The 72,089-nt window shown below is 36.3% G+C and overlaps 4 protein-coding genes across 4 annotated transcripts; 3 read left to right on the forward strand and 1 right to left on the reverse strand.

The window, feature by feature from the left end:
- Positions 1–11,738: 11,738 nt before the first annotated feature.
- Positions 11,739–12,293, forward strand: LOC136066355 (non-specific lipid-transfer protein 8-like). The gene is made up of 2 exons (XM_065770530.1): positions 11,739–12,054; positions 12,238–12,293. Exons 1-2 carry the CDS (start codon positions 11,739–11,741, stop codon positions 12,291–12,293), a joined length of 372 nt encoding a protein of 123 aa, XP_065626602.1.
- Positions 12,294–14,937: 2,644 nt separating this feature from the next.
- LOC136066356 (uncharacterized mitochondrial protein AtMg00310-like) lies at positions 14,938–15,708 on the reverse strand. Its single transcript, XM_065770531.1, has one exon. It carries the CDS (start codon positions 15,706–15,708, stop codon positions 14,938–14,940), a length of 771 nt encoding a protein of 256 aa, XP_065626603.1.
- Positions 15,709–26,455: 10,747 nt separating this feature from the next.
- LOC111984235 (berberine bridge enzyme-like 14) lies at positions 26,456–28,050 on the forward strand. The gene is given in 5 exon segments (XM_024015864.2): positions 26,456–27,344; positions 27,347–27,448; positions 27,451–27,546; positions 27,549–27,677; positions 27,680–28,050. Coding segments are annotated over 5 exon segments (1,587 nt in total).
- Positions 28,051–53,490: 25,440 nt separating this feature from the next.
- Positions 53,491–55,036, forward strand: LOC111984213 (tetrahydroberberine oxidase; the record flags this gene model as incomplete). Its single annotated transcript, XM_024015838.2, has 1 exon — positions 53,491–55,036. A coding segment is annotated over exon 1 (1,500 nt), but the record flags the coding sequence as incomplete, so codon positions are not given.
- Between the last annotated feature and the right edge of the window lie 17,053 nt (positions 55,037–72,089).

Here is a 72,089-nt window from a genome sequence, read left to right on the forward strand (position 1 = left end):
ACCTTACGAGAAGGTGTAGGGTAGGAGTACTATGTTAAGTCACCATCTAAACTAACATAGTACATCACTCATAGTACCTCGTCTATGCCCAGATTATTTGATCACACCTGATCAAGTTTCTTTAATCCCTCATGAGTTCAAAACTCAAAGCAAAACTTGATCCAATACCATATAATATGCTCATGATTATGTTGAAAAACAAATTCCTCATACTCGCCCAAGCTATGAGCCATAAAATAAATGGTGTGTTCTAAATAATCTTCCCCAGACACTCATGTCAATTCATTCACACTTGATCGCTTTCCTAGACATGCTCTGCGAGACCGTATATATCATGGCCTTGAGATGACATGCTAAAGTAGCGACATGAAATATTCACTTCATGACATAGTTCTAGGTCAAAAAAGGGCATAGAATGGACCATATAATGGTTGACTAAGGCTCACATAGTGACGGAGTAGGGATTTATCCAATCACTCCCTTAATTGGTCAGTTATAGCACATATAGTATAATTTGTATGCTACAGTGGAGCTCCCACTCAACTAGGCTTGTCACACTCAAACACCATACAAATCTTAGTCCAATTGCCACAAAAGCAACCAACCTAAGTTTCTTAGCACAGTTACACATCAAGTTCCTTTCCAAGATCTCACATTTGGCTTTATTCAGGCTTCATGAAGTTATGGATACACTTCAAGTGCGATTCCCATAAGTCTCATCTTAGCCTAGCATAGGCGACATTCATTATATTATCTTGCACGCCTCTCTAAGTGTCAAGATGATCACTTGATTTATAGAAAAACAAAGTGATCACCATGTCTTATCCTGCTCGCTACTCAAGTGCTAGGGTGATCGTCTATGTGAGTAGACCGATCTAAGCCTGGTGACATATTCTCAAATAATGTGTTCTCAATATGCAATATCAATCACATCACAAGATGAATCAAAATGAATAACATCATTATTGTATAAAGTATGAATAAACATAAATGTCCATAACGTATCCAAAAACATATCAAATCCTACAAAATCCCAAACTCCTAACATGGGCCTAAAAGGCATCTCTAGCAATGGCTTTAGTAAGTGGGTTAGCCATCATCCTGCTAGTGGAGATATGTTGGAGAATCATCTCTCCTTGTGCAATAGCAAGATGAATGTAGTTATAACGAGTTTGTATGTGTTTGTTTTTGCTATGATACTTAGGATCTTTAGCATGAGATAAGGCTGCCATATTATCATAATACATCTTTGCAGCTTCATCTGCAAGAGATGTCACCCTTAGGTTTTGGAAAAATCTCTCTAACCAAACAGCTTTTTGTGTTGTTGCTGAACAAGCAACATACTCAGACTCCATTGTGGACAAAGCAATGTAAGACTGTTTCTTACTGCACCAAGAGATAGCTGCACCACTAAGTAGAAATGCATAACCTGTAATGGACTTGCACTTATCTCTATCACTGGCCTAGTCAGCATCAAAATAACCCCTCAATCTCAAATCTCCACCCTAATAGCAAAGAATGAGATCCGATGTCCCACGAAGGTATCGAAAAATCCTCTTAACTACTTGCCAATGAATAGGTCCTGGATTACTTTGATAACGACTAACCATACCAACTGCAAAACAGATGTCTAGTCGAGTACACAACATAGTGTACATTAGACTTCCAACTGCACTTGCATAAGGAACTCTTGCCATTTTTCTCTTTTCCTTTTTTGATTTAGGGCAATCTTCAAGGCTTAATGTATGTCCCTTCTCAATTGGAGTGTCTATGGGTTTGGAATTATGCATACGAAATCACTTTAAGATCGTCTTTATGTAAGTTTCTTAAGACAAACCAAGAAGCTTCTTTGAGAAATCCCTGAAGATCTTAACTCCAAGCACATAATTAGCCTCTCCCATGTCCTTCATTTCAAAAATAGAGGACAACCACCTTTTTGTGGTGACAATCATCTCTATATCATTTCCAGCCAACAAAATGTTGTCCACATACAAAGATAGGATAAGTAAACTCTTTCCTGATCATTTGACATACACACAATGGTCTTCTTCCATCATTTCGAAACCAATCGAAATAATAGCCTTATAAAATTTAAAATACCATTGTCTAGACATTTGTTTTAGGCCATAAATGGAACACTTAAGGCAACACACTTTACGGCCTTGTTCCTTGACCTCAAAGCCAATAGGTTGATCCATATAGATCTCCTCGTCTAGTTCTCCATTGAGAAATGTAGTATTTACATCCATTTGGAAGAGTTCTAAATCCAAATGTGAAACAATAACTAGAATACGGCGAATAGAGACAAATCTCATTACTGGGGAGAAAGTCTCATCATAGTCTATCCCTTATCTTTGGGTATAGCCTTTCGCCATGAGACGAGCCTTATATTTGTCAATTGATCCATTTGCCTTGCGCTTTATTTTTAAAACCCACTTGTTTCCAATGGTCTTACGCCCAAGCGAAAGGTCAACCAACTCCCAAACTTGATTCTTTGCCATAGAATCCATCTCATCCCTCATAGCAATTATTCATTCATGTGAAGTAGGTGAAACTAATGCTTCCTCATAGGAAGTAGGCTCATCAAGGTCCAGTGAATCACATATAAAAGATTCCCCCTCAATCTCAAAATGACAACAGGGAATAATTCCACGTTCACTTCTACATACCTTGGATCCTTGTGTGTCACTATCTAGTGGTTTGCTCCCATTAGGAGCAAAATCACTCCCACTGTCTTTGGCGATTTTAGGATGAAGTTGTGATTCTCCACCCTCGCCCAAAGATTGTATGACACCTTCAAGTTCTTGCAACTCATAAAGGTGAAGATTTTGTTTTGCTTCACTAATGCTTGGAAAATCATTTTCAATGAAGTTGACATCACGAGACTCTATCTCAGTCATTCTACCATCAGAATGTTCACCATACATTACATACCCCTTTGAGCTTTCTGAATATCTTATAAAGATTTTCTTACTTGCTCTAGGGCCCAATTTCCCATACTAATGGGAAGCACTATGAACAAACCCTGCACAACCCCAAGGCCGCAAGTTCTCCAAATTGAGTTTTGCACCAATCCATAACTCATATGGTGTTGTGGGAATTGACTTAGAAGGCACACGGTTAAGGATGTAGGCAGCAGTCAACAATGCATCCCCCCAAAACGAAATTGGAAAGTTATCTTGCGCCATCATCGATTTAACAATCTCTAATAGAGTACGATTCCTTCTCTCTGCAACACCATTTTGTTGTGGAGTAACAGGAATCGTCAATTGCCTGCATATCCCTTTTTCCTCACACAGCTCCTGAAACAGTTTAGACAAATATTCACGACCCCTATCAGTTCGAAAAACCTTTAGGTTCCTTTCTTTCTGATTCTCAACCTCTGCCACATAGCGCTTAAAGCAATCTAATGCTTCAAAGCGATGGGAGATCAGATAGACATAACTGAAACGTGAATAGTCATCTATAAATGTGAGAAAATAAGAGGCGCCATGGCATGCCTTAACATTCATAGGTCCACATATGTCCGAATGGACTAATTCCAAAGGATGAGTTGCCCTTGGAGCCTTACCAAAAGGCTTCCTACCGGCCTTTCCAGCTAGACAAGGTTCACACATAGGTAGGCTTACATTAGTGATAGACCTCAATAGGCCTTCTCTAGCTAGTCTAGCCATCATTATGAGCAATAAAAGAAAAAAAGGAATGATCTAAATCCAACATAAAGAAATAATTAGATAAATAACCATGTCCATACAAGGTTTTATTTAATAAAAATCCAACTGAGGACCATCAAAATGGAAACTAAATCCAAGTTTAAGCATAGTAAGTACTAAAAATAGATTACATTGGACACCAAGTGCATGAAGCACATCATGAAGAAGTAACGTACATTCCAGACGCAATTTGAGTTGGTAGGTTCCAACTCCTATGACTTCTTCTTGAGCTCCATTACCCAAAAAAATGTACTACATGCCTGTTGGTATATTTTTGTAATCCACACACCCAACTCTATCTCTGGCTATATGTTTGGTTGCTCTTGAATCTACAATTCACCCAGGAATAGTATGAGCAACAAAAACATGTGTACAAACATAAGCAATAACAGAGTTGTTAAGAATGGATACCTTCTTACCATAGTTGTAGCACTTGATCTTTGCCTTGTCCTTCTTAGCACGCTTGCCCTTTAGGCGCTTTGCTATCTTGCCTTCTTTAGGCCCAAGGTTACCAGCTCCTTTGGCATTCCTCCCTTGTCCTTTGCATTTAGGCCTAAATGCCTTTCGCTGCCCAGATTGGGCGACAAGGAGGGTGTTTTGGTGCGCCCCATGCGCTCTGCCTCAAACTCGAGATGACAAGAAATATCAGTAAAAGTCTTGATATTCTCACTATGTGTCAAAACAAGCTTCATTTGCCCCCAAATAGGTTCTAGCAGTGAACGTATCATCGTTGTGACCTGTTGTTCATTAGAGAGATTATTGCCAGTAGCCTTTAGGTCACGGATCAATGCAGACATTGTCCTTAGATGTTCAGCTATGCTATGCTTTGAATCCATAACATATTGCTCAAACTTCAAAGTAAGAGCTCACAACCTAGTTGCTGAAGTCCCTCCATAGGCAATCTTAAGCTGGTTCCACATCTCTTGGGCATTTGAGTAGTTCTCAAACTCCCCAATAAGATCATTGTGCATGCTACTCAACATAGTGAAGCGTGCACAATGATCTTTCTTAACCCAAGACTCATAAGCCTCTAAGTCACGGCGATGTTGGGCAGTATTCCCATTTTCAAGTTGCATCATCACATTGGTTAGGGTTTCAAGGACCTCTTGTTCATTAAGCAGATATTGAATTTTTCTATGCCACATATCATAGTTGGTTTCATCTAGTTTTTCTCCCTTCATTAGATCAGCAACTACATTCTTAGTGGCCATGTTCACTACATGCATTACACAAGTTGACATTAGCACATACATTTTTAAATTTTATTTCCAAAAAATCCGACTAGACCATGATATTCCTTTCTACATAGTAAGATCGAAAATTTCGCTAAGCTCATAATCATCTCTCACTATGTAAATTGGAATAACACATCTAATTGATTTTTAAATAAAATTTTGTGAAGAATAAAACATCACACTATCCACATATTAAATCATAAATATAACATGTGTCCATACATTTTTGTGCACAACACATTGTGCATGGGCTCCACTATAAGCTCTGTTGGTAATTTCATACAACATGCTAAGGCAAAATTTGAAAATTATAGGTAACCGTAAAACACATCCCCTTACATGGCTTCCAAAATTAAATTACATAGCCTTAAATTACATTGCCAAAAACAATGGCCCAAAAAATTGCCAAAAAAACATTGGCCTAAGAAATTACATATTCAAGTACCCTACTACAAAAATTCTATTTGTAATTAAAAAATTGGGGATCCCACATTACCAAATAATTTCAAAAAATTGTCTTATCCATCCACAATAACAATAAATATATATATATATATATACATGTTGCATAAATTACCAATATAATCTCTAACTATAGAGATGAGCCAAAGAGTCTCATAAACCCTTTGGATGCATATTCATCACATAATGCATTCATATAATATCAATTCAATCATATCACAATATGTTAAAAAGACATCATAAATTAATTCGAAGATTAAAAACATCATAATTGTACAGAAAATTAGAAAACTAATTTCACAATTTTCTCATGTTATCACAATTATATTTTAATGTCACAGTTAAAAAAAAAAAAATGCCACTACAACTACACATATGTCACATTAGAAAAAAAATGTGGTCTAAACAAAATTAAGAATATATATAGTTTTACTATAAATTAAAAATAAAAAAGCCCACTGTACAAGTTATGATTAACTGTGCAAGTAATATATTAAGTTTTCATATAACTCAATTCCTTTGTAAACTATGTTACAAATCCACACAGCATTTGTAAACAATATTACAAACCCACACTGTCACTTGCGTGTGGCTTATCAGTTGCAAAGTTTCCTTGTTGAAGGAAACAACAATTTGTGATACACCAACGTGATCTGCACAATATTCTTGTCAAAGTGTGACTAATGCACTAACGTGGGGCGCTTGTATTTGTGTGTAACTGAAACAAAGAGTGTTCAAGTGTAACTAATACACTAACATCAATGTAGGGTTCTATTATCTTAGATAACCACTCAAACAATTAGTGGTTAGTGGAGCCCGCATGGTACACTATTACAAAACAATTTTCCTTTTATTGTTCATCGTCTTCCACGTTAGACATCAAATTTTCAGATTTTATAAAATACAACCATAATCCTTAAAAGACCACAACTTTCTCATTTAAAGTCTAAATTAAGCATGTAAACTGTCCTTTTAAAGCTTATGGAATGTACTTTCAAACCATTAAAAAATATTTGACATTAAACAAGATTTAATGAATCAAAATAAGCCTGTAAATTTCAGATTACATGTAAACAATCAAAAAATTACAGCTTTTTATTTCTCTCTCTACATGCCATAACATGCCAAAAAAAAATACAGATCTGAAAATTAAAAAATTACTTAAATTTTAAATTTTAGCATGCATATAGAATTATATATTTCAGAAATCATGGCATCATTCAGGAGTGAAAACAAGCATAAAATGACTCTGATACCAATGTTGATTAATTAAATACATTACTAGAGGTCATATAGACACATACCTTTGGTGGAACAAATCACCAAATTGCCGGATCTTGTTCTTTACTTGCTTCACGAACTCCTCACGATCTCCTTTGTGGAACACTTCCAAGTCGCAGGAAAGGCTACTAGAGTTTCTCCTAATTTCCACGCTCCAAATTCTAGGGAACAGTAGATGGTGTCCCAGAGAGATGACTTATTTTGAGAGAGTATATTCACTCACTGTGTCTAACATCTATGTGACTGATGTAGGAGTATTTTAAATACTAGTAGAGATTCACTTACTATCAGATATATGTGATCTCTAATAGATCTCATCTTTTAAGTTTCAAATTACTCTACCACTGATATTGATAACCCATATCAATATCTATTAAGTTTAAATTACCCCGCTACTGATATTAATAACTCATACCAATATCAGTTAGTTTAAATTTAAACTTACTTATTAGATAACCTATGTGGATAATCCATGGGTTATGGTTTATGGGTTGGATCAAAACTAGCCCAATTTCTAATAGTTAGAAATACTGAATAAATATGTTGTATTTTTTAAGTAATAAAATATACACGAGTATGTGCACAGTACAAGTATGTGTGCTATAAAAGTAAATAAAGTAGGCCTAAGGCCCATAGCCTATACAAGTTAACAGCCCACTCAAATTCAAGGTGGGTGTGAGACCAACTTGAGGTTGTCAACCAAAAGGTAATTCAAGGGTAACTTTGACAGGTTGGTTCATGTGAAGACATATATTGATCTCGGCAAATTTTTCACAAATGAGCAAAGTATACAAACTCTTCCATCTTAAAAGCTGTAAAAGGAAAAATCACTGAGTTCATGTGTTAGAAATATTGAATGAATGTATTATTAGAAATACTAAATGAATGTATTGAATTTCTCAAGTAATAAAATATACATGAGTGTGTTTATATAGAACACAGAGTGTGCAGTACAAATATTTGTGCTATACAAGTAAATAAGATAGGCCTAAGACCCACAGCCTATACATGTTCACAGCCCCCCTCAAACTCAAGGTGCGCGTAAGACCAACTTGAAGTTGTCAACCAAAGCACAAAGGCATCCCTTAGGATGTGACTTGGTGAAAATATCTGCAAGTCGCTCTTTAGAGGTGATTGAGACTAGCTAGAGAGCGCCATGGACAAAATGATAACGTATAAAATGAGAATCAGTCTCGATGTGTTTAGTTCATTCATGGAAAATATCATTGTAAGCAATATGAACGGCACTCTAGTTATCACAATAAAGATGAGTAGCAGAGGATGTAAGCGCACCTAAATCCTTAAGAAGCCTTAAATGCTAGAGGAGTTCAAATGTGGTATCAGCAAAGGCATGATATTCTGTTTCAGTGCTGGAGCGAGCCACAATGGTACGTTTCTTGCTTCCCCAAGAGATTAGAGAATAACCAAGAAGAAAATAATAACCAGTGTTTGACCTTCGATTAGTGGGATTTCCTACCCAATTAGCATCATAGAATGCATGAAGAATAAGAGGAGAATGGACAGAGTAGAAAAGGCCATGAAAGAGAGTGTCCTTCAAGTATCAAAGAATGTGCAGGATAGCAGTATAGTAAGTCGATCATGGAGCAAAATTCGTTCGTGTAATGTCCATGATCTCGATGGAAACAACAATACTTCTTACTCTGGGCATTAGGTGAGAAATTTAATGGTTTTATCCATCTAAGTTGATGGTCGTCCATCCTTAATCTGCATTAAGATTTGGTCAATAGGCATTTCCAAAGGTGTGAAATTTACAATTTTATGGATCTTATCGTCCCTTCACTTGTTCCTATCATAATTGGACGATCTTTCCTTTCCCTCTCTTACCCTTTAGGGTCATCCTGAGCGCTTATCTTGCTTGCCTGATATTCTCCTACCTCTATCGCGACAAGAGCGTCTTCAGCATTCACATACTTCTGAGCCTTTATCAACAGCTCCATCATCAACTCCAAAGGACCTTTTGCAAGTGCCACTACAAATTCTTTAGACTTTAGCCCGGCTTTCAATGTGGTCAATTATACCTTATCATCGGTTTCATCCACCTTTAGCATCTCTTTATTAAACCACTTCACATATAATCTTAGTGGCTCCCCTTCTCTTTGTTTGACCGTCAGCAAATGATCCGCTGGCCTCTTCTGGCACTGCCTTCCCACAAAGTGGCGCACAAACAAGCTACTTAGCTAGATGAAATGGTCTATGGAAGACTATACCAGCTTGCTAAACCATACTCATGCTAACCCCTTAAGGGTCGTCAGGAAGGATCGGCATACTATCTCGTCCAGAGTCTGTTGTAGGCTCAAGGTCATCTTGAAGGTGGTTATGTGATCTAGCAGGTCTTTCAACCCGTTCTATGACTTAAGTTGTTAGGATTGGTGCCCTTAAATCCTATTGTAAGATGCTATGTATAATATTAAGTGTGACATTGTGTTTGACATTATGTATGACTTAATATTATGTTTAATAAATTTGTTTTATTATTATCTGAAATAATGGTAACATGAATATTCAGACATTATCATATAGTCCATGAGATGCATAGTATGTGATTTATGTGAAGAGTCACAGAAGATATAAATCACAAGTTCTTTGTAAACTCAGAATTATAGTTCGTAGTCGGTGATGAAATTGGGCATTTCATCTGCGAAGACTATAACATATCAACTACGATGATTTGTCTTGATCATGGAAGTGGAGACTTCTAGTTGATGTGTTAATATGTTTTAAGAGTTAAGACATATTGAACTGGACCGCTGTGAGATTTATTATTCTCCTAAAGACTGTCAAATGAATAATAAATCTCACGACTTGTATTTGCATGAACTCTTAATCCTGAGAGAATAATGAACCTGATCATGAGGTGTAGGTTGCTTTGATATATCAGGAGTGAGATCTACAGTTATGGTCAAAACCTCAGTATGTTGGGCAGCCACATTTAGTGTTGATGGAACATGTATTCTCAAGATGGAATTCATAGTCTCTTAACGGAGATATAAAATATTCCCTTGAGATAAGTTTAATGGGTTTGTTATTCAAAGAGTTAGGCCTAACCACTTTAGTAAGACTAAAGTATATATTTATGGAATTGGATTTCATAAATATATAATGAATAACATTAAAGGATTAAACCGGGTACTCAAGGATTAAGATGTAGTAATTTACAAAGTGGCAGTCTACATTAATGACTTTGTATTACTACGAATATTTTATGAAGGGGTTGCATGTATAATAAAGTCTTGGGATATAATTTATAGATAAGACCTAGAGTGCAACTATTTTTATATAGTGGTATTAAAAATAGTTAATGGTAACTTTGGACTTGTCAAGAGTTGACAGAAAAGCCCAAGGCCCATTGGAGCTAGTGTCTTATTGGTCCCTTTTGGTCCCACTCCAAGCCACACACTTAAGCCCAATTGGTAAGGCCCAAAAGGCCGGCCCAATTAGATAAATTGGTTAGATACAAAGGGAAAAACGTACAGAAATATATAAGTGAGAAAAACATCATGAAAATGGTGTGCATGTGAGTTTTTGTCACTCACAAGTCATCCCTTTGTTACCAATCGAGAGACCACACATCTTGGGCGTTAGTGGAATTGGAGTGAAGATTAAAAGTAGTCCCAAGTGCTTCAATCTTTGTTTTGAAATTCACCGCTTCAAGGTACGATCTCTTGTTTCTCTAATTCTGAAATTTACTTTGTACGTGTTATCAATATCGAATGAAGTAGATCCGTTTAAAACTTATTTTCCGCTGCATTTATCTTTATATCCATCAATCATGTCGAAATAACAATCCAACTTCCTCCAGGATTGCAGTATAAAAAGTGCTTATAAAAGTAAACACATATGTGCATGTATCAACAACCCGCAAATGTGTAATAATAGAGGAAAAACATATAAATCTCAAATTAATATAAATAAAAAATTATGATGCTAACTAAAAAAAAAAAAGATCCTCATTTATATTTTTGTACTAAATCAACACATCTACAATATATAATAACCTCTAAGCATGAGCTCACGTATGTACTTTGAGACTCTTCTAAATATTTTTTTTTCCTAAACGTTAATAATTTTCATTCATCATAATTTGGAATTTCTACATTTTCTTATCACAAAATTACCTAAGGGTGTGCTGAAATTTATGCAATTATGTGTGAACATAATTTTTCGTATAAATCTCATCACACACCTAGGTAATTTTATGATAAGAAAGTGAAACAACTCCAAATTATACGATGACTGAAAACCTTTAGAAGAAGAAGAAAAAACATAGTGCGTGCTCAAAGGCTGGTTACTATTAACTTGGTTTTTATTAATTGAAACTATATATGAACTACTTATTCTCTTAACTCAGTTTGGATATTACAACACTTAAAATGCCCTCCCAACATACAATCCCATTAGCAAGGAATAGACGATTAGTTCGTAGTTCACTTTATTTTGGTGTGTGAACAGTATTTTGTTATGAGAGGATGAGAGAGTACAACTTTGTAATTGCCAATATAGCTTAAGCTGCTGAACAAAGGCTAACCAGCCAGTTAATATATTGCAGCAGTAGTTGCCCAGTTATGCGCTTGCTTTACTCCACCAGTTAATATATTCAATAATAACGTGCAAGGTTGAGATATCAATTCATGGGACCAACAGCACATGTTTTGAGGAAAATAATCCTATCATCCAAATCTATTAGCTAGATAGCCAGCTATACAGCTGTATTTACTTTGTATGGCACTCTATGTTTAGTCTCTGATTTGGTTCCTACTTCATTTGTCAATCCTACCTAACTTTGGCCTCTGAACCTAATGAAAGAAGAAATAAAGGGAAATCAAAATGACTTATTTATTCCCTCTATTTCTTGCACTCAATAATGTCTCAATAATAATCAAAGTGACAATTAATTTCTTTCCTTTTGATTTTCACACCTTTCTTGCAATCTTGAGCTTCTTCTGAATTTCTTATAAAGGTGAAATTGTTAAAACATCAAACATCAAGAGCAAGCTCTATAGTTTCTCTCTCCTAAATCTCTCTAACTATGAAACACCCCAAAGTTGCAACTAATCAACCCACGGCCGCAGTTGTGCTGCTTCTGATGTTATTACTAGCCCCAGGTTCAGAGGCCACAATTGCATGTAGCGACGTAGTTAAGTATCTGAGACCATGTGTGAGCTACCTAGAGAAGGGCACTGGGAAGCCACCAGCTGCATGTTGTTCTGGAGTCTCAGGTCTTGCATCTGCGGCGTCAACTTCTGCTGATAAGAAGGCTGCTTGTGAGTGCATTAAGACAGCAGCCCAAAAGATAAATCCAAATGCCCAAGCAGCCCAGACTCTTCCTAGCGACTGTGGAATCAGTTTGCCATTCACTGTTTCACCAAACGTCGATTGTTCCAAGTGCTTACTCCCACCTCTTTCATCTTAATTAAATAATACCTTCTTTCTTTCTTTGGTGTTTTCGTTCCTTTTTCATCAGTACAAACTTCCTGTTTAATTTCGTACTGACTAATTCCATTCTTTTGTTTCTTTGTCATTTGCAGGATTGGTTGAAATTCGAGGGAATTATAAACTGCTTCCAACTCCCACTAGAGAATAAGCTATTTCATCAGTTGTAAATTAAACGTCTTTCTTTCTTTCTTGTTTATGATGTTGGAAAGTGGGTGTTTCTTTCTAAAAATAAAAGCAATTACTCCATCTCTTACTGTTAGAGTGGATCTTGATCCTAGCATTGTGTACGTACAACACATATGTATATCATTAATCATAATAAAAGTCAAATTTTAGTATGATAATTGGAGAAATTTCTTATAGGGTCACTCTATAATATTCGGGTACCGTACCATGCATACTCACATATTTCTAACCCCACCATCTCTGTTAAGAACTGGTTATGTATTTACTGTTTTTGTAAACAACTTATGGAAATTTCTGACCATATTAATGGATTTGATACAAAGAGTTATTTCAACTATAGTTAATGATCCATTCACACCAATGTACAGAAATTTAACTTGATACTGTGTTTTACCTACTTCGTTTTGCATGCTAAAATCTCATATTTTTCACAAAATTACAAAAAAATTACCATTTTAATCATGAAGTCTGAAGAATATTTAAAATTGTTGGAATTTATCCTGATCAGACCTCAAATTATCCACGTTTATCACGTTTAACTTCTAAATGACCAAAATGCCTATGTTGACCAATCTTTGTCTTTGTTCACTAGCAATCACACTAAGTCAAAATTTCACTCAAATACTAACATTTTTATGTCAAAATTAATATTTTCAAGCATTTTTCAAAAAGTGTGACCATAATCAACCCATATTTGACCAAAAACGATCTAACCATATGATTGGGTAATTTATAGTCCATGATGCAAATAATTTAATTCTCTTCAATTTTATAGTTCACGAGCCTAAATGGGATTTAAAATGAACAAGATATCATTGTAAACACGAAATCTTATGTTTGGGAATCAAACAATTGAAATAGTTTTATAAATTAATTTTGTATTGATAAATTTGTAGGTACAATCCTCTGATTTGATTTACTTGGAAAAGTTTTTAATTCAAGTATTGTGTTGATTCAAACACAAACTATCTTTACTTTCATTGGAAAATGGGTTGAAAGATCTTTGGAAGGTAATTTTAATGAATCTATGATTATGAGCTTGTTAGATATTCTTTACTCTTCATGTGTGTAAATACCTCATTTTGTACCATTTACAACTTAAGCCCCCGTTCCCTAATGACGATATCACTAGAAGGGTCCATGACTAGTCTAGAGCCTAACTATAGAAAATCTTTAACTTTGAGGATGTTTTCTTAAAAGAAAAACCTATAGAAACCCTACGCATGCATCGATCATGCATGTGCAGATGCACATATAGTGTTATAGAATGCCCTGTAAGAAAAGTTTTAATGATAAAAAGGATGCAAAGCTCATTTTATATCGGTTAGAAAGAAACCTTCACCCTCTTTGATCACTATAAAATGGCCCCATGACCCTTTCCCAACACACACTAAATTCACTAAAAAGTAGTAATCAAAGAGAGTTTTTATTCTAAAATATCCTCTAGTTAAAGTTTTCTTGGTTGGGACCAATTTCGGTCTAAACCCTATAGTAAAAGCTTACTAACCTTCTGGTTTTTGTCTTGATAGATTGACTAAAGGGAACCGTTAAAATCAAAGCTCAAAGAGCTCTTTGTTTGAGGTATATCTCTTACCTTTTCTTTTCCTTTCTTTTATGTTCTTACTACTTTAATGTCTTGTTTTGTAGCTTAGGTTTATTGCTTTATTAGTCAAAAGCATGCTAGATTAGAAAAGGTTTGGTTCAGATGTAGTTCTTGCGTGCTACCTGCTGGCAAGGGATGTGCATGGATTTCCATGACCATGCATATGCATGCTTCTACATGCATTCACATGGTCCTCCTAGAAAACCTAGAAAGGCAAGATGTAGGCAACATAAATTGAGACCTTTAGTTGTGACCAATTATTTGCAATTTGTTCTATGGTGAAATGATCAATCACCTTTTGTAATCACCTTTTGTAAATGCTACAATTGATTCATCAAATCCTTACACATTTTCTCTGCTACTCTATGAGCCAAGTTAGGATCTTTCCCTATATGACTTTGAAAATAACAATTTTTACCCCAACTTTTTTCCAATTTCTAAATCCACCAATTATATTTTTCCCACAACCCCATTTGGCTTATGAAAGATAAAGCAGGGTAGACAATAAGCTGCATCTTCTATTGTAGAATATTCAAGCCATGTTGATTGGTATTCAAAGCAGGAAGCTTGAAAGCTACAATTGTGTTCTCTGTTTTTTTTTGTGTGTATCTTGACAAGGTTGGTGTAGACAATTTTTAATGTCAGCCCGTCGAATGTCATCATGTCGATTAACATGATATTCCCATATTTGTTTATGTGTTCCGGGATCATAATCCAAAGAATCAAAATCAACTTTTTGAAATTTTGTTTAAGGGATATGGTAATTTTCTGGAATTGGGATATCAACATTTTCTGGAATTGGAACATCGATATTTTCTAGAATTTGGTAATGAACATTTTATAGAATTGGAACATCAACGTTTTTTGGAATTGGAATAGCAACATTAGTTGTTGGCTATACTATATTAACTAATTTGAATCTTTTCTTTTGAAAAAATCAAACATTTTAGTTGATTTTCTTATGATCTACAAATAAAATAAGAATTATATATATATATATATATTATCTCACAAATGGACTAATTGTTGTTACTAAGTAAAGACAAATACTACAATCTNGCCCTGGACTTGAGGGACCAGGTTGGTTGTTGATTTCTGATTTTTCCAGAAGCCTGTAAGCTGATTTCGTGGAGTACACGCCATTTTTAGTCTCCTTCCAAATTCTGGAATCCACCGGCCTACGAAAGCTTAAAGGAATGTTAAGAATTTGCTGAGCCTCAAAAGGAAGAAATTCACTCCGGACCCGATCTTCATCCCAGCTGTTTTCATTTGCGGATATCAAGGCGCACACCTTAGTGTTAAGGGGGAAATGTTTTTGGGGAGAGAGGACATTGTTGTTGTGTAAACCTGGCAGCCAACTATCACCACGAATTAGGACACTACGGCCATCACCAATTCGCCATGATGTCCCCAAAGTGATGACATGACGAGCCTTAAGGATGCTCTGCCATGCATAAGAGCCCTTGGGATTGACCCCATCATCCATGATTGAGCAGGATGGGAAAAATCTAGCTTTGAACACTTTGTAAAACAGGGAGTCCCGGTTGTGAAGAAGCCTCCAAACCTGCTTACCAAGGAGAGCAAGGTTGAAATTTTCGATATCACGGAACCCCAAGCCACCTTGGCATTTCGGGAGGCAAAGTTTATTCCAAGCCAGCCAGTGTGTTTTGCGTTGATCGCCACGATAGCCCCACCAGAACTTGCGAATGAGAGACTCAATGTCTTTGCACAAGCCTTGAGGTAACTTGAAGCAATTCATAGTGAAGGTTGGCATAGTTTGCAAGATAGATTTGATCAAGACTTCCCTGCCTGCTTGAGAGAGCAACTTCTCTTTCCAGCCTTGAACTTTCTGCCAAATCCGCTCACGGATGTAACTAAAACTTTGCTTCTTCCCTCTACCACAAAGGACGGAACACCGAGGTATTTCTCAATCTGGTGAGAAACTGACACTCCTATTCTGCTTTTAATAAATTTTGGACTTGCTGGCTCGTGTTGGAGCTGAAAAATAGTTGGGTTTTCTCGCGATTGATTCGCTGCCCCGATGCCCTTTCATACTTCGCTAGCAATTCTAGGATAGTGTTGCATTCATGGCTGTTTGCTTTACAGAACAACAAACTGTCGTCCGCAAAAAATAAGTGAGTCACTTTAGGGCCCGCACGGCACAGGGAGACGCCTGAAATGGAGCCATTATCCGCCGCTTGTTGGATAATGGAATGTAAGCCTTCTGCGCACAAAAGAAACAGGTAAGGTGACAACGGGTCCCCCTGTCGGAGACCCCGTTGGGGATGGATAGAGTCGTGGGGAGCCCTATTCAATAAAACAGAGAAGGAAACAGTACTGATACAGGAATTAATCAGATTAATCCATTTTCTATCAAATCCTAACTTCTCCATCATTTTTTCCAGAAAAATCCACTCCACCCGGTCATAGGCCTTACTCATGTCGAGTTTTAAGGCCATAAAGCTTTTTACCTAGCCTTTGTTTTTTAGGTGGTGAAGGGTTTCAAAGGCAACCAAAATGTTGTCTGTGATAAGGCGGTTGGAAAGGAAAGCACCTTGGGATTCAGACACTAATTTTGGTAGGCATTTCTTGAGGCGATTAGCTATGGTTTTGGAGATGAGCTTATAAGTGACATTACAAAGGCTTATGGGCCGGAAGTCTTTGGCTGTTTCTGGAGATTTAGTTTTTGATTGTGCTTTTTTCACTTGAAATTTTCATACATTCACAAAAATCTAAAAGAGAAAGAATCTATTTGGTTAGGTACTCTTGTGGTGAGTCTAGAATTAGTCTGTGTAAATTCTAGTATGATTTTTCCATTTAAAAAAAAAAAATGACGTTAGAGATCTATCTTGCTACGTAATAAGAATGTGACAATTTGGAGAGTGAAAAAAAAAAGTATTACCATAAACCTACTTAACAAATAGCAACTTGGCATTTCATTTTAATCATTTGATTATGACACCTTAAAACAGGCTAATAAGTTAGAGAATTAACATTAGGCATGACTCATGAGGATTTATTATTGCCTGAAGATGGTTATTTTTTGTATTTGTCTTAGTTTCTTTGCATCTGACACTAATATCTGAATCTGAATCTAAATCATCAATTTGATTATTGATTGGTATGTTTTATTTTCGTTTCATCTAACCCTAATATTTAAGAATTCATAAGTATAAACTTTCACTTAAGTTTATTTAAGTTCTTATAATAATAAAAATAATAGCATATAAGTGTTTTGTTTTTGTTTTGTTTTTTTTCTTCGTTGGGGGAGTAAAGAAGTGTTTACCCCCCCCCCCTTTTTTTTAGAGAAAAAATGTTTACCTAAACTAAGAAAAAAAAATTGATCTTGTGAATGTTAATGTATGTACAAATTTTTTATTTTTATTTTTATACAAGATAAAAGTTTTATTTTTGTATAATTTAAGTATACATGTGTGTGAGCCTTCCTCTTAGAGACTTGAACTCCAGCTCTTACACCTCATACCTCACAAGTACTTATACTTGTAAAATGACCATCGCATTAAAGATGTGCAGTGATAATATATGTCCTACTTTTTATTTATTTTTTCTTTTTTTGACTGCCTTATCCTCCTTAGAAGACAATAATTAAGGAAAGAGACAATTGAGCATGCTCATGTAACTTTGATAGCGTCGGACTGCGTTGGATGGCCCAAAGCACTTTTGTAGATTTTGTGCTCAGAATATCTGGGCTTCCTAATGAAATTATTGGATTCAATAGCCCATATAGTAAATGCGAGGCTTTGAATGGCCTTCCTTCATCGGTTGCTTTAACGTCATTGGCTTTGTAGGCATAAAGCGATATGATGCCGCCCATTAATGTCACTAGGCTTGGGCTTAACTCAATAAAGTCCATGCAACAAATACTTATAAGTTGACAAGTTGTAACCATAGAATTTGTTATCAAAATTTTACCCAGTCTTGGAATTTGAGATATTTTAAAATTTTGTACAGGCTGCACTAGGGACTCACATGTAGCATCATCTTTTTTTGTGCTAAATAGGTAACACGTTAACGTCATCTTTCGACATGACACATAGTCAATTCAATAGTCATACTAATATTAAATGCGTTAGTGTGTTATTGTAAGTTCAAAATCTCCAAGTGGAATCGGCCTGCTGCAGGTTGGTACAAATTAAACTCAGATGGTTCCTCATGAGGCAACCCTGGGCGTGCTGGGGGAGGCAGTATAATTAGGAATGCAGATGGAGAATGGGTGACTGGATATGCTAGAGCAATAAGGAACACTACTAGCGTGGCAGCTGAACTGTGGGCATTAAGAGATGGTATCAATTTATGCCTGTTCTTGAACCTAACTGCAGTAGAGATTGAGGAGGATGCCAAATTGGTTGATCTCCTGAAGAAGGATGGGGATAATCCTAACAGGAATGATGTAATTGTTGCCGATTGTAGGGAAGGCCTTAAGAAATTTCCGCTAGTTAAAATCCAGCACTATTTCAGAAAGGCAAACAAATGTGCTGATGCACTTGCTAGAAGAGGGGCACTCGTTTCTCAAGATTTTACAATTTTCTCCCATCACCCAGTGAGCGTTGCTTTGTTAATAAGTTTGGATTCCACTGGAATGTTGTATAATCATTCCACTTCTTGAATGCTAGCCGTTTGGTTTCTTTCAATGAATTTCCCTTTTACCCAAAAAAAAAAAAAAAGTTTGTTTTTCAATAAATATAATGTCATGTTTACTTTCAAAATATCCTTGTGATTGAATGTGACAGGTGAACATCTTTTTACTATTGGAAGTAAAAAAAATTGCAAAAATATTAATCACAATCAATATAAATATTATATGTACAACAATATAATAATAATGTAATAGTCATACAAATCACAGATGTAATATACATTTATTACTCAATTTATAGCTAATAACGAAAATAATCACATTTATATATACAGATATTAACAATTAACTTAAGAAATTAATTTTAAAATGTTTTAAGATGTAATTTGATTACTCAAAATACATCAATATAAAATGTAAAATTGTTAAAAATATAACAAAATACTTGAAAAGTTGTATGCAGTGACACATTGTCTTGATTTCTTTTATAAATTATGTAGAATTCGATTTTATTTTTCAATTATATAGGTTTGTAGTAAAAGCCCAAAGTTTGAAACTTTTGCACGGATAAATACTCATACATACATATAAAATATATACTCAAAATAATGGTAAAATAATAAAACACCTTACTTGGTGGCCTGAGCTAGCACAAAATCCACAATCCTGCTGTAAGCAAGTGACGCAACTCCAACTAACACTCCAAGAAGTGAGAACTATTAGCTGCACAAACTATGTCAGCATCAAATATTCTTGATTCATCTTGAGTTAACGGCACTGACTATGCAGAGTCATATGATATGGACGACATAAAATAGAAAGTACAACTTGGACCAAAGAAAATATAAAGATCCTCCTACTTCCATATTTTTCAATAGAAAGGAGGGTTGCAAAAGAGCCTAGGAATTTCACAAAAGCGGAGATGCCTGGAGAATTTGAAATTGATGTCTCAAGAAGACCTTGATTTCAAATAACTTTCGTTCCAATATCAATGTGATCTTCAATAGTTGTTCTCCAATAAGAAAGTTTTCCTTGAAGACCTGACTGAGTTCATCACTTGAAATATTTGTGTCCATTTCTAAAATGAGTAGTTGAGCAAGCCGCTCCTCCTGTTTGGCAATTAGTGACATGTTTATGTTTAAACATAAACATATTATCAATTCCAAATTAAATTTTCTCAACTCTATTAATTGTATTTTTATCTATAATATGAGAATGCTAAAAGTTTAAGAATCAAAGTTAGTATGAAAATAATTTTTACCTTAAAAAAATATTGTTACTTATATGTTCGTTGACATTTATGTAATACATGATATGTGAAAAATTTTACTCTATCTTATTTAAAAACACATATTCTGAGTAATTTCGTTTAAATTAAAAAAAAAAAAAATAACAATGTCACAACCAACTACACATATAACAGTTAATATTTCATTAGCTTATATAGTGTTTGAATTTTGAAACACTAACACCATAACGTTGGTTTTTTTCCCTATCTTCAAATTTACATATAGGAATTAATTAGAAATGTTTTTCCTCTTATTAGAATATTTCAGTTTTTACATTTTGGACTTCAAAAAAAAAAAAAAAAAATGTTATAGATCAAATTTTGGAGGTTTCCACATTTTATCTTTTACGTGTATATTTTAGTATTAAAAATATGCACATGAAATATATATATATATATATATTTTTTTTTTTAATTTTTCCTTTTGTTACAAGTTTTTGTTTAACTTTTGCATGGATAAATACTCATAAATACATAACATACATATAAAAACATACGTAAAATAAAGGTAAAATAATAAAACACCTTAACTGGCTGGCTGAGTTAGCACAAAACTCATATTTCTACTATAAACAAATGATGCACTTTTATCTGATATTTTAAGAACTATTTGTTGCACAAACTATTTCTGCATCAAAGATGCTCGATCCGTCTTGAATTAATGGCATTGACTAAGCAGAGTGATATGATATGGATGAAAGTAAATAGAAAATAAGTGTAGGTAGGACCAAAGAAGATATCAAGATCCTCTTCCTTCCATAGTTTTCCACAGAAAAAAGGGTTCCAAAGGAGCCTAGGAATTGCACAAAAGAAGAGATGCTTGGGGAATCAAAAATCGATTTCTCAAGAAGACCTTGATTTGAAACAACTTTGGCTCCAGTATCAATGTGCTCTTCAATAGTTGTTCTCCAATAAGAAAATTTTCCTCAAAGACTGAGTTCGTCACTTGTAATATTTGCGTCCATTTCTAAAATGGGTAGTTGAGCAAGTCACTCCTCTTGGTTGGCATTTCTAAAATGGGCAGTTTATGTTTGAACATAATAATATCATTAAGTCCGAATTATTTTTTCTCAATTCTACTAATTACATTTTTATCTATAATATGAGAAAGCTAGAAGTTTAAGAATCAAAATTAGTATGAAAATAACATTTACCTTTAAAAATACTATTACTTATATGTTTGTTGACATGTATAGTGTATCTAAGTCTAAATTTGATAAAAACTGTGTCTAGACATTCATCCACCTATTTCCAACATTTTCTCTCTCATTTTTAACCGTTTATCTCTTTATTAATTTATCAAAATTACAATTACACTTCCTCCAACATTTCTTTATTTTCCTTTTGTCTTAACTCTTTTTCTCCCATTTTATTTACTATAAATTTTACTATTTTTTCTTCTATTTAATCCAAATTTTGCTCACACAAAAAAGTGAAGACTCTCTCTCTCTCTTCTGAAGACTCTCTCTCTCTCTCTCTCTCTCTCTCTCTCTCATATATATATATATATATATTTCCTTTCATTTGGTGAGTTTTTAATTCTTGATTGCATTTTTATTTTAGGTTGATAAATTTTAGTGTTGAACAATATTTTAGGTTGATGCGATTTGGTAGTATTTTAATTTGTTATAATTTTTTCTTTTCTATTATCCTATAACATTATATAGTATATAATGCTCTTCTATTGCGTAGGTAGCACGACTTGGATAATTTACTGTTTAAAACTTTACATTTTATTTTTATTACTCTTTTACTCAACTTCTTTTATATAAATTTATTATTTTCTCACACTCTCCCAAAAAATGTTATTATTCCCTCTCTCTCTCTCTCTCTCTCTCTCTCTCTCCTGATTATTTATTCTTTCGTACAACTCTATTTTAAATTGATGAATTTTTGCATTTTTTATATCTCTACTTTGGGTTAGAAATGACAACAGGTCAAGTTTAGGTTCGGATTAGATTTCTTTATGCCCGAACTTGCCCTGTAGGCCTGTCCCTTTTACCTGAACCCAGCCAGGGTAATAAACAGGTTTTTTTAAACCCTAAACCCGCCCTGTCTGGCCCCTGTGGGTCCTGCAAGCCCTATCTAGCCATGCTAGTTTTTGGCTAGCCCAATCCGTGGCCCGCGCAATCAATATATATATATATATATATGTTTGCCTGAATTTTAAGCCCTATACTGTGGCCCAAATGCCAAACCCACTTCCCATACTAACAATTCAGATCACAAGTTTTAGTCAATTTTTATTCTCTATCACTTTCCTACATTTTCTCATGATCCAAAACTAAAATTGTAAATACAAAAAATAAAAATAAAAATAAAAATGGAAGTAACTGGTGATTGGTGGCACTTATGATTTAGTTCCGTAACCCCAAATTGTTGTCAACAAAATTCATGTCAAATATAAACCCACAAGAAACCATTAGTGTGCAAGTCATAGGTCTCCCAAACATGAAAGCACATAAACCAATCTTTCTGTAATTTTAGATCTGACGTTCTCGGAGCCACAATCCCACATCGACCACTTCAACCGTCTTCCCGACCTAGGAAAATCCAAAAATTACACATAAAAACCCAGTTCTCTTTCATTGTCAATAACACATAAAAACCCAAAAATTACTCATATTACATTCTAAAATCACAACAAAGAAACCCATATAATCCCACCGACATTTAACTTAAGAAACCCAAACCAAAGAGGTACAAAACAAAGAAATGAGGGAAAGAGAAAAGTAGTGGGCGAGAATATGAGATTAATGCAAGATCTGCTGAGTTGATTTTGAAATGAAAGAGCCTGAGGCCGAGAGAGTGGACCGGTTAGTGAGAACTTGCCAGCAGCGTCAAGTTGGGATGGCTTGACAGAGGTGGAGGCCGAAGGGACGGCTTGAGAATGAAAGTGGGTGAGGGTGAGGGGCGGCTGAGGGAATGAGAGTTAGATTGAGAGTGACAGTTAGGGTTGGGGTTGGGTAAAATGGTGTGTGTGTATATGGTTTTTTTTTTTTTTTGTAATTTTAGCTAAACTAAGCTATTTAGGTTCGGACTTGGGGCAAGTATTACTAAAACTCACCCCCAACCTGAACCCACTTTGAGTTTTATTTTTAAAACCCAAGTATGACCCTACTGTTTCACGGGTCGGGTAACAATGGGTCAAGGTTTTATTGCTATCCCTACTTTGGGTTGATACATTTTAGTTGTGTGTCTTTAAAGTTTCCCATCACGTGTATCCTCTCTCCCTCTTATAATTTTGGTTTGAGTAAATTCTTAGATATTTTGGAAGTGATAAATTGAGTTTATGTCAAAATATAATCTACATGGTTATGTATTTAAATGTGTCTATCAATTATTTGAGTAATATCCATGTAGATTGTATTTATCAATTATTTGAGTAATATAAATTGTAATTTTTTTATGAGGTTTGATTATCATGATAATCTCTTTAAGTGAATGAAAAATTTGAATCATTAATTTGAAACTTAAAAAGTTTATTTGTAAAAAATATATATATATATATATATATGTGGGGCCTGTTACCTAAAAAAGGTATAGTAGCCCTCAGAATTGGGCTCAGGGCCCAAAGGCCCGATCCGAGAACACGCAGTTGTCCGAGGACAGCCTAAAGAAGTTTTATTCACGTCAAATAGGTGATATGAAAGGTATAAACAGGTGTTATATACAGTGGTATAGCACACGTCCGAGGACGCCAAAGTCCGAGGTGAAGGTAACCTTCGTACTGACTGAAAGATTCTGCCAGGTTGTAGCTGAATTGGAAGTTGGATATAGCTTAAAGAGGCGTCGGAGAAGGTAGAAAATATCTTCTAAAGTCTATCACCTCCTCATTAAATGCTGTCCACCTAACACTCTGGCCGCATTAATGTGGAGGTGATACCTGAATAGTAACTAAGCAGCTTTATGACCACTAAGCTGAAAATTCCGGTAGGGACTAGATGGGACAGAAAGGAGCCCCCAGGATAAGAACTACACGTGTACAAAGGAGACAAGAAAAGAAACGAAGTATATAATGTAGAAACGAAGAAAACAGGAAGGGACTTCTGACCAGAGAAGAAAAAGGAAAAAGAGAGAGAGAAGAACAGACCAATTGAAAGAGGGCCGAGGAGAGTTTTTCCTCATAGAGCGAATCAATAGTATCCCTTATTACTTGATGAGTAGAACCCTTCCTGAAAAACAGTACTAGTTCTTGAGCCCATACTCTATAAATTTATTGTTTGGGCTTATTGGGCTAAAAACCCAACACTCAATTCAAATTGGGTCCCTACAATATATATATATATATATAACACAATAATACAATATATATTTATAGAGACAAAGAGTTGAAAAATGCTTGGAAAGGGTGGACAATTAACAAGAGCCTTAGGTGCTAAAAATAAGAAACAGATGATATTTTAATTATTAAATAATGGAGATTTTAATTCACCTTAAATAAATAAATGTTAAAAAACAATTATAGGGAAAATTCAAAAGAAAAAGGATAATGACATGGTTGGTGATGTGACTCAATTGGAACTTAATAACAATAAATGCTACAATTAAGTAATAAAAATGTTGAGAAAATAAAAATTAATTAGAAAATACAAACTAATTAGCTTAAGGAGAAAAGTATAATTTAAAATAAGAAGATTACATAATTATACAAAAAAATCATATAATGTTAACAATTGTTAAAATATTATGCGAATATTGATGACAAAGGTTGACAATTGTTAACAAATTAGTCAATCATATAGTCTTATTATTTTAAAATATTTTACATCAGAAAATATTATAGGAACAATATGAACTGATGAATACAATCAATGCAAAATTTGAATTTCGTTTAAAAAAATAAAAAGAGTTACAAACATCATGAGCCACCTTTTGGATTGTAGGGTAAATTTTAAAACTAAAAGAATAATTTCCAAATTCTATATACTTTTTAATCATACAAAACTATTATAAATAAATTTAATTAAAAAATGAAATATTCGCTACATACCTTTTGAATTCTTGAGAAAATTGTATTATTTTTAACAATAAATTCTATTAAGAAAGATAATTAAGATGAATTAACAATTATTGGTTTTCCTTTTATGCATTGTATGTTTCATGAGGACACTTTATGAAGACAATTGGTTTTCATTTTTTTAAGATATACAATTTTATTTATTTGAATTTAAGCTCTTCCAATAATTGTGAAAATTTCAAGTAGTAATTCAAAAGGTAATTCATGTTGTAGTTAATTTTTTGATTGTGTAGTTGTATGATGGATTTGAGATGTAATTTATAAATTGTTTAGGAGATGAAATGTAGTGTAGTATGCGATTTATTGCGTAGTCAATTGGTTTTTCATTGTATTTAAGTTAATAAAAAACCTTACATATACTTTTTTTTTTTTAACCTTAGTCTAAATTGCACCACCAAAAAAAAAAAAAAATGAAAAAGACCACCATAAAAAATAATAATAATCACGTGCAAAGTGTAGGTCCATGATTAGTTAATTACAAAATGAAGTGCTTCTAAAAATAGAATTTTTTTTTTGAGAAGAATAAAAATTGATATTTTAGCTAAATGTTTCCCTATACTTATACATAAGAATAAAAAATAATAATAAAATAATGCTAGAGATAAAAACTATTTTATCAAAAATTTTATAAACTGTTAATGTGATGAGCGATTATTAGTAAATGAAAATGTGATATTAATTGTGAGCCTAGATGAAAACCAATAAAAAGTTAGTCACATTAACATTGTGTAAAAATATTGTAAAATAGTTTGTGTTTGTACCATTACTTATATTTTAAAAAAAAAATCAATTCTATTTTAAAAGTCAAATTAAAGAGTAAGTTTTTAAATTTTATTTTGAGAAACAATTAAGAGTAAGTTGAATGTTAGATGAATGAATGGATTTTAAATATCAAAAGCACCAAGATAGAAATACAAATACATTATGGGGGAAAATTATTGAATACTCTATGAGTACTATAAATGCATACTTTCTCTCCTTCTCCCCCTCACATAAATTGTAGGTCTTATTATGAATTTAATTAGTGAGATCCACAATTATATGAAAATGAGATACTTTGGAAGTATTCTATATCCCATTATGGGAAGGATAACGTTCAATGATGTGGAACGAACGTTGTGATTTTCAATAGTAAAAGTTTAACGCAAAATTTCTGCAATCATTCATTCTTATGCCGGTTAAGTTGTTACTGTATAAATTACAGTTGCGGTATTTTATTTTATTTATTTATTTATTTATTTTGATAATCTTATAGTTGCGGTATTGACTTGGTAGTTGGTCCAGACTCCAGGGCTTTCTACACCTCATAGAGTTGCAGACATGGTTATGCAGTTATAACAAGTTGCCCACATGAGTATAGTTGTAACAGTTTCACATTTTTTTTCATTTAAATTGTGGTTGTGATTTGTTTTATTTTATTTATTTATATATATTTGTGGATGAGACTTGAGAGACGCGTTTGGTAATTACCAATTATAGACTGTACTGTGAAACAAATTAATTCAAAACCATAAAATGGCTTAATTTGTTTCTGTCTATATATGTATATATACAACAGGGAAAAAAAATTATATATCATAGCCACAACTTGAGAGGAAAGCTAAATTTCTTAGAAAATGAAGGATTCAACAATTGCATTACTGTCACTATTTTCAATTTTTTTCTTCCCAGTTTCATGGGCAACTTCAGCTTCAACTTCAGTGCAAGACAACTTCATACAATGCCTTGACAATGCATCAAATGCTCAACCAGTTTGCATTGAGTTTCACACACCAAAAAATTCCTCATTTGCAACTGTTTTACAATCATACAAAAGAAACCGAAGATTTGACACGCCTACAACACCTAAACCGGCTGTTGTTGTGACTGCTGCACACGAATCCGATGTGCAAGCAACTGTTGTTTGTGCTAAAAAGGTTGGGATCGAGCTCCGAATACGAAGCGGAGGTCATGATTACGAAGGCGTTTCTTATGTATCACAAGTCCCTTTTGTGATACTTGACATGTCTAATCTTCGATCTATCGAGATAGACATAGAGAATGGAACTGCATGGTTTCAAGCTGGGGCTATTCTCGGTGAAATATATTATGCAATTGCGAAAAAAAGCAAGAACCACGCTTTTCCTGCTGGTGTTTGTCCTGGTTTAGGTGCTGGTGGCCATATTAGTGGAGGTGGCTATGGAAACTTGTTGCGAAAATATGGGGTCGCAACTGACCATGTTATTGATGCAGAAATTGTTGATGCAAAGGGTCAAATTCTCAATAGAAAGACAATGGGACATGATCTATTCTGGGCTCTTAGAGGAGGAGGTGCTTCTAGTTTTGGTGTCATTCTTTCATGGAAAGTCAAGTTGGTTCGAGTCCCAGACACCGTGACTGTTTTTAAAGTGAATAGGACATTGGAACAAGGTGCAACTGACATTGTGGCACAATGGACGCAAGTTGTGGATAAGCTACCAAACGAAATGTTTATGAGAGTGTGGCTTAAAACCGTGAATGGAAGTCATGCGGTGAGAAGACTATACAGGCACTATTCGTTGGTATGTTTCTTGGTGGAGCCAAAGAACTTGTGGAATTGATGAACACACAGTTACCTAAATTTGGCCTCCAAAAAGTGATGCTATTGAAATGAGTTGGATTGAATCGGTTGTGTTTTGGGCAGACAAGCCACTTGGAACTCCGATTGAGGTTCTACTTGAAAGGGCAACTAAGCCAGGATATTTTTGAAGCGTAAATCTGACTTTGTGAAAGAACCAATTTCGAATGCCGGATTAGAAGCTATATGGAAGACCATGATTGAACTTGAGGATGTGGCAATGTTATGGAATCCTTATGGGGAGTAATGAATAAGATTTCTGAGACTAATACTGCATTCCCACATCGAGCAGGTAACATTTTCAAGATTCAGTATGCAACGAATTGGATGGATGAAGGGATTGAAGCTACAAACCTCTACTTGAATAAAACAAGGAAGCTTTTTGAATTTATGACTCCTTATGTCTCCAAGAACCCAAGGGAGGCTTTTCTTAACTATCGTGATCTTGATATTGGTACCAGTTCCAATGGTGATTACGAGGAAGCAAAGGTTTATGGAATCAAGTATTTCAAGGGTAACTTTGACAAGTTGGTTCGTGTGAAGACAAATGTTGATCCTGACAATTTCTTCAGAAATGAACAAAGTATTCCAACTCTTCCATCTTGCAAGCTGTAGAGGAGAAACTACTGTGTTTATCCCAAGCACCAGTCATCTCATAGAGGTGCCATTCTTTTTCCTATGACAGTGTTACGACCCTACTATAAAATATTGTATCAGAGGAACCCTATTTCTTGAAAAATATACCTTACATTACATATATCCCAAATCTTTGCTTCTTGGCTTTTTCTTTTCTTCCCTTTTTTTTTTTTATTTTTTATTTTTTTTTATTATAATGTTTCTGTTAATTAATTTAAATACAATTAATGCATTCTAAATAGACAAGTGGTTTCGATCTATTCAATAAATTGAAGAGGTAGAATTTGTTTCAGTGGCATGTCATACACGGCCCATTCCATAGCCAGATCAGACAATGATACCCAAACAAAAATTAAGCACTGCCCACAAGGGAAAACTATATGGAGAAAGGAAGAGAATCTATATTACTAATTTACTTAATATTGTGTTCTAACTTCTAAGCAGAATAGATTTTTATTTTCGGATGGAGAACTTGGAATTAATTTCTTGATATTTATCTATATTACTAATAACAGAATTTTTTTGTTTGGACTTCAATTTTTAGCGTACCAAAATATCCACTTACAAATTTTGAAATAACATACAATTTAGTTTAATTTTTTTTCCTGCAAAAAGGCAAAAAAGGTTTAAAAAGTAATTTAGCATTCTTAAACTTAACGAATTTTGCTAACAATAACAAACATTCCATGAAAAACCCACTGCCTCACATATAAAAGCCAAAAAAAAAAAAAAAAATTATTTTCACTACCCATTTGTATTCAAATGTCTAATTTCTATTTATATTTATTATCTATTTGAATTCAAATACTTCAATTACATCTATAAAAATAAAAAATAAAAAAACCTTCAATTACATAACACGGTTACTTCTTCCAAAAAAAAACTACTCATTCTTATCCCACTCCATACAATTATCACATCAATTTGATAGGTTTAACAATTTAAAAAAAAAACAAAAAACAAAATTATCATAAATAAATACATCTCTACCTAAGGTTTAATCTCCCAAAAAAAAAAAAAACCTCTCTCTCTCTTTCTAAGGAGCAGTCCTTCCCTTCCTTGATTTATTTGTTAAAAAAATTGTAAGAAAAATATTTGGAACATACAAATTTTATACAGCTATTTTCAGGATTATTGGAGCAGTAGTCATTGTTGTACGTCTAGTTTTATGGGAGGCAAAACTAAGGAACTAGGGATCAAATGGGATCAAAGTCGGACAATGAAAAATGATCAAGGGATGACACCATTTTCTCACCCTGTTTATATATATATATATATATTTTTTTTTTTTTTTTTTCCATTTTCTTTGGCATTCTTTTTGTAATTTTGTAACTGTGAACTATAAAATTTCATCTAAAAATAATGTAATTATTTACTTTATTCTATAGTAATTAGTTTGTCCATGAAGGACATGGAAATAAAAGAGTCAACTAGGGAGAGATTCCCACGAAAAACCAGGTCATTTTTGTCAATTTATATTGTTTGAGTCTCTATGATTATTTGCTTCAATTTTTATTTGCTTACAATTTTTTTAGCCTTAGATGTCCATCCAAAATCGCTAATTTTTAACCATTAAAAATTATTTGATTGGCGAGCCTCTAAAAATTTATGACATTAGAAGAGATGAATAAATTGAAAATTATTACACTAAACCTAAAAAATAAATAAATAAATAAATAATAAAAAAAAAAGCCTCATCACACAAGCAAAGCGTATGTGACGAGACTAATGTTTAATAACAGCCCTTTTCTTATAACTTTAGACCAAAAAAAAAAATCATTCTACATAATCTAATAGAGATTAAAGTCTTTTTTGATCGAATAAAAATCTTAGACTTACTTACACTAGAAACCAATTGATTTCTTAACCTAACGAGTAAAAGTAATCTTCGGTTGATAAAATGTAGAGCAACCATTTCACGGACTTGAAATAGCCTTTTCAGATGTCACAAGATGAGCTTTGTTCTCTTGTCACCAGACTCACCACATCACAACACAAATTGAGGCTCTAAATTATCACTGCTTTCTATTTACTAAGTATTAGACTAAGAAAGACAACCACATTATGCTTTATCTAAATTTTCCAAGAGATCTAAAGTTCTTGTTTTCTAAAATTTAGTATTTGAAAAATCACTTTCCAAATTTCATTCAGAAAAAAGAAGTTTTATGTTTTTAAAATCTATAATAGTTTATTTAATGTCAAAATTATTTCTTTAGTGACCTCGAGGCTATACCCTATTCTAAACTCAAGCTTTTCATGGAGACAAACATGACTTCTTATTTAAATGTTATAGGGTTTAAAAAAATTCCCTATATTGGTTTTTTCAAAACTCTTGAAAAAAGTTCGAAGAGCCTTAAAAAAATATATATTTTGAAGGTCTAGATGATCCTTGATAACCTTAGAAACAAACACTATCGAAAAGAAATTTTGACGGTCTACATGACTCTCAAAACAAAAATTTCGACTGCCTACATAACCCTTGAAACAAGTGTTTTATCTTTATGAAGGATTGGCAACCTTTGAAAAATTAAAAAATAAATAAAAATACAACAACCTTTTTTTGAGGGTCACCCAACCTTGAAAATAATGTTTTTCTGTTTTACACAAAAAAAAATAATAATAATAAAATATAAAAAAAATACAACCATGCACATAGACTTTAAAGGACCACACATTACAAAGTCTATATTATACTAAAACACAAATATCAAAATAAAATTCAATTAGCTTTCCAACTCACTAAATCCTTCAATTCATTCTTGAAGTCTGTGGAAACACTTTTATATTACCCTGAAGGAACTTAGTATTTTAACTAGAGAAGCCCCTACAACATGGAGAGTAATCACCAACTTGATGCTATGTATAACACATAAAGCATACAGTTGGTTACACTAATGTAAAGCCCGTAAAAAGTCTTACATTCATGAAGGGGCCATTGGAGAAATAGAAGTGGTGGTTTGTGAATAATTGATGTAGTGTTGGCATTGCCTTGAGGACTTTGGTCAAGACATGATGGCGTAAAAGTTATGAAGAAAAAATTTATTTACGAGTGGCTATGTAGAACATGAATTAAAACGAATCAAGACTTAGCTAACTTATTTGAAGCTACTTACTACGAAGAAAACACTAAGAGAGATGCAAAACAGTATAATTATTTTAAATATATATATATATATATATAAACATTAAATTAATAAAAAAATAGAAAAATTAACTAAAATAGTCCAAAACAAATATAGATAGTATTTTTTATAACATAACTTTCATAATACAAATAAAAATTATTAAATTCTAAAAAAAACAATAGCTATTAAGTTTCTAAATTATTTTTAAGTCATAACAAAATACACTTTAGTACCCAATAATTTTTATTTTATGAAATCCAATAAAATAATTAAGAGACAAATAAATTTATTTGCTCATGCCTAAGCCCATTTGACTGCCAATCCTTTTTTTTTTTTTCCCAAGCTCATTTAAATAGTCAATTAGTCAATGTACACCACTATATGTACTAAAGCATAATACCTGGAGAGCATTATATGTACTAAAGCATATTCAAATACTAAAGGAAGTGCTTGACAGTAAGCAAGCACTATATTTGACATTAGCTGTAAAGCATTATACGTGGAGAGCTTTCTTTTATTCAAAATTTAAAATCTTTTATTATTTCCAATGCCAAGCAGCTAATGTCAGTACTGTAGACACGTGGAGAGCTCCATAAACTTTCTATATTTCCAATGCTAGGCAGCTAATGTCAATCAGAGTAGCCATAACAAATACAAAGAAAGAGAAAGTGAGAAACCAGACCACATGCCTAACAAAGTTCAGAAAACAAAAAAGAGAGGGAGACAGACAGAGAAGAAGAAGAAAAAAAGAAAGAAGAAGAAGAAGAAGAAGAAGCAGCAGTTGCTTCATGGCGCCACCCTTGCTTCGGCGTCGTCTTCTTCCTTTTCTCCTTTTTTTTTTTTTTTTTTTTAAGGTTCAGATTCAAAACCGTGAGAAGCAGTCTGATCACGGTTCTCAGAACTGTGAGGTCCGACCACAGTTTTTACGGGTCCCTGTTTTTTTCACATAGAACGGTTTTTGAGGCTAACAGAACCGTAAAATTGAAGGGTTCAAGGTTTTTCCGGTCGGACCGTACGTTCTGGTCCAGGTTTCAAAACCTTGGGAAAAATGGGTATTTGTCCATAATTTACAAACTATGCAACAAAATACCCATGTTTTGAAATTATTTAGCAAAATGCCCTTATTTTTTAAAATCGATTATAACAAAATCGAGTTCTATATAAAACTCGATATTCTTAAAATCAAGTTCTACATATATTTTTAAGTGGAACTCAACATTAGTAATGTCAAGTTCCACTTAAATTTTAAAAAAAAATTTAAGTGGCAAAATATACATAGAACTCGACATTGCTAATGTCGAGTTCCAACTGTAACTCGATTTTGTTAAAATCGAGTTTCAAAAACAGGAACATTTTGCCAAATAATTTTTAAAAAGTGGCATTTTGTTGCATAGTTTGTACATTAGGGGCAAATGTCAATTTTCCCCTAATATGTGAAGGGAAAAGTTTTGCTAGATACTTGTATGTAGGGATATGTGGCAGCAAAAAAAAAGGGATGAGTGTTTAAAGTCCACCTGATCATGTGCATTGCACATGACCTTTGAATACATATCCCTTTCTTTTTGCTATCACATACCCGTGTATGCAGTAATTGCTACGTACAAGTATGCAGCAAAACCTTTCTCAGAGCATCCACAGCAGTATAGCTAAAAATTTATCTATTTGGCACCTACAAAAGTCATTTTATCTATTTTACCTCTTCACACCAAATATCAATGGATCTATATTTTTAGCTATTTGATTAAAATAATACAAATAACTCATTAGAATAATAATAAAAACTTCCACAGCAACCACCTCCACCATCAGCCACAACCACGCCCACAACCACCACTATTGTGGATTTTATTGGTTGATTTTTCTTCTCTCTCTCTCTCTCTCTCTCTCTCTCTCTCTCTCTCTCTCGTTATTTCATTTCAGTCTCTCTCTCTTCCTTCTTTCTTTTGTTCTGCTCTCTCCCCTGCAAACCCAAAACCTATGGTGGAACACCATCACCAAGCCACCATGGCCGGACCACTGTTATAGGTCACTGCAACCCACCACCATCACATGCCATTGCAACCCACCACCATTACAGGCCACGTACCCACCACAACCCACTTGACCAACCCAAACCTCCATCTTCTCTCTGTAAGTAGATTTGTTGTGGTCCCTCAAGTCCGACTCTCTCCTCTGGCTCGTGGGTCTCTCAAGTTTGCTTAGTCCGGTTATGGTTCATAGGTTGTGGCTCTCTCAGTGATGGATTTTGGCCGTGGGTTTTGCTGATGTTTGCTTCTTCTTCTTTTTCCTTGGTAGTGGTGGGTTTGATGAGTGTGGGTGTGGTTGGGTTTATGATTAATGTGGTGGTGGTGGTGGAGGTGGTGATTGATATTGGTGGTGGTGGGTTTGATGAGTGTGGGTATGGTTGGATTTGTGACTGATGTGGTGGTGGTAGTGGTGGGGGTTGCCGTGGTGGAGGTGGTGAGAGAGAGAGGTGAGAGTTGTGAGAGGTCTGAAAGTTGAGAGAAAGAGTTGAGAGTTCTAAGAGTTTTGAGAAGAAGAAAAAAAAAACGAAAAAAGTAATATTTTTATCAAAGGTAAGATAAAGAGCAATGCAATAAAGTCACTATTAATGTAGAATTTTCACAATTAATTGACAAAACCACTAAACAATAGCATAGATGAATAATAAAGAGCAATGCAATAAAGTAAAGGACAATAGGGAAAAAAAATATGCACACTAAAGATGAGGGGCGGCTCTACATTGGGCCTAGGGTGGTCATAAGACCACCCTAACCTAGAAAAAAAAATTTATCATTATATATAAATTTTTAAAAAAATTATGATTTTTTTTATCCTTAAAAAATATTTGTGACCACTCTAAATTTGTTTGGGCTCAACATAATAAAACTTTCGATAAAATTTGGCAACAAAATTGGTTGTGGACTAAGGCTACAAGTCCACTCAATATTATTTCATTGGATGTAAATTTTGACAAATCCACTTTGGATTACATTTTCTTCTTATATCCTCCATAATTGCAAAATTTCAAGAAAAAGAAAAAGATCAATAACTATGTTATCAATTAAATGTTTAAATTTTGAGTTGTTATAGTCTAAAATTATACATAAAAAACAAGTTAATAGATCGAATAATAAATAACATATGATTGGCATGAATTTTGACTTGTTTTTAAAAAATATAAAGAACATGCGATTTAACGGTTAGATTTTCAAAATATGTAACCATGTTGATTTTTTTAGTGAGAGTAAGTTTGTCACCAAATGTTTTCCTTAAACTTTTGGCCTTCTTAACAATAGTTTAGCTTATTACAAACAAAAAGAAAAATGCCAAGAAAAATTTTTATTTAGCTTGTAACATTGGTAATAAGACAATTATTCAAAATAAGAAAATTCATAGAAGGAAATTATAAGACTTTATGTATTTAAGTGTTTTTTTTTTTTTGGAAATACATGAAATTCTCTTTTTGTTAGATTTTGTATAATTTAAGTTTCTTAATGACCATCTTAAAAAGAATTCCTATAGTTGTCAAAGCTTATGATCGTTAAGACAGAGACAAGCCCACAAGAAATGAGGACTCTAAGAGCATTCACATCACTCTCTCTATAATTTTAGCTAAAATAACTCAAAAAACTTCATTTTTACTATTTTAACAAATAAACATATACATCAGTCTCAATATTTATTTCTTTATTATTTAAATATTATTTTTTCTTTCTCTCTAAAAATAAAATCATAAAATTTTCCACTTTCCCACCCCTTCCACTGCAACACAGCAACACTCTTTTACAACAACACTGACCCACCTTCACCTTCACCTTCACCCACCTTCACAAACACCGACCCACCACAAACGCCACCAAGTACAACCACTCTACAAACAATTTTAGCATCAGAAATCACAAACCCCACCACCTTTCACCAAAAACCCAAGCCTGTTGCACCTCTTTCAAGAATCAAAATTAATCAAGGCAAAACCCACCAAATATAATCTCCAATGAAACCCACCTTCAAGCACTAGCCACCAAATACACTCACACCACCTTCAATCACCAAGTTCCACTGAACCAATCACTAGCGAAACCCATCTTCAAGCACTGAACCCACTTGCAACACCCTCAACAACCAAACCCATCTTCAACCACCAAGCACCACCTTCAATCACCAAGCCCCACCGAACCCAGTCACCTGATCAACTAGCACAAACAAGCTTTGTCACCTGCGAAAACAATAAACCTTGTGCATGATAGACAGAGAACAAATAAAAGTAAAAATAAAAAAAGTAAAAAAACTTAGTTTAGCTCTAGTGATGAACAATCATCGTTACTCCTAGCAAGGAATTTTCTTAGGGAGTAAAATTTAGATATAGTACTTAAGTACTATTCTTTAAGTTTCCCTTTTAAGATTTTGTTATGTAAATTTTTTCTCATGTGATGAAAGTGTATTTTTTAATTAAGTAACTATACGACTGATTCTTAAAAAATGAACCTAAGGAACAATATCTAAGGTACCATACCTAAGTTTTATCCTTTCTTAGGCTACATTTTAAAGTTATTCTATTGATATTGATGCGGCCAGATTTGTGTTGTTTACCCAAAATTTTAGCTATATTTAGCATATGGTGAGTTTGCTGTGAGTGCTCTAAGCGCAACAAAAATTAACTCTTAAAACTCTAATCATGTAAAGATTAGAGAAATTATATAGTGCACCTAGAGGTCCACATTAGCAGTGTCCAATCAATGATCCTCCCATCAAATACAAAATTTCCATGTATTTTAATTTGATGACTCAAATCATTGTCTCATCATTAACATAGATTAAAAAGACCACAATTCTCTCTTTAAATCCGATTACCAGACTAACAACCACTTACCTGCAACCACCTCTACAAGCCAAGGAGCCCCGAAGAAGTGGGTGGTTCCATTTCTTGATCTTGCCTTCAGTTTTGAGAACCTCCCAATCAGTGGAACATTCCATTGTCATCCAAGTATTTATCCTTTTTAGATGTCATAGCCATCATGTAAATCCTCACTTGAAAAGGATCTTTAAATTTTGAGTCAATGAGCGGTGGTATTTATACAGATATGTTTAGGTCTCTGCAATTAAAGGTGAAGATATTGATAGAAAAAACATAGAGGATTCTGGACAGAAGAAAAAAGTTAAGTATGAAGAACTAGTGAATATGTCATTTCATCAATTGGAAGGTTCATTAAACTAGAGGCGAGATCAGGAAATGGAACCACCCATTTTGTCATGCTTGTGAGTAATTAGTAGACTAGTACTCGAATTTGTGAAGCATAGCTTGTTCTTTTTAGTCTATGTTAATTGTGTGATGATAATCTTGGTCATAAATTAAAATGAGCAATGGTTATCAAGCATACAGTTGACCCAAGCGTCTCATTCTGTGGAAATTTTGTACCAAATATGTTAATATTTATGTTAATTTATGTAAATGTTATCTTCAGAATAATAATTCTAAATGTAATAAACATATAACATTCTTAGAGTTTTTTTATTATATGTGGAAAGAACTAGCTATAATATAGCATAGGAATAAAATGAATTGAACACAATTAAGTTTAACATTTTTTTAGTAGCTACAAAGTAACATAAACATAAAACGATTTTGACCTCAATACTTATATGCAAAGGAATTGTTACTAATATTCAATTATCTCAATATTGTAATCTGAACGTTTTGTTGGAGGACCTTGTTACAATATTCTATGTTTCTTTATTCATTATTTTTTGTGTGTATATGGCTATAAAATTTTAACTTAACACACCATATTGATGAAAATTTTCATTTTGATTAATAATGTCAGTTACTTTGAAATTAGTGGTTTATGAGGTTGGCAATGTGCGTTATTGGATGGTTTCCTACATTTACTTTCTTGTCGTATTTTCAATCTACATGTTGATTTTGTGTGATATTTGGTGCATTTTTATTGGTAAGAATGCTAGTCAATTAAAAATTTTCCTTTTCCTTTTTTTCCTTTAAATTTTTATTAATGATTCTAAAATGAAGTTTATAATTATTACCATTACATTGTTAAAACTCGTATATAACGACTTTAGCATTCATTTTGTATTTTATTCCTATATAAATTTAACATTTCAAGGAGTTTTTTTTTTTTTTTGGGTCCAAGTGTTAAGACTAAGAAAGTCAATACCGTACCGGAGGTGGTACCGGTTTGGCTAGCAGTACGATATATTTCAAGTACCGGTCAATACTGGTGTACCGTTTCGAGTTTACCGCTATACATATAAAATCCTATGTGTGTGTGTGTGTGTATATATATATATATTGCTGAATTTAAATCCTATGTCTTTAAGTATATTTAGGCTCAATTCATCATTATCTTTATCCTTCTACAATGGCCCAATCCATTACAAATAAATCTAAATTATCTGATCATTATATTAAAAATTAAAAAAAAAAAAAAAAAAAACAAAAAAACAAACAAAAAAACAAAACAAAAAAAAAAAAAAAAAAAAAAAAAAAAAACTTCAAACAAGTGTAAAAGGTCAAACATCCCACCCAACTCTCACGTGAATTCTAAATAGAATTCAATGCCTTACTTTTACCACAACCACACGTTACTTTCAAAAAGAATAAACACATCCCACATGTTTTGAAAATTACTTGAGAAGCCAAATGCTCAGAACCGAGAAGTCCGGTCTCTGGTGTTCATGAGCGGAGAAGACGAGAAGACAAAAAAAAAAAAAAAAAAAAAAACATAACGAGGCCATGATGCAAAGGTAGGCTTCGCCGGAACTTCATCATTGTCTCAATGTCATGGATCTATGGGTTTTTGCAAGCAAAAATTAGTTTCAAAGAGGTAATACCTGTTCTTAAATGATTTCGGCCGGAAATCAATATTTCAGCCAAAATGACCAAAACGCCCCAAAATGGCCGAAATCAATCGAAACAGTCTAGTATAAAAAGCGGTACGAAATGGGAGGGTCACATGTACCGGTTTGGTCGCCGGAATGAGATATTTCGGCCGTATCGGCCAGTACGGAACGAAATCGTCTCTGTTTAAGACTCCTACAAGTTTAAGGTTTACTACCTTACTTTACTTGGGGGCGGTGGGGGAAATCTCAATATATACCAATTAAAAGATTAATTAATTGATAAATGGCAGGTTTAAAATTTAATGCTCATAGCAAAAGCATTCATATCAGTCTAGTCAAAATAGCTTAATATTAAAAGTTTAGCTAAAAACTCACAAAAGGCCCACACATCTGTCTCAATAATCTAACAAAAAAATTTAACATTGCATCAGTCTCAATAATCTAAGAAAAAAAATTTAACTTTGAGTTAATATGATTTGGAGGTGTGTTTTTTGAGTTCTCCATCACAAGTTTGTCTCTCCCTCTTATAACGTTTGTTTGATTTTTGTTTGACATAATACTTAGTTTTTTTCGAAGTGAGAATTTGAATTTATATTTAAATTACAATCTTGCCTGTGTATTTGAACGTGCATGCTAACTATTTGAATAATATCAAGTGTAATTTTGTGAAGAGTTTTGATTTTTGTGATAACCTCCTTTAAGAGAATGAAAATTTCGAATAACATATTTGAAACTTAAGGAGTTTAGTTGTACAAGGAAAAGAAAAATAGAATCATAACATAATTTAGAAAAATGCCGACCACCTCAAAAAGGGATTAATATCCATCAAACACATCCAAAAGAATAAAATGATATATTTGTAGAAATGGATAAATGAAAATAATTTTAGAAATTGTTTAATTTTTAGAGAGAATATATTGTTATCCAAAACATTTAGAGAACAAATTATATATTATATCATAATTACAAAATAATTATCTATTTCCAAGTATTGCATGGGTCTACAAGGACTAGTAATTGTGGGAGGGAGGGATCCAAACACAAAATGAAGCCCATAGGTCCACTCCAAGGATGGACAAAGGCCCATTCATGCTCCAATCAAAGCCTAACATGTAGACAGAGTCTGAGGAAGTCAGACATGAAGACAATACTAGTTCTAGCTAAACATGCAAACAAAGGTCTGAGGATGGGATACGGACGAACCCATTGTCCGAGGAGCCCAAGGAACCATAGCACCTCGGGATACCTCAGCTGTCCACTTACAGCCAAAAGCAGGACACCATGGAAGACATCAGAGACGTGCAAATAGAGAATAGAGGAAATATATGTAAAAGGTAACCATCACCTCCACATTCAATACTCTGCACCAACTGAGCTGGCCGCATTTATGAGGAAAATACACCTGAATAGTGATTCCACGGTTCACAACACTCTCTACCACCTCCAGAAGGGTCCTGATGGGACAAACATCCAAATTATTCTCTTAAGACGTACAAGTGGAGGGCTGAGATGTAATAGAAAAAACTATATAAGGAAATGAACCCCTCTAGAAAAGAGGTGGGCAAGTAGAAACTTGAAAAGGGAGAATTAAGTATCTAACTATAGAAAGATTGGCATTGACTGTTTATGAACAATCCATCCTTAGATGAGTTCGAGGAGGAGTTTATACTAAATTTGGGCTTCATCTATTCAAATTAAGAGCCTTTATCCTTTCAATTTCAAGCTTGGATCTTGCTTAGCATTATAGTTGACTTGGAAAGCCCACTTTCTTATAAATTAATTGTGCTGGGCCGAAAATATTGGGTACCACTACTCCGAAGTGAGCCTGGGCCATTTCTTGAGTCCTTACCATAATAATAATAATAATAATAATAATAATAATAATAACACTCTTAAAGGTTAGAAGCGTTCGGATTTTACATCCTGAAATTTCATAATTTGGATTTTACCTCCTGAAGTTTGGGAGAATTTGGATTTGATACACTCTTAAAGTTTAGAGGTGTTTGGATTTTACACCCTAAAATTTCAAAATTTGAATTTTACTCCCTGAAGTTTGGGAGTATTTGGATTTGACACCCTAACGTTTTAGAATTGAGATTTTACCCCCTAAATTTTACAGTTGTTTGGATTTTACTCTCTAAATTTCGAGACTGGAGAGTTTTGATTTTACACCCTAAAGTTTCAAAATTTGAGGGTGTAAAATCCAAACACTCCCAAACTTTAAGTGGAAAAATCCAAATTCTGAAATTTGAGTTTGTAAAGTCCAAACACCCCTAAACATTAAAGTCTAATTTGATAATTACCCTAATAATAACATAGCTAAACTTATGATCGTTCAAACACACACGAGCCTAAAAGTAATGAGGACTCTAAGAGCATCCACATCGGTGGATGCAAAATTTTGTAAATTTACACATCTAAAACTTACTTTTTCTATTTTACACTCTCATTTTTACAAAGCACTCACATCAGTTCGTCTATTACATACATCAATTTATTCAAATAATCACTTTTATTATTATTTTATTATATACCTCTTCATTAATATCTATATCTCCCTCATCTCAAATCTCTACCCCTCTCTCATCCCAAACCCCCTGCCTCCACACACGCACACACTGTCACAAAGTCAAACCTCCATGGCTAAACCTCCATGGTCATGGCTAAACCATGCCCTCTTACCTCTAATTCATGACCTCACCATGTCCTGTATTGACTGAGTACATGCTAGTGATGTTTGGGCCTTACATGTGCCTCCCTTCCATGTGGGTCCAAAATCTGTCTGTTGCTCATGCGTTCGCCGCGGTTTGGAGGATTGCCTGCATAGTCTGCCATTTGTCCTTGACCTTTTATATGAGCTGTTTTCTGATTTCCCGCTCCCCTTAGAGGTTGGGCTTTGCCTTTTTCCAATTTACTCTTTGATTGCTATCATTTCCTGCCATATCACTTTGTCATTCCTGCCGTGACATTTATTTGACTCAATTCTACTAGACTTCTTTGGACCTGCCGTTTGTTCTTTCACCAGTGGCTCAATATGGCCATTGGTTTTTTTATTATATTACTTGCGGGCTCCTGTGTCCCATTTTTTTTCTCTTGGGCATCCTTGGCCCATTTGCTCTTCTTGGGCTTCCTTAGCCCTTTTCCTAACTTTGTATTCCCATGGGTTTTTACTAACTTCATTGGGCTTCCCTGGCCAAATTACCTTATCCTTATCCTTGGGGTTTCCTGAGCTTGCCATCAACCCCTTACTTTCTTTACTTGCATTACTTCGGGTCTGCTATAGCCCATTCTCATTTTTCTACATCATATACTACCCATGGGTTTGTTATTTCTTTCTTTCCAAGCTTCTTTAAGCCATTTTGCCTCCTCAAGGCCCATTTGTTTATTTTATGGGTCTGTGATCCATTATTCCTGCCGCTCGGACTTAATAGTTTTTCTATCTTTTTACCAACTCCGTTCTGCCCGTGTTGCTGGGCTTCTCCTTTCCTTTCCAAAATAACCATAAACACCCTGCAAATCTCTTCAATCACCTACGTCCCCAACAACTCATCGTACACAACTGTCTTGCAGACCGATTTGGCATTTGATTCATCAAGACTTTCTTTTAAACATTTTATATGCATTTTAGGAGAATCATTTTCACCCTTGAGATCATCAAAAAATTTGTTAGTCACATCAAGTTTAGTATCAAGGTCCATCTTTAAACATTCAAAATTTTCAGAGAAATTTAGCAATTTTATTATATTTCTCAACCAACTTGTTGGATTAGTTGAGTTTAGAAATCAAAGCATCCTTTTCGCAAACAAAATTTCTTAACATCTTTTGGAATTTCTTAGCATTTTTCTTCAAGAGCTTGTCATCAACAATTTTTAAATTACCCATGAAATCATGTAAAATATCATCACAAGCACGAGAATAAACACTCATAGAGTTATTGTCATAAAAATATCACGTCACATTCGAAATCATCATAAACAAGCAAAGAAGCACACAAGACTTTATCCATGGCAACTAAAGGAATCAAGGATCACACTACGGTAATTAAAACAAATACAAGTGAACCCAATTTGATACCAAATTAAAGTTCATGCACCTAATTACTAAGTGCTATTTTAGACCCTCAAATTTTAAGTATGAATTAATTACTTTTAGGCTAAACACAATTAAGGTGAAATTTATGTAATTAGCCAAGTAATCAACTAAACCACCAAACAATTGCATGGATGAACATGATTGAGCAATGCAATAAATCACAAGGGTAGTAGGTAAAGAGGATGCAAAACAAAGATAAGTTGGAGTAAAATAATACACCCTCCAAGTTTAAGCTATCCGAAGTACTTGAGTCCTCCAAGCTCCATCTACCAAAGGACTCATAGAGTCTTTTCTTTACTAGATTTATGGATCCTGCAACACCAACCAGTTGCACCACCAAACCTTACTGCTGAATATGTGGTCAAGCTCCAATGCTTCCCAAATGTCTAGACAATAATCAACATTCAATATGGTGAAGAATGTGAAGGATAGAATGTCCTCTTATGGATAAAAAATTATGAAAGGGATGTTTCTAATCTATATCACCCTAATGAAATGTGGAATTGAAAGTACATACATATATATATATATATAGTAGAAGGGTTAGAAGGGTACATTAGTTTATCCAAAATATTTGCTCTCTCTTGTACCAAGCCACTCACGGATTGGCCCATCTCGCAAGTTACTAACAAGTTCCTCTGTTTTAACTGAACTTTGAACTCTCACGTGCAATACTGCAATCTACATGTCCACTCACGCGTTGTTTGGGAGAGTCATCTTGTAAGTTTCACCGTCTAGCTGCTCTTCATGACCTTCTAAGCCCAATCCAAATATATTAAAAGCCCAAAAAATACATAGAAATTATGTATGAAAATACAAAGAAATTGGCATGAAATATAGCCAACATAAATAAAGAAAAATCACAACTTAACAGAGTTGAAATAATATTTGAGAAATAGGAAAATCTGAATGAAGGAATCATGGAAACTATAAGTTTCTTAAACAAGATGTGTTAGTTGTCCCCAAATGTGTTCTTGATTTTGTTTATGTTGTTGCAAATTTGGCAATCCGAATGCCATTACACCTTTCTCTCTCATATTTTTACATCAATTTTTTTTTCTTAGTTGGTAAAAAAAAAAAAAAAAAAAAGATGTGTACTCAAGCATGAAGGTACGTACATAAGACCGATGTCCTATGTAAACAACTTCCCCGTGTATATGTAGTTTGACCATATCTATATATATCTAAAAGCTGAAACGTAACATTTATTATTGCTATGCTCGTATTGAGCCACATCAATCCACCCATTATCAACATTCTCTCTCATATTTTTACGTCACTTTTTTTCTTATTAATTTCCCAACTTATTATTATATTTTCTCCAACTTTTCCTTGCCCTTCTACCTTTTCATCTCCCTACTATTATCTACTTTAATATTACTTTTTCTATATCCTTTTATCTTCCTTTAGTTTTGGTTTTTCTTCTTCCCCTCATCTTACTATAAATTTACAATTCTATCTCTCATTCTATACATAATGTTCCCAAAAACAAAGTGTTATTTCTCTCTTTCAATTTTTTTTTTCATATTTTTGGATTTTTATATTTTTCTTGCATTTCTACTTTAAATTGATAAATTTTGTGTTATTAGGAACTCTACTTTGGGTTAATGTGATTAAGTTGTGTCTTTTTAAGTTGTTATCTTTTTTCTTCTCTTTTTTTTTGTATATGTTTTTGTGGGGCCCGTGGGCCTGGTAGCCTCGGCCCATCTTGCATTCGGCCCATGGCCCATGCCAAGAAGGAATGATTGTCCAAGAATGGCGTATGAAGACCTAAGCTTTGTTGGATCCATGCCGAGGACATCCCTGTCCTCGGCGTGTCGAGGCTAATTCCAAGCGGGGGAGCGGGCCAAGAACAGGTTGTCACCTCCACATTGAATGCACTCACCTAACCCCCTAGCCGCATTAATGGGGATATAAGTCCTAGACAGGGTAACATTGGTCCTTGTGAACCACTCGAGTACTGATAAGGCCTCTGATGGGACGAACGGTCAGAGAGAAGGCAAGTGAATGGTCGACAGATGGAGGAAAGAGATAGGAGGAAGAGGATTATATAAGAAGGGCAAGCAAAGCAGTTTGGTGGGGAGGAACCTCCTCGGACAAGGGCCGAGGAGCTACCCTTAGCACTAAGTTGGCTTCATCTTCCTTCAAGGAGAAAAGGTTCTGGGGGTAAGGCTGTGAGTCGATTAGGGCCTAATTCTTCATCCCATTCTCTAGAAATGTATTGTTGGGGCCTATCTAAATCCGGTCCCTACAATTGGCGCCGTCTGTGGGAAGAAGCACTAGCAAGCGCAACGGCCGATTGCTCCTAAGTATCTAGTTTACAGAAGGTTGACAACGATGCGTCGCAAAAAAAAAAAAAAAAAGAAGGAAAACATTGCAGAAAAGCAGGAGATTCAACAAAAAATAGAGGAAACATAATAGTATTTTATTAAATGAAAAGAAAATACAAAGTACAAACAGAGGCTCAAGCAGACGTGTTTTAAAGCCAATTCTACAAATAGAGGCCCAGGTGGACCTATTCTAAAACTAGCTAGAAGGAATGGGGCTGAGGCAGGCATGTTTTAATGCTACCAACAACTCCTTGGCCGATGCGGTGGAGCTGGAACAAAGAGAGAAGCCGATGCAAGGGCACCGGGAGGCCCTTCCCCATGACGTTCCCTTGATTCTCTCCAGGCCTCATGAAGGTTAGCCGTCGGAGACAGCAACACTCGGGCACCAGACATGATGTGATCTTGCGCGCCTCCTCCGGCAGGGGTGCGCCCCGGGGAAGAGCGTTAGGTACTTCAGGGACTTCCCTCCTGGCCACCATGCACGGCATTATCAGGGTGACGCCAAGGCTCTGCCTCGCCGGAAGTCTGGCGGGGACAACGGCCACAATGGCTCTCAGCCGGGAAGGTAGGGCCTTTGCCCTGTGTGTCCTCACACCCACCCAGGACCGCCCCATGTCTCCCAACTCTGGTCACAATCCTGGCAGGGTTGTTGAAGGGGCTCGGGGAGCTGAAGGGACGTGTTTCTAGTTGTGATTGGAGAGTTCATGGAGTGTGGAGAGGCGTTTCCCTCCAAAAAGCCTTATATAGAGGATGGAGACTGGTGGGAATTGATCCACACAGAGTTCAAAAAGGGAATTATCAGCGGTATTAATCCTAACCACATCCCAAGGGGACCGTAGGCCGCTGGATTTGTATCAATTTACAAGGACATCAATGAGAGCGCGTCTCGCGCATCGAAACGCCAAGCGCGGAGCGCGAACAGTCAAGGGACGCCTCGTAATTGAGGCGGATGGGAGCTTGAGATGAAGGCGAGGTGACGACCACATATAAGATCGGAGTTCGAACCGCCCCTACCCCGAGCACCGTAGAGTTAATGGCCCGACTCGAGAAGGAACCATTTCCAATGAAGCGTGTCCGAGGACGTCACCATACCAAAAGTAAGATTCTAGGAGCCGAGGACAAACTCCTTCATTCCACATGGAAGTGTTAGACAGAACCAAGACATTGCATGGTCCTCGGACTCAAGCCTGTGGGAAAACTAACCACTGAACTATGCCTGGGTACTAGACAGAAATAAGGTATTGCATGGTCCAAAGACTCAAACCTATGGGGAAACTAGATACTTATAGAAGAATGGAAGTGTTAGATAGAACCAATGCATTGCATGGTCCTCGGACTCAAGCCTATGGGAAAACTAACCACTCAACTATACCTGGGTACTAAACAGAACCGAGGTATTGCATGGCCCAAGGACGCAAACCTACGGGAAACTAGATACATGCAGAAGAACCGGGGGGTTAAACTAACTATTTGCGGAAGAACCAAAGCATTAACCAGAGCCGAATTGTGACCCAGTCCTCGGATTCATGCCTGAAGGATAGCTGATGGTCTCATGAGACTAAGTCCAAAACAGAACCAGGGTATTAGGCAAGATATTAAAGTACGGCAAGTAAAAGGAAGCATCAATAACTAGAAGCAAAGTATTGAATATTCATTTCAAATAGAAAATGCATAGTTTCATTACAATGCCCCCGAGGCAAGAAGCAAAATGAAATGAAAAAGAAAGCAAATAAAAGTGTCCTATGCCGTATGCTATTTCCAACTCAGTAGGCCAATGTCTTGGGGGGCTTGTCAAAAGGCTTCAACTAACACCTAGGGACCATGGCTCGGAGGGGCTGCTTCAGAGGACCCTTCCACGGTAGGGGAAATCGGAGGGACCGTGGGATTGGTTGGGGAGTCAGCAGGAAGCCTCGCCATATCTTGGGACACTTCTTGGTCCTCGGTTCCGGCCCCCTCCAACGCTCTATGGGGCTCAGCCTCCTCAAAAGGTCTGTCAGCTAAAGAGGTGTCCCCAGCGGTTCTGTCGTGACTTTCACTTGCCGCTGGTAATACAGACCCCTCCTCGGAGGCGACAGGGACAACCTTGTGAATTGCGAAGGGGTAATGTACTCTCTCTGCCCTCCTGAGGTCGGACGAGACATCAACCCCCGCTTGGTTAAGGGCTTTATGCCAGGTCTCATAACAGAAGCGCCTGCACACTACAGGAACTTGAGCTTTAAAGGTGGCTTCAATCTTAGCCACCCCCTCGGCAAAAGCCTCCTCTTCCGCCTGTTCTACGGAGCGCTCAGCATCTATTCTCGCAAAAACCGCCTCATCTTTGGCCCTCACGGCCTCGTCCCTGGCATGCTCGGCAATGCCCCTCACGCTGACTACCTCGGCCAACTTTCTCTTCAGGTTGGCGTTGTCCTCTTTGGCAGCTCGTAGGTGGCCCTCGACATCCTACAAGCGCCTTGTCTGATCCCCGGCATGCTTCGTAGCCGTGGCTAGGTCAGAGGCTACCTTATCTCTAGCCTTTGTCATCTCCTCTAGATTTTCGATCGCCTTTTTTAGATCTGCCTCAGATCTCTTAAGGGTACTTGTAGCCTTCAAGAACTTGTCACGCTCTTATGCTAAAGCGTTACTCTGGCCGTCAACCTCCTCATCCAGCCTGAAAATGGCCTGGACAGCCTGCCAACAAAAGCAAGTGCGCCGTAAAGAGAAGGGAAGGTGCTGAGCAATAAAATTCGAATAAGAGTAAACTAGTACCAGGGGACCCACCATGCCTAGATATCTCTTAAGGCTAAGGGCAACCTTTGGCCCGCTCATGCTCCCGAGCTCGGCCATGTCGGCGGGAAGGAGAAGAGACTTCTCCAGGGCGTCGGCTACGAGAGCCCCCTCGCCTCCTCGAGATTCCCGGATCGTTGCGTCATCCATCAAGGGTTGACCATGGAGCATGGCAGCGGGCAGCCAGGCGTGGGCCTCGGACTGCTGGGCGATCTATTTTCCTTTACGTTGACCACCGAGCCTCAATTGTTTGGAAGGTCGGGGGATTCCACATTCCTCTGGTGGAGAATAGGATTTGCCCCCATCCACAGGGTCCTTGCCCTTAGAAGATCTCTTCCTTTTTAGGTCTGGAGACTCGAACTGAGGAGCTGAGATTGGAGGGATTGAGGACGACCTGGTGTGCACAGGCAAAGGCTGGGGCGGAAGTGATGGGGGCTTAGGCTGTGACTCTCTTAGCACGCCCTTCTCGGAGTTGCCCTCAAGCAGGTCAAGAAGGCTGGTTTGGGGCTGTCTCTTTAAACCCATCTCGGCTTGAATACCAACCCTTGGGGACTGAAGATCGGCTTCAGACAAATGGGGGTCTCCCAAGTCACTGGAGGGATCTTCGGGCTGATCAGCTAGGTTAAACACACTAAATTTGTCCTCGGACGAGCTCAGTTCAACCACTTCCCCTGCCTCCTTAGGTTTCCCTTCCTCGATCTCTGTTGCTTAACAAGATGAGGAAGAACCCGCTAACGGAATGCCTTCCGGAAGTATAAGATCCTTCGGAAAATGCAAAACCGTCCTCCACCGCAGTAATCTGCCTAAGCTGAGGATCACGAGCCCTAATAACGTGCTTTGGGACCGGGAACGACTTCTGGGCTGGGTCACATCTGAGGATGTGGTGGACGGCTCTAACCTGGTTATCGGCCTCGTTCAGAAAGAGTTCCGCCCTAAGAACGGCTTTTAAATTCTCCTTGTTGACCAGGTGAAAATGACGCATGAAGGCGTGCGGATCTGCAGAAACAAAAACAAAGCTCCTGTGATTAATCAATCAAAACAGATACGCAACAAAAAATAATACAAGAATCTAGACCGCCCCCTACTTCGAGTACCCTACCTGGCTCCCCCTTTACTGTCGGGCAATGGAGACCATCGTGCCATTCCCCCGACACAATGAGGAAATATTGAGTCAACCCCTTATTAGAATCGGGAAGGCACTAGATAAGTCGGACCCTATCATCCCTCGTCTTCATATAATACGTTTTACCCCTCAAGTGTTGGAGGTTGTAGCACCAGTTCACGTCATGGTGAGTTAATCTCAACCCTATTTTCTCATTCAAGGTGTCTACGCACCCTAGTATCCTAAATACATTAACAGCACACTAGGTAGGAGCCAATCGAAAATGCCTAAGGTATCTGCTCGTCACTGGCCTCATAGGGATTCTCATCCCTCCCTCTACGAAGGTGACTATGGGGATCACAACCTCACCCTCGTTTCTCTTAATACGCCACTCCCCTTCCTCACAATACCTCAAACCCACATTACTGGGTATCCCATAATCGGCAATGAATTTCTTCATCATCTCGTCGGACTCAACCAGCTTCTTAAACTTACCAATTCCTAGCAACGACCAAAGGATCCGAAAGAAGGAAAGAAAGAGTAGGATCAAAGAAAATTTTATGCTACTGAGAGGGGAAGACTTACAGAGATGTAGAGATCCTCCTCAGGCAGTATGGAAGTTGAATCAGATTCAAGGTATACGCACCAAAGTTCACGAGCGCACAAATAAGGAAGCCCAATGGTTCAAACAAGTATTTATATCCCCAATTTAAGTTCACAATTGCATAGCCTCCCACCCGTAAAGGCAGGAAGTCCCCACCGAACGATTACCATCACATCGTTGGAAGTAGGGAACGTGGAGCCGCCAAAATTTAATGCAGGTGCACACAGAGTCTCGAAACGCCAAAACGTACATTGGGCGGGCGAAAAGTCACCAACCCCGATGTGGGCCGAGGTGGGGTGAATCGTCCAGAGGGCCCGTGGATATCAAAACCCTTCTCCCCGTCCGAGTGAACGAGCAGCAGGATTTTGAGGGGCTATTGTGGGGCCCGTGGGCCTGGTAGCTTTGGCCCATCTTGCATTCGGCCCATGGCCCATGCCAAGAAGGAATGATCGTCCGAGGATGGCATATGAAGACCTAAGCTTTGTTGGATCCATGCCAAGGACATCCCTGTCCTCGGCGTGTCGAGGCTAATTCCAGGCGGGGGAGCGAGCCAAGAACAGGTTGTCACCTCCGCACTGAATGCACTCACCTAACCCCCTAGCCGCATTAATGGGGATATAAGTCCTAGACAGGGTAACATTGGTCCTTGTGAACCACTCAAGTACTGATAAGGCCTCTGATGGGACGAACGGTCAGAGAGAAGGCAAGTGAATGGTCGACAGATGGAGGAAAGAGATAGGAGGAAGAGGATTATATAAGAAGGGCAAGCAAAGCAGTTTGGTGGGGAGGAACCTCCTCGGACAAGGGCCGAGGAGCTACCCTTAGCACTAAGTTGGCTTCATCCTCCTTCAAGGAGAAAAGGTTCTGGGGGTAAGGTTGTGAGTCGGTTAGGGCCTAATTCTTCATCCCACTCTCTAGAAATGTATTGTTGGGGCCTATCTAAATCCGGTCCCTACAGTTTTCCTATTACATTATATAGATAGTATATAAGAATATAATTTTATTTTATTATATAACATGATCTAATTAGGATAATTTGGTGCTTATTTACTATATTTTTTATTTTTACTTTTTTTTTCTTCTCATATTATTTTCTATAATTTTCTTATTTTTCTCTCTTGAAAAAGTAGTCATTCTCTCTCTTTATTTTTTATTTTTTCTTGCAACTCTAATTTGTATTGATGAATCATTAGGATTTTTAAACTCTATTATGAGTTAATACATTTTGGTGTCATATTTTTTAGTTCCCCATTACAAGTACTCTCTCTCTCTCTCTCTCTCTCTCTCTCTCTCTCTCTCTCTTAGTTTCAATTTGATTTTTTCTTGAGTTAATACTTGATTATTTTGGACGTAATAATTTGAGTTTCTATCAAACCACTGTTAGGGTCATATTTTTGTAATTGGCTAATCTTTTGATAAAATACAGTTTACTTGTAATTGGGTAGATCTAAAATGGATTTAGTACTTCAAAAAACATGTTGTTCAAGTCAAATATTAAAGACATGAAGATTGGTCAAAGAAACAAGTGAAGAAAAGCTATTCATTAAGTCTCGACAGATAGCTTAACAAAAGCTTGCTATCGAGACTTAATGTGAAACTCAACATATAGCTCAATGGTAGCTCGATCTATCAAGAATTACGATTTCAGAATTTCCATATCTGAAATTCGGCCCAGTCTTATGTATTTGTGTAGGATTTCTTTTCTCACAACTCTAGACATATATAAAGATTATTTCAAAGGCCATCACACATGGATATGGAGACCAAGAGACTTATTTTCTTTGTGTGAAGTTACTGCATTTGTACACCATAGGGTTTTATAACCGAGTGCTTCCAGATCTTTATTATTAATGAAGTTGAGAACTTTGCAGCCAACAACATTTGTTCAAGTTGTTGAAGTTAGTCACGTACTTGGAATCCGTGCAAAGGGTTAGTCATAAATTGGAGGTTTGTGCATCGAAGGAAAAGAAGGCTACTACAAGATCAAGTCCAATTGGGTATTGAAGCAAAAGTTCAACTGTAGGTTGGTATTTCAAGATAGGCCAAGGTTGTTGGCAAGATCCCTTATACTTGTAATCGCTTAATTGTTGATTAGTGGATTCTTGGGAATAGTGACCTTAAAATCACTTGCTGAGGTTTTTGTCTTGCGAGATTTTTTCCATTTGTCAACAAATCACCGTGTCTAATTTATTTTCTGTTACACTTAATATTTTTGGTAATTTGTTGGTGCCTTCACATTTTGCATGCAATTGAACTTAATTAATCAAATTAAGCAATTAAATTAATTAACCGGGTTTAAGCTATCTTAACCCAACAACCACAATCTTGGTTATGCTAATTACAAATCGACATTTGGCTTATTTCAGTTCACTTCATCTATTCAGTCCGGCTCAGTCTACTTTAGTCTACTTCAGTCGATTTTAGTCCAATTCGGTCCATTTGGTTCACTTCGGTCAATACGGTCCTTTTCGCTCCACCTTGGTCCATTCCATCCAATTTAGTCCATTTCGGTCCAATCCAATCCATTCAGTCTATTTGGTCTATTTTGGTGCATTCCACCTACTTAGGTCTATTCGGTCCAAGTTAGTCCACTTAGGTCCATTTGGTCTATTTCAAAATCACTTCAATCCTATTTGGTGTACCTACTTAAGAATGAGAAAATATAAGTTTGGTTGAGCATACTATCAATTATTTGAGTAATATCTTTAAAAAAAAATTATTTAAGTAATATCAATTGTAATTATATAATAAATTTTGGTTATCATAATAATCTCCTTAAGATAATAATAATTTGAATACTAACTTTGAAACTTAAAAATTTTAATTGTACCAAAAGAAACTAGGAAAATATAATGTATAAAGACAATAGTTAGAAGAATATGGATCATTTCAAAAAAAGAATAATATCAATCAAATACATCAAAAATTATAAAACTATATATTTGAAAAAACAGAGTGATGGAAATTGATTTTTGAAATTATTAAATTTTTTTGGGAATAAATTATACATATTCAATATAAGTTTTTTATGAGTTTTGATTATTATAATAATCTCTTTCAAGAGAATAAAGAATTTGAATAATTTTTATATATATATATATATATATTGCTTGAAGGTTATAATCAACCTCATGCAATTCATTTAAAAGTAATGACTTTAAAATAAATGAGTAACTACCCTAAAGATTAGATTTGTATATTCATCGCCTTCATGTTTAGAAAAACTTTCGCTTAAATTTAGCCAAGCCAAGTGGACGGAAATGCTAGCTAATGTGACTCAACAAAAGTTTAGCAATAATAAATGTCATGCTTAAAATTTTAGATATTATGAGCTTGAGATTTATATATATTTTTAATAAATTTGGATTTAGAATATGCGCTCTCAATCTAAACATGTCTTTTCCTTATATGTAAATGTATAAAAATGGACTGAAGTCAACGAAAATGAACTAAATTGGACTGAAGTGATTTGAATGGATCAAATTGGACCAAATGGAACGAAGGGACCGAATGGACAGAATAGTACCAAATGGGACCAATGTGGACTAAAGTGGACCGAATTAGGATTGAATAAGAATGAATAGATAGATTAGGACCAAAGTGGAATAGATGGCCCAAATAGAACTGAAATGGACCAAGGTGGATAAAATGGATCAAATAAAACCAATGTGGACCGAATGAGACAAATAGGTCCAAAGTTGACTAAATAGAACCAAAGTGGACCGAAGACCGAATAGGACTTTTATTTATCATTTTTTATTGCATTTTAGAGCTCATATTTCAAATTTCTAATGTCTATTTTCTTTGTATTTTTTAACTCAAAACTAAGGAGTTTAGTCCAATTATATTAAAATTTCATACTTTTCAACCCAAAAATTAATTTAAAAATTGAATTTTTGAGCTAAACTTGAAAAAGCAACTTATGAGAAGAATCAATTTAAGACGCAATTAGTCCAAAATGAACTAAAGGGGACTAAAATCAATCAAGTGAACTGAGTGGGACCGAAGTATACCTAATTGGACTAAATAGAAATTGTTTAATTTTAAGGAAGAACAAATTAATTTAAAAAAAAATTAGAGAACAAATTATACATTATATTACAATTACAAAATAATTATTTATTCTAACATATTGCGTGGGCCAACGATTAGTAAGGATAAAAATCATGCTTAGATTTTCTGACTTAATAAATTAGATTGCAGCATGCTTAGGTATGATTTTAAATAGAGTTTTTCGTTATTCGTAATTTTTTTTTTTTTTTGACAATCCTTAATAAATAAATAAAGCAATGTGTGTGTACGGGGTTTGTGTTTGTGTTTGTGTTAGCGTATGTGTATGTGCAATAGTATTTTCCAAATTAAAATATATGGCAATTTTGTATTGATGGGAAAACTATTGTACACTGCTAACGTGGTCCTCAAATGCAGTGAATAATGTCTCCCAAGTTGTGGTCCCAAACATTCACGAAGATCGAAGGGCATGTGCATCATCTCTTTGATTGTACGGCAATAAGATAAAGTAAAAGGCATAAAACCAATAAAAATAATAATAACACAGCTAAGCTTTTGATCGTTCAGACACACACGAGGAATGAGGAGGACTCTAAGCTCAGCAATTCTTGCAGTTTTCGCAGTCCTTCTTCAGCTACATGTTTCAATGACTGCTTCAGATCCAGCCCAAGAGAGCTTCCTCCAATGTCTTTCAGACCATTCTCAATCATCCCTACCAATCTCTTCAGTCACCTACTTCCCCAACAACTCTTCGTACACAACTGTCTTGCAGTCCTACATAAGAAACCTCAGGTTCATTTCATCTACAACCCCAAAACCAGTTTTCATAGTAACCCCTACCCATGTATCTCACATCCAAGCATCAATAATCTGTTCTAAAATCCACGGCCTTGAAGTTAGAATCCGCAGTGGTGGTCACGATTATGATGGCCTTTCATATGTATCACACAACCCGTTCATCATCATTGACTTGTTCAAGTTGAGATCCATAAATGTCAACATAGAAGATCAGAGCGCTTGGGTTGATTCCGGGGCAACAATTGGTGAGCTTTATTATAGAATAGCAGAGAAGAGCAAAATCCATGGATTCCCAGCTGGGGTTTGTCCCACGGTAGGTGTTGGAGGCCATTTTAGCGGAGGTGGGTACGGTAACATGATGAGAAAATACGGCCTATCTGTGGATAATATCATTGATGCAGTAGTGGTTGATGTTAGTGGAAGAGTTTTAGATAGAGAATCTATGGGGGAAGATCTTTTCTGGGCCATTAGAGGAGGGGGTGGAGCTAGCTTCGGAGTCATCGTTTCTTGGAAAATCAAGTTGCTTGTTGTCCCAGAAATTGTCACGGTTTTTAGAGTTGAAAAAACCATAGAAGATGGCGCTACCGACATTGTTTATCAATGGCAATATGTTGCTGATAAGATGCATGAAGATCTCTTTATAAGGGTAGTTGTGCTACCAGTGAATAAGAAGAGCCATCAGACCGTAAAAGCTAAATTTGTTGCTTTATTCCTTGGAAATGCAGAAAATCTCATTGCTTTAATGGATCAAAGTTTCCCTGAATTGGGCTTAAGTGGTAAGGATTGCATTGAAATGAGCTGGATTGAATCGGTGCTCTATTGGTCTAATTATGCAATTGGAACATCCCTGGATGTTTTACTTGTCAGACAACCAGATTCAGAAAAGTTCTTGAAGAAGAAATCAGATTATGTCCAAGAACCGATTTCAAAGACGGGTCTTGAAGGTATATGGAAGAAAATGATGCAACTACGAAAGCCGGCACTAACATTCAATCCTTATGGTGGAAAAATGAGTGAGATTTCCGAGTCTGAAACACCATTTCCACATAGATCAGGGAACATATACAAAATCCAATACTCAGTGAATTGGAAAGAGGAAGGTGTGGAGGCTGCGGATCAAAACTTGGATAGGATAAGAATGATTTATGATTATATGAGACCTCATGTCTCAAAGTCACCAAGGGGTTCATATCTGAACTACAGAGATACTGATTTGGGTACCAATAGCGTCGGTAATGTTAGCTACTCAGAAGCTAGTGTATGGGCCACCAAGTATTTCAATTTTTTTTTTTTTTTTTTTTTTTTTTTTTTTTTTTAAATCACGTATTCTTCCCATTTTAAATTGAACACAGCATATTGAGTGCTTATAATATTTCTTTTTAGATTGGGAAGCTGAACTCAATTATCGTCTTTATTTCCGTAGTAAAGCACCTTTGGGAACAATTGAGTCCATAGTAAAGCACCGTTGGCAAACCATGAATAAATTTAGTGTCTTATAAGTGTCTTTGATATGTTTATGAACATTGCTGCCCCAGTAGACTTGGAGGCGATATCTTCAAAATGAGTCATTTTGTTATTGCTTAAATAATATCTAACTAATTAGTATTTTTTTATTATAAAAATATCCATTACCTTTACTTTATAGTATGACTTTTTTTTTAGGAAAAATGCTAAAATTAAAACAAATTTAAAATTTTATTAAAAAAAAACTTACAATATAATCCAATAATAAATGTGACTTGTGACATTTCAAGAAGGTAATAAACAAGTATTTTGAACGAATGATGCTAGAGATATTATAAATTTTAAATCTAAGGCTTACAAAAATGTGTTGTTCCTATGAACAATAATTGATAAATAAGTAATATTCAAAATTATAATTTAAATAATCACATATCACATAAATTAGAATTTACCATGAAATTAGAGAAAAATTGAGAGATATTACCTCAAGAACTCATAACATTAGAAGCAAATTACCGTCAATTCATATATGTTTTCAGATAGCGGGATTGAGACGTGGATCAAGTCACTATCTTGAGATGATACACACGTCCATGGGGTTTCTAGCATTGTAAACTAAACATTATGTGTGCTGCCCCTATGATACAACAACCTAGGGCCCAATTGGTAAGAGATTTTTAGTAACGTTATTTAAGTATTATGGAAATACGTGCAGGTGAAAGTATTGTGGAAATACATGTACTGTTGTTTAAACAACGAAAATTGTTGTTTAAACAACACCACCAAACAAGCCACCAGACCCTTTGTTGATTATCCTTACAAGTCTACACTACTTGTAAGATTTGAAGCGCTCAAATAGTACTTTCTTTGACTCAGAAAATATAATATATGAAGATAATATATATATATATATATATGTTTTTTTTTAAGTAGGAAGAAGCAGAGAAGATAGAGCATTAGCTTTCTTTCTAAACTTTTTGTTCAATTCTTCCTTCACTGGCCGAACATGAAGGCCTTTAAATAGGCTAAGCGATCAGCTTTTTTTTCTTTTTTTTTTGGAAGAGATCAGCCTTTTTAAAAAAAAAAAAAAAAAAATTCATTTTTTATGGTCATAAACTCATAATCCTGTTAAATCAATAGTCAATAAAATATTCAATAACGCGGCTGATGATAATATACCAAGTTTAATGGCATTAACATTAGACATAATTTCTTTCCTTTTATTGTTTGACGCATCAAATACAGTAGTAAAATGTTGTATTCTAACGTCAACATTTTATAAGGAAAGTTTGAAACTGATAACAACAAAAAGATAATATATAGCTTTTAAAGGGAAAATTATTAGGTACTCCCGGAGTGTCATAAATGTGTAGTCCCTCCTCTCATATGAATGGTGAGTCCTACCATGAATTTAATTAGTGGGACCTACCATTCATGTGAGAGAATGGAGTACACATTTATGGTACTCCGGGAGTACACAATAGTTTCCCATTTTAAAGCCACTAATGTCATTCACTAATTGACTTGAGCCAATTCATCATAGGTAGGTTATCATATTATATGTGGCCTAGTAACAATAGTAGAGGTTGGCTCACAAGCTGAACTAGCTTGGGTGCTTATCATATTCCTAAACTCATACTCTAACTACAAACTCATTGTCTAGTGTATAGACCTATGTAATGGGTCAAAATTGGTTCCTAGACCTAATTAGGTTGGGACTTTTAAACATCTATCATTGATCCATTTAATTAAGATGTACTCCCTACGTAACAAACACATGGCTAAGACAATAAGCCCACATTAGGGCTACTGATGAGGGGGAATGATGTGATTGTGTTCTTGTCACAATGCATAAACTTTCACCCAGAGCTCGAATAACTCCTAGCTACTGTAGGTTTCATCTCACTCTCCTATCTCTTAGGCGGTGATATTGTCACATTGCTCCCTTCTTTTTGTAACAAAGAAGTTGTAGGTTTTGTTTGGCCCTCCAATTGTTGTTGTCAAGCAGGTAAAATTCCAATTATATCTTTTGTTGTGTTGGTCTTTCAGGGTTTCACTCCTTAAGAAGCCATCTATTGTCATTTCAAGATGACTTTCCCATCTTGTGATCATTAGGAACCTACTTCCTATCCCTTCAACTGCTAAGTTCTAACAAAGAAATTTTGACATTCTTCTCACTCATGTTTGTGCCCTTCCTAAGCCTCTACACCATTCATTAGTCCCCCAAAACAACACCAATTTCAAGTCTAAACATGAATTAGGATGCAATATCACTTTTAAGAACCTTGGTCGAGGGTGATTACAAGCAGTTTAGGAAGGCATTTAAGCTAATTTCTATCCCAAACAACAAAAACCAATTGTACTTCTTAGCTTTTTGACCAACCGAAAGAGGGTTAAAATTAATTCCTTAAATAAAATCTTTGTGATTGCGATTTATTTTTACAAAATGTAATTACAAGGTTTTTTAGTGAAAAACATACCCTTCTTCTTAAGGTTGTAAGAGTATTTTTAGTCTTCTAGGGGTGCCTAGTGGTCACTTCCCTACCTGGTGGGAAAATGTTATAATCCTAGTCTCCCATATGGATCAAGTATAAGCCAAACCATGTGTTTATAAGCTCTTAGGCAGCCTCCCCTTGCAAGCCAATTTTCAAGGTGAGTTCTACCCATGGGTTTGTAATATTTGTTATTAAAGCCAATCATCACCCCGATTAATTGGGCGTAGCTCGTTAAATATGGGATCAAATGAGTTGTAGTTTTATGGTCAGATCTCAAAATGGGCGACCTATTGGCTAGATTAAAATTACTAATAGGTGAGTGGAGCCACAAAAGAGAAAGGGCTACCATCAGGTCAGTGTCACTAGAGTGAGCTGTTATGGATATCAACTGCGGAGCATGGTGGTATGTTATGATCCTAGTGTCCCACATAGATTAAGTGTAAGCTTAACCATGTTTTTATAAGCTCTTGGGCACCCTCCCCTTGCAAGCCAGATTTCAAGGGTAAGTTCTACCCATGGGTTTGTAACATTAAACCTGACACCAAACCATCCCGTTAAGCAGCTGAATGGACATGTTGAGCCCACCATTATTTTGACAAAGGAAGGGAACACCTTCCCTGACAACCCATTTAAAATGAGGATATGACTAAATTTGTGTGCTTGCTGAAGTGGGGAAAGATCAATCATGCAACCCTAAGATCTTTGAATAGTGGTTTTGGTTGGTCACTTCAATCTACCAAACACCCAATACATTAGATCAACTTTTGTTAGAATTGCTTGATTAGTGATAGAAATTTAGACCCCTTAAACCAACCAGATTAACCTAGTTAATTAGCTAAGTGATTAACTTAGTCAATTTATGCAATTCTAGGTTATTACAAACATACAATCATATCAAGAATATAAAGCAGTGGAAATATAAAAGACACAACGATATGATCACTCAGGAAACCACACGGTAAAAACCTGGGGAGGATTTGACCTAGTTATCCTCAAGGTAAACTTGAATCCACTATGTGAAAGAATCGAAGTTCATACAAAAGGACTTACAAGCTCTCCGCTTGACTTCCTAATGCTACCCACCAGTAGAACTTACTGACACGACCACGTGTAAACTCCGAATCCACAGACTCCTTCTTTCTTAGATTCTCCAATTAGCTACAAGCACCCATGCTTGTTATTCTTTAAACTCTAATGGCAGCAACCGAGTTGATCATTAAGATGTTGATACTATCTCTACCTTGAAAACCCTAAGTTTTGTGTAAAGGAAAGCTCCTCTAGATCTCACAAGAGATTTACACAAAACAGAAAAGTATGAGCAACAACACAACAGGAGCGACTCTAAAAACGTGGCTAGGGTTTTGCATTTTATACCTAGAGTAAAAACAGAAAACCCAAAACGTTTAATGAGTTAGGGCTGAGTTGGAAAATTCTGCAAAAAAGCATTCTGCTCGAGATTTGATCGATTGAGTCTTTCTTTCGATCGATCGAGCCAGGTTGAAATGCACCAATGCATCTACAGCCTCTCGATTCCAACTTTACATAAAATATATAACTTTGAGCAAGCCTAAACAAGACTAAACGTATTGTTTTGATCATGGTTTGCCAACATTACACATTAGAGTTCTAAATACACAAATTTCTAAATCTTTAGAATCTAACAAACTCCCCCTTTGGCAATCCGTGACAAAACACAAATAAAAAGCTCAAAGTTTACAAGTAAAAAGCCCTTTACAAAAATAATGCTCATAAACATTAAAATTCAATCTTAACTACTATCCATCAGTTGCAAGTGTAGACAGCAGATCAATTGAATCAACCTGTATATTCCTGAAACACTCAACAAACGCATAAATGCATGTGTGACAGAAAATAGTAAATAAGCAGGTATAACATTCTTGTATGATTCACACAACACATAATAAAGACATATATCAATGAATAACTCATAAATATAAATCAATAAGTAGTGAATCAGAAGAAACAAGAAACATGTATATCGAAAACAATTTAACACCCAAAAACATGAATAGTCCCAAAAAAATGATATACAAAGTGAAGCGCCTAGATACAATCTAACATCTCCACTATCTCCTCAAAAAACAAAAAACAAAAAACAAAAAACAAAAACTCTTCCCCTAAACACAAAAACTCCTCTACAGCATCAAAACTCTATTCCCCCTTTTTGTGACGAAATGCCAAAGGACAATCACACGCCATCATCAAAAGGAGGTGGTGAGGGTGAACGAAGATGTGCTACGTCGGCACGCAGAGCACGAATCTCGTCAAGCAAGTCCACCAAAATCTGACTATGAGCCACCTGAACGGTCATGACAATTTCCAAGGTACGACGAATATCAAAGTCATCCGAAGGAGATGGAGGAACATCAGCAACAGCAACATCACCAACAGGATCAGGAACATCCTCACCAGAAGGACCTGTAGAAGAAGAAGGAGGAGATGCGCTACCAGAAGGCTCAGACCTAAAGTGTTTAGAGCCAGCTCGAAGATGAGTAGCCCTCTGTCTAAGAAAAGACGCACCTATGAGAGCAATCACATGAACGGGCTCAGAGGAAGGGAAACCACTAAGATCAAGATAAAGCAAAATCCTATGAATAAAAATAGGATGAACAAGGGCATGAGAAGAAGATGAACTCCTATAAACTTCGTTCAAAGAATGAAGAAACAAGTAGGGAAAACTAATAGGAGCATCAGTGACAAGAGCATACAAAAAGACATACCGCTCGAGAGGAATGGTGTGAAGATGAGAAATGGGCCAGATAGAATGACAAGTTATCCTAAAGAAGAGATAGTGCAACTCAGATAGCTCAGTAGAGGTGATCCTAAGATCAGAACCCCACTGGATAGAAGACCCAGTGATGTAAACATGACATCACTCAACAGATGAGACTCATCATAAGGGTAGACTGGGTACTGGACCAAGGGTACCCCTAGAGCATTAGCCACTATCGTAGGAGTAATTGAGTACTCTACGCCTCGTATCCAATTCTTTACTAAAGTGTTAGAATCATATACGCGGATAGAGATTTTCGAGAAGAACTCTCTAATCAAGGTAGCTGGAGAAGGAGGATCAGAAACATCCAACAGAGGTAACCAGCCCCGACGCTCAAAATTTGCCTTACTGGCAGGATCAAGCTCATCTAAAAGAACAGAACGCTCAGCCCAAATCTTTCTCTTAAGGTTCAGCTTCTCAAAAATCTCTTGGTTTTTCTCACTCGAAAACTTCTCTCAGTCAAAGGAGGGAGGGGAAGGAGTAGGTGAGGGAACAGATCTACAAGGCCTAGTCTTTTAGGCATAATGCAAAGGAAAGGACAAAGACACAAAGAGAAAACTAGAATAACAAAAAAACCAAGGGCAGACTACAAGTTAGCACAAAAAGATATAGAACAAAAATCTATATGATGCATGAACAACCACAATGTCATGATGCATGTACTAATGCAATAAACAAAGTTCAAATTAAGTTCAATTGCACAAAATTGGCTTGAGCATAGAGTTTCTACCAAAAACCCTAAAAGTTTGAAAAACCACTTGCATGTTTTGAAATAGATTTAATGAATTGAGCATTACATAACACAACACACAGATTATAATACCTAATTACATCAAAACAACAAGCCAATTTCATCAATTTCAACCTAATTGAACAAAATCCCCAATTCGGATTCAATGCAAACCCTAGAATTTTAATTTTTCTCAAAACCCAAAATTGATCAAATTAAACTATCAATATCAAGTTTATATCATGTCCCTACAAAAACCCATTGATCAATTTCCCAAAATAAGATTTGAATCAACAAAAATCCCAACATATGCAAAGTTCGAAAATATCCCTCAAATGCATGGATTTATGCATGAAATCATGAAAGTAAATTCAAAAGGAAGGACAAAAAGGTCTTACCGGAGTTGAAGGACAAAAACCTTGCAAAATTTCAGAGGAAAACGACAAAAAAATCGTTGTGGAGCCTTGCTGAGTCGGAGAGAGAGAAAAAGGTTTGAAAAGTTTTGAAAAAGTGACTTTGAAAAAGTCAAGAACAGTATTTAAAAAAAACGTGATTCACGATATTCGATTGATCGAAAATCACATTCGATCGATTGAATCAATCCGAGACTTTTAAAAGAATTGAAGCACATTTTCGATCGATCAAAAAACAGAATGGATCGATCGAAACAGGCAGAGGCTCACAAAAATTTTTAAGAAGAAACACAATTTTTGAAGGAACAAACACTTTTTGACACAAACTCCTCAAAGTATTAGAATTGATGAACAAAATGCATGAGTATGAGATGGAATGCCTTTTCAAAAACCCAAGTTTTAATCCTAGTTTCTCCAAAGAAAATTTCAGTCATTCTCCCTTTAAGTTCTCAAGTAAAAAAAATGTTTTGCATAATACTCAAGGTATTTTCAAACTTGGTTGGTTAGACTAAAACACACAATAACATGTACAGTGTTTAGCAAAGAGTAACTTGTGTAGTGTGTACAAACTAGCAAAAACTTGAAATACATGTGAGGTGATATATGAATAGAAATCAATCACAAAGTCTACAAAATTCATCACACAGAATTTAAAAGAGACTATCACCAAAAGAGTTACATCATATAACTCTCATATCTCCTAAAACATAAACTTGCAATCATGTAAGTTTCTTGAATTTTGCCTCATTATTATGTGAATTAGCATCAAGCCTAATAGTACACATCAATTTTAAGTATTAAGCAATTAACCGAGGCTATACCTTATGTTCTTTTTGTGCATGTGCTACACTTTCTCGAGCACAAAATCTTATGATATGCACTAAGGTGTTCATGATTGGCTAGTGAACAGTGGTGAGATAGTTATTTATGCCTTTCTCAAAAGGATTAAGTTCGACAGTCAAATAACATGTGACTTCAAGATTAAGACAAAGTGATAAACACCATAAACATCTTTCCCACATAACATGCACTACAAAGTTTCAACTAGTCAAGTGCAATAAATAAGCTCATCAAAGCTAAACAAGGTACATAAACTTGTTATGTAAATATAATATGGCCAATCCTTGATTATAAATCCAAGATGTGTAATACAAAACACAAAAAACTTTTTGGTTTAAAAAAATTTATGACCAAAGACAAAAGCACACATTATGCTAAATGAACAACGCAAAGCTATGCATGATAGTGCTTACTAAGCTATAAAGAGTACACAAACAAGAAATATCAATTTCTTAATTAACCCTTGAGTACATGTACAAACTAGTACATACTCACAAAATCAGAAAAAGCTTAGCACTTATATAACACACAATATTCAAGTTTCTCCACAATGTCAAGTATATTCTAAATCAAGAGAGAGATCTCATAACTCATGTAATCCACAAAAAGAACAAACTAGACACAAAATAAAATATTTTTGTCTTTTTGAAAATTTTTCAATGTTTTTGGAATTTTTTTTAAATAAAAAAACAACAAAACAACCAAAAACAGAAACAAAACATGTCCATAATTAATTAAAAGAATTAAATCAGGGACAAGTTAGCAACACTCACCTTAGAGAATCTTTTCTTACCCATTTAGCACCAGTCTTTGGCTTTGTAGGTGAAAATCCATGTGAAGCAGAGTGTATTTGAAGGATTACACCAATTTTCTGAGAAAGACTAATATCCTACAAATTCCTTTCACAAGCCAACAAGCTTAAATTTTTCAAAAACATATGAAATAATTTATTTCAACTTATGGCAGGAGAAATATCATCGCATATCCTAGATTGAAACACAGAATGCTTAAATCCAATTTATGACAATTTGGACGAATGTGACCATGGACACCACAAAAGTGGCAAACTGGAACAAATTTAGGAATATCAGTATTCCTAACAGCAAGTCTAGTCTCAGATTTTGGTTTTTGCCTCAACAAAGAACAATTTGGTCTAATATGACCAACAATACCAGAAAGGTGACAAGTAGGCACAAAAACAGATTTTTTTTGCATACTAGCGGCAGGTTTAGATATAGGTTTAGAAACTTCAGCGTCTACATTAGAACTTTTACCTTTGTCTAACCTAGCAAAATAAGTCTTTTCTTTATTATTCCTCTTGAAAGGAGGGATATAAACTTTCTCAGTTTTAGACTTTAGAGAAATAAAAACACTTCTGTTATCAACAGCAGGCTTGGTACTAGTCAAATTTTCAATTTTAGTCAAATTTTCAATTTTAGTTTTAGATCCAACTAACTCTTGTTCCAAGCTTTTCATCTTCTCATCTTGAGAGGAAATTTGATTTCTCAAAAATTCATTCCTTTTATTAGACTCATCTAATCTAACAAGCAATTCCTCTTTTTCAAGATTAGCCAATTTTAACTCTTCCTTAAATTTCTTAGCAATTTTCAAAGATTTAGATAATTCCTTACGAAGAGTTTCACAGACATCAATAAAATCAACAGAAACAACAGTGTCCTTTTTATTCAAATCATCACAAACATGAGCGGAAAGACACTTGAAATTATCCATGATAACAGGGGTCAAGGATCAGCTCTTAGATTAAAGGATCTACAAACAGAAGAGCTACACGCTCTGATACCACTTGATAGAAATTTAGACCCCTTAAACCAACCAGATTAACCTAGTTAATTAGCCAAGTGATTAACTTAGTCAATTTATGCAATTCTAGGTTATCATAAACATACAATCATATCAAAAATATATAGCAGCGGAAATATAAAAGACAAAATGATATGATCACCCAGAAAACCACACGGTAAAAACTTGGGGAGGATTTGACCTAACTATCTTTAAGGTAAACCTGAATCCACTATGCGAAAGAATCGAAGTTCATACAAAAGGACTTACAAGCTCCCCGCTTGACTTCCTAATGCTACCAACCAGTAGAACTTATTGACACGACCACGTGTAAGCTCCGAATCCACGGAGTCCTTCTTTCTTAGATTCTCCAATCAGCTACAAGCACCCACGCTTGTTATTCTTTAAACTCCAATGGCAGCAACTGAGTTGATCATCAAGATGTTGATACTATCTCTACCTTGAAAACTCTAAGTTTTGTGCAAAGGAAAGCTCCTCTAGATCTCACAAGAGATTTACACAAAACAGAAAAGTATGAGCAATAACACAACATGAGCGACTCTAAAAATGTGGCTAGGGTTTTGCCTTTTATACCTAGGGTAAAAATAAAAAACCCAAAACGTTTAATGAGTTAGGGTTGAGTTGAAAAATTCTGCAGAAAAGCATTCTACCTGAGATTCGATCAATCGAGTCTTTCTTTCGATCGATCGAGCCAGGCCGAAATGCACCAATGCATCTGCAGCCTCTTGATTCCAACTTTACATAAAATATATAACTTTGAGCAAGCTTAAACAAGACTAAACATATTGTTTTGATCATGGTTTGCCAACATTACACATTAGAGTTCTAAATACAAAAATTCCTAAATCTTTAGAAACTAACAATTAGTTTATTCACAAGTAGTTCTTCTTCTTCTTTTTTTCCTTTTTTTGATGAAAAGACTGAATGATTTTCATTAATCTGAAATGGAGGTACAACATTCAAATACATGAAGCAAGGAAACATTATTGACAATCAAGGTAGAGAAGGTGTTTAACCATTTTTCTGGGGGGGGAGGGGGGGGGAGACGCCTTTCCAGAGATTCCTTGGACAAGATGGTCGGATTCCCCACTGGTTTCATTTGCAATAATGTTGTTGACTATTGTAAAGGCATTTGATTCAAAAATGACCTGTTTAAGGTCCATTTCCTGAGTTAGCGGGATTCTAGCCTCCAAAGCTAAGAACTCTATTTCACGAGTAGAGAAATGGCCAGGAAAGAGCTTACATAATGCAACAATTACTTTTCCATTAGAGTCTCTTATCATCACACCAACACTAGACTCTCTTCCATCTACAAAGGTTGCTCCATCAACATTTACCTTTAAAACACCGGCAGGTCTTATCCAGCCTATCTCGCTATTTGTTTACACATGAGGAGAGAGCTTGAAGACTTCTTTATAGTCATTAAGTAGTCTTGAAGCGAAACCCCCGATTTGGCTAGGGGATTGACATAATGACTCATACACCATTTGGCTCCAGTTATACCATATGGACCAAGCTACCACAAAGAAATTTTCCATGTCTCTAGACGTTCCTTTTGTCAATGAACTCATAGCTATGTCAGAGACATCTAGTGATCCTTCAATTACTTCATTAGGGCATTCCTTCCAGAACTTCCACACTTTCTTTGCTTAGTCACACTTGATAATGGAGTGGGTAATAGTTTCAATTTCTTGACCACAAAAGGGGCAGTATTTACTAGTGTTAACTCCTCTTTTTCTTAGATTGATCATAGTTGACAATGCATTGATGCAGGCCCTCCAAGCAAAAATTATAATTTTGGAGGAATTTTAAGGTGCCGCATTTTCTTCCATAATGGAGTTCTAGCATCCCCGGTTGAGCATTCTAATAATTTTGGAGGAATTTTAAGGTGCCGCATTTTCTTCCATAATGGAGTTCTAGCATCCCCGGTTGAGCATTCTCCATCCTCAACTGATTCTGCCATCTTAAGGGCAATATAATAAGCGCTTTTCATTGTAAATTCGCCCTTACTGTTTCCAACCCAAATCAGTTTATCTTCAGGCAAGATGTAGCTTAGAGGAATATTGAGAATTATATTTGCTTCAAAAGGAAGAAACAGAGATCTGATAACATTAGCTTTCCATCTTCTTGTCTCTTCATTGATTAATGTTGAGACCATTGGAAAATCATCAAATAAGCAAGGAGGGGAGATAGTCTTATACATTGTGGGGGTAGGGATCCATTTATGATCCTAAATGTGGATCATTCTACCATGACCAACTTTCCACCGGGCGCCTTGTTTGACTACCTCCAGACCTTTAAATATAATTCTCCAGGCATAGGATGGGTTACAATTGAGCTTTGATGCAAGAACATCCCCGTGAGGGTAGTACTTAGCCTTGTAAATATGGGCCACTAGAGAGTTTGGGTTAAACAGGAGCCTCCACCCTTGTTTAACTAGCATGGCAAGATTAAAATCTTGTAAATTGCATAATCCCATTCCACCATTTAATTTGGCCTCGCACAAATTTTTCCAACTTACCCATTCTATTTTGGATTCTTGCTTTCGTTGTCCACACTAAAATTTCCTTATCATTCCTTCAATCTCATCACATAGCCCTTTAGGAAGCTAGAAACAGCTTACGGTATAAGTTGGTATCGCTTGGCTACTACTTTTATTAGGATCTCCTGCCCACCAATAGATAGTGTGCGCACCTAAATGAGGTTGTTGGGTCTGACCTCACTTAGGCTCACAACTTACTTGTAAAGTGGTTTTGGATTTCCTATTTTGTGTTGTTCTCAGCCCAGAGACTCAATGTGGCTCTCTCTCTCTCTCTCTTGCTGTCTCTTGCTCCCTAAGTCATTCTTTTCTCTCTACTCTCTATTTCTTTGAGAACCTTTCAAAAAAAAAAAAAAAAAACCCTCTCCTTCTCCAACTTCTCTTATTTATAGCATTGTGATTAGTGGGGTACTATGATTACTTTATAGTTAGCGGCTTTAAGGGTCCAATGCTGTTATCTTTAGGTGAATGTTTAGTGGGAGTGGCTTTGGAACTAGTTCCTGTTGGAGGTGGATGCTCGGCGGCAGTATCTCTTAACGTTTTACCGGGCATTCGAGATATGGTTTTTACTATGCAGTTGTACTTTGGTGGAAATGAGACTTGCTGGTCACGTTCCATCGTCACGGAGTAATGAGCGTGTATTTCAACAACTGGCCAACAGGTTATGGGCTAATCAACAACTGGTCACCTAGTGGGCCTTAAGCCCAGCTTCTGACAGGGGAATGAGTAACCATGGGCCATTTTGTGGAATTTGGGCCCAAGGTCCAGACGATCTTGGGGGCCTGGTACCATACATTAGCCCCCCTTGATTCGTGCACGGTGCCCAATGACGAATCAAGGAACCCAAGATACTGTTTCCATCTGAGAAACCCAATCGGTATGCATTGGGTGGTTGAGGGGCTAATTAATGCACCCTTAAAAGATGCATCGTGTCTAATGGTTGGTTCTGCCGTCCACCTGACGGTTCGCGAACTGAGGTGGCGTATGTGTGTGACGATTGCGATGGGACTCGTAGAGTTTCCCACACCTTATTTATTAGGTGGCATTTACTTTCCCCTCTTTGGCCTTTATAAATACTCCATTTTGAATCACTTTTCCACTTTTTCATTCTTCACTTTCTAAGTTTTCTCTTCTGCCATGCATTCATCAACGCACTTATTCATCAACCCAGAGCCTCTCCTTTCCCTTTAGCCCCAAAATAAGTTCTCTACCTCCTTCTGTTACTTCAGTTTCTTTCTTCAAATTTCTTCCTTCTCATTTAGATTTTTCGGATGGGTTACGCTTACCTCTTGAATACTGAGGCATCCTTAGCCACTTTTAGGCTAAGGTTTAGTATCCTTAATGATGTGGAAGTGGCGTATTGCCACGAGAGTGAATTTGATCTCCACAAAGGGGCCAATACTGCTTTCTTCCCCTTAATATCGATCCTGAAGGGCGGGGTTAGGTTTTCCATGGACCCACTTCTACTCAATACCTTTAGATACTATGGGCAATGCCCTAACCAACTTCCTCCCAATTTTTTACTGGGTAGTTAGTTGCGTTAGTAGGTTAAATCAACTATTCGGTTTGCAATTAGACCACCACGACATAAACCACATGTACAGTCTATGTGGGAATAAGAACTCTAATTACTACTTAAAGGTTAGAGATATTAGGGTATGGCCCATTTCATGCCTACCTGACTCCAATAGGAATTCTGTCAGGGAGTTCATCCGGGTGCACGGCAATTGGTTTGCCAGTGAAACCCCTACCCCCTTTCACGGCGCAAAATGGGTTCATACCACTCTCTAACTTGTCTGTTATCTTTTCCTACGGCTATTTTACTTATCTGAATACTGACTTACTGTAGTTTTGTTTGCAAAAGGTAAACTGTTTACCCCGGATAGTAAGGTTGTTCACGTCAGGGACCTAAACTTCATACTAAGGTCCAAAGTTTTTGTTCATACAGACGGACAGCTCCGAGCATCCCATCTTATACTTGGCTACACCCCCGTGTATAAGACTTGGCAACCCTTTAGCCAAGCCCTTACAGTTGGCAGCCCATTGCTATCTTATATTGACATTCGGCACGCCAACTTCCTTCCCCCCAAATTGACTACCAGGGAAGCCCGAGACTGTGGCCCCAATTACATAACTGTGGAAGATCTCGCCCTAGTTAGGGATGAATCAGCTGAACGTGTTTCCCGCACTTTACGAGAACAAGCACACGCTCCCATTAAGGGCCAGGAAGAAGCAACCAAGAACAACCAGCCGAGCAAGGAGCAATTGCAGATGAAGAAGAAGAAGAAATAGTTACCAGAAGGAAGCTAACAGCCGATCAATTTCTGTCCAGCTCACAGCCTCTAGCCCAACCTCAGCAAGCCTGCCTAACAGACCGTGCCCCTCATCCTCCTCCTCCTCCCTTTGGCCGACAGAAAAAGAAGCAGCGTTTAGACAATCCTCTAGTCAGAACTACGAGTGAGACACCTGCTAAGACTCCCCCCCATCCCTCTAGTGGGATTGTAATTCGGGAACCAGTGAGCAGCACCCAAACCGCTGCTCTAGGTGACGCTGAAGTCACCTCTTCTTCTCTGGCCACGCCAAACTGGCATCCTACTTTCATGCTCAGTGGTAAGCCTTTGCCGGCCACAGCGAGTGTGAAGATGTGGGCTCAAGGTGAGTAGGGAAGAGTGGCTGAAAGTTTGGTGAGTGGCTTGCTATTGCCCGAGGACATACGGTTTTGGTCTGAAGGCTCCAAGTGCTCCATTGTTAGGCGGCTACAGTGGCATTCCATTACGGTAAGCTCTTTTACTCCACTTCTTATTTACTTCGTTGTATGAACAATTCCCCTCTTCGTCTTTCTTTTCCTTACATTTTCCTAACTTGGATTTGGTGATATTGTCAGGCCGTGCAGCTTACTCACATACTCGATGAGAGGGTAAGCGAGCTCGCTGAAGATGCCGAATGAAAGAAGGCGCTGAAGGATGTCACCATCGACACGGCTTGCGATAAGGCTAAGGAAGCTGAGACGGCAGAACAAAAAGCGTAATCTTTGGAGGTGGCTCGGCAACTAGCTGAGAAAAGGTTGGCCGATATGGAAAGGAGACTGGGGGAAGCCGAGCTAAAGTTGGCAAAGGCTAAAAGCCTGAACTTGGCCCGTGCTGAAGAAATTGCTGAACTCGAAACTTCTTTAGAGGCCTATGAGACCAAGTGGTATGACGAAGGGTTCGCGGATGCTGAGAACTCTATGGAGCCTGTCATTCTCCAAGCTTAGGCCCAAGGGTTTGAGGAAGGCTGGCTGGCTGCCCTTCATGTATCAGGGGTTCTCGGGGACTCACAATTGTGGATTTCAGAAAAGATCCCCCGTCCTGCTGTTACTCTCCCTGTCCAGAGTCAGGCTGAAGCCACAGATGATGAAGATACCCCCAGCATGAGGGCCTTGGTAGAAGCTATTGATACTCATGTCGAGAATCCTGATACGAAGATTACCAGCAACCTCAATGCCCCCGACCGTGATGAGACCCAAAGACCAACCACCAAGGATGCTGCAGGACAAATCGCAGATGACATGGTTCAGCTTTTCCAGACTAACCTAGCCGTTTAATGCTTTTTAACCTTAGTCTTCTCTTTTTCTACCGTGCTCACTTTTCATTTTCCTGGTATTGCCAAGTCACCGGGTTGTGGTGACCGAACAATTTTCTTACTTTTCGTCTAATTTTGACATTTAGTTTATCTTTCCTAAGGTTGCCGGGTCATGATGACGAAGAAAATTTACTAAATTTTATTTGTCCTTTTATTTATTTCAAACGTTTTATTATTTGATTATGAAGGTCAAGCATCCTATAATTTATTGTTTTACTGGTATGATTGCTTTTGTTTCCCCTTTACACATTATTGACACTAGCTAGGTATCCCGAGCGACCTTTATTTCACCTAACGTAGTGGTTGGAAAAGGCCTGAGGAAATTTCTTAAATGCAAAAGTAACTCCTTACCCAGTGTGAAGCTGATTGGCCTTGGAGGCTTCTATTGCCGGGAGTCCAGTTAGAATGTTTTAAGGACTACTTAGTGATGACAACTAAGCCCGGAGCACATCCTCGATTTTTACCTACCTAGTGATGAAGATTGAACCCGGGATGGGTTTTTGGCCTTAGAAGATCTTAAACTAAGGTTTCCGCTTGTCCCGTGATGAATATAGAACTAGGGACAGGTTTCTATCCTTAGGAAGTTCTAGGCTAAGGTTTCTACCTGCCCGATGATGAAGATCGAACCGAGGACAGGTTTCTGTCCTTAGTCGAGAACAGACCCTTTAACCTTTATGGCTCTCTGTGTATATGTTGTTGATAATAACAATGAGATTAAATGGACCTGCACAAATAGTCATCGTTGTACTGATTAGTGAAACGTACATACATAATTACATCAAATTGGCATCCCATCATACATTCAATCAATAATAAAACTTCTTCAAGTTATGAATATTCCATAGTCGAGGGAGTGGTCTTTCATCCAAATCTTCCAAGTAATATGCCCCTGTGCTTGTAATTGTTGTTATCCTATAAGGGCCCTCCCAGGTCTGGGCCAATTTCCCGGCATTGGTGTCCCGCATATTTCCTACTGCTCTTCATAGAACTAGGTCCCCGACGCTGAATCCCTTGGTCTTCACGTCCCTGTTGTAGCGTTGAGCCAGCTTTTGTTGATGCTCGGCTAACCGTATAGTCGCAGACTCTCGGTATTCTTCCAATAAATCTAACTGCTGTACCAACAAGTTGTCATTACGAGCAGGGTTAAATTTGGTAACTCGTGCACTGCATAGATTAATCTCGGTTGGTATTACGGCTTCTACCCTGTATGTGAAAGAGAATGGGGTTTCTCCCGTAGACCTTCTCAGTGCTGTCTGATACGTCCACAAAAGGTTCGGTAGCTCCTCGGCCCATCTCCCTTTTACACCATCTATCATTTTCTTTAATCCATTTACAATCACTTTGTTAGTGGCTTCTGCTTTGCTGTTGCTCTGTGGGTACGCTGGGATGGAGTACCTATTTTTGATGTCGAGATCACTGCAGAATTCACAAAAAGCCCTGCTGTCAAACTGCAGTCCATTGTCAGATATTAGTGAGTCCAGCACCCCAAACCTTGTGACTACATTCTTCCACACAAACTTTTTGACGTCCACGTCCTGAATATTAGCTACAGCCTCTACTTCTACCCACTTGGTGAAATAATTAACAGCCATTAATACAAACCTCCTATTGCTCGTTG

The sequence above is a fragment of the Quercus suber genome, unplaced genomic scaffold (assembly GCF_002906115.3).
Source record: "Quercus suber isolate HL8 unplaced genomic scaffold, Cork oak 2.0 scaffold_32, whole genome shotgun sequence".
Classification (NCBI taxonomy): Eukaryota; Viridiplantae; Streptophyta; class Magnoliopsida; order Fagales; family Fagaceae; genus Quercus; species Quercus suber.

Bases quoted from the DNA above. Each gene is read 5' to 3' on its own strand.
- LOC136066355 (XM_065770530.1), top strand. From the start codon at position 11,739: ATGAAACACCCCAAAGTTGCAACTAATCAACCCACGGCCGCAGTTGTG. The intron at 12,055-12,237 runs GTTTGCCATTCA...TGTCATTTGCAG, and splicing joins TCCTAGCGACTGTGGAATCA to GATTGGTTGAAATTCGAGGG.